General features: G+C 38.2%; 1 protein-coding gene across 1 annotated transcript; it reads right to left on the reverse strand.

Moving 5' to 3' along the window:
• Positions 1-9,900: 9,900 nt before the first annotated feature.
• PLPP4 (phospholipid phosphatase 4) lies at positions 9,901-55,640 on the reverse strand. The gene is made up of 7 exons (XM_088520083.1): positions 55,505-55,640; positions 39,138-39,246; positions 34,916-35,006; positions 32,028-32,091; positions 30,463-30,587; positions 16,598-16,768; positions 9,901-10,804 (listed from the first exon to the last, which is right to left on the reverse strand). Exons 1-7 carry the CDS (start codon positions 55,558-55,560, stop codon positions 10,605-10,607), a joined length of 816 nt encoding a protein of 271 aa, XP_088376209.1. The 5' UTR covers positions 55,561-55,640; the 3' UTR covers positions 9,901-10,604.
• Between the last annotated feature and the right edge of the window lie 16,449 nt (positions 55,641-72,089).

A 72,089-nucleotide genomic window follows, 5' to 3' on the forward strand; every position in this document is an offset into this window, starting at 1 on the left:
TATATGAACCAGTTCCAGCTTCTCTGAATAAGATCTGAACTGCTCAGCTGTGTGTTTGGTACTGCTGAGAGGAAAAAAAAAAAAAAAGGAAACTCAATTTAACTAAAGTAGTAAGAGCCAGTGCTTTGCAAAGGAAGGAGCTCAGTCTTGTAAATAATGGCCTTTAGGAATCACTGTTTAATAACAGTGAATAATCACTACAAAGAAGAAAATACCAAAAGGAAAGAAAAAGAAAGCAAAAAAGCTTTTAGCTGTTTTTGCTTGAGTAACATTAGCTCACAAAAATTACTGTGCGCACCAATGTAAGCATTTAGAAATGACCCAAAATATAAACACACAGATAAGCCTGAGGAAGTATATATTTTGTTTTACCAAAGCACATTGCTAGACCATAAAATACCAGTTGTGATGATACACTGAGGAGAGAGGGGAAGAGAAAATTATTTATGAATGTTCCTTTACTTACCTGAACATTGCAAGATTAACTTCTCCATTTGAATCTAGTTTTTATTCTTTTAACAAGTTTGAAAGAGTAAATTATACCTCTTGCTCTCCTTTAAAACTAAGTGAAAATTCTGCTTGATGAGGAAGTGACAGAAAAGCTTTTAGCTGAGTTCAGTTGACAACGAGATGCATTTTTGTTCTGGTCTCTCTGAGCAAGCCCATTGAAATTCAGGTCACAGGAATGTTTCAGATTGCCAGTATTATGCCTGTTAGTTCTGGTGCTTAAACAAATTCTTCACAATCTTGATGTGCCTAGAGTAGATGTCAGCAATTATATCAGCAAGGATTTAAAAGAGGTAAATGCAAGCTTCCAGTCCTTAATGTAAATATACTTCACAAGGTTGTGAGGGTATCACATGTCATGTATACTTCTGAATATTATTATTAATTTCAGCAATGAAGTGGATTATCACACCATAATAAGGCAGTCTTTCTGTGATTTAACCTCTAAGTACTTTTCTTCATAGCTGCATTTCCTAAGATATAAATGCTTCCTATTCTACTGCCATTACCAGTGCTATTAAACTGTAACTCAATAAATAATGCTGTCATGACTGTATTTTTGCAGGAGGACATTAACTAGTACAAGTTTTCTCTTATCTTTTGGTGGGGACAACATAACAGTAATACTTCTGGGAAATATGTTCTTACACATCTAGCCGGTTTGGAACAAGCATTAAAAACAAAATAGATCAGAAAATCCATTGACTTCTTCAGAATAATCTTTTCAAAAAGTTAAGTTAAAAGATTAATGTCTTGAAGGTTATAAACCAATGCACTTCACATTAGAAGCCAGTCTTTATATAATGATGTGTAGGAATATGTTTAATAATATAAACGTTGATGCTTCACAATCATTGAGTTTGGGAGTTTCGAACAAACAGAAATAAGGGAAAAGCTCACCAGGTGATCAGTTCTGCTTTTTCCCATCATAGAAACCTTCCAAAAACTAATTAAGGACCACCATGAGACTGGTTTGATTCTTTTGTCACCTTTATCCATGTAACTTTCCTACAACTCTATTGCCTTACTGCTTCAAGCCTTCAGATTCCCAGACAAAATGCACTCCGAGCTAATTTACCTGAAGAATCCCCAAAGAGCACAAAGAAAATTTCTTCATTCTCTTTTCTTAGAAAATGCAAGTCTATTTATCAGTCAGAATTTCTAACACCTCTTTTGGCACCACAGATCAGCCCTTTGTCCTTGCCCTTAGCTTGCAATTTTACTATAATGTTAATACAGCTTCTGTCTGTGATTGCCTATGTTTGTTCTCGGGCTTAGCAGTCCAGAAGTTTTCTTTTAATATTAAAAAAGTGAGGATTCTAGCTGGCCTTAAGAATAAAGTAGTCAAAAAATAAGAATGGAACCATTTCCCACTAGAATAATTCACAGAAACAAAATTGCTGCACTGGCATTTGGGATTTCTCAGCCCAATATATTATTTTTGGTCAAATTAAGAAGATACAAATCAAGTATTTGAGACTAACTCAATCAAGAATTGAGAATAACTCACTAATTGAAATGGGCACTTGCTTGAATGAATAAATGAAGGGGAAGCCTCAAAAGAGCAAGGAATCTTTGCCTCCATATGCTGTTTTAGGGCTATCTAATAACATATGTAGAGATAGCATATGATTTTTTTCCATTAAAATGTTTAAAAGTTTTATTAATACATGGAATTAAAATTGTTTTCTAAAACACAGGATGTTTATGAAATTAACTTTTTGTTCTTTAAATAAGCCTACCTGAAATAAGATTTTATGGTGGAAAAGGGAAACTTTCGAGAGAAAGCTGCAATCTAGCCTTATCTATTGTGTCTCATTCTGTAAGTCATATCATCCTCCATCTTCACAAAATTTGAAACAGATGATCTTTGGATAGTTTGGGCAAGGCAGATGTCATCTCCATTCCTGTTAAAGAAATTCAGGCCTGCACAAGATTGGTTTTGGGGGCAATAAAAAACACAGAAATAGTATCTAACATAAATAAAGGGTATCAAAAAATAGTACGTAACATGCATAAAGGATATCAAATACAGTAAATTCAGATGTAACCTGGAACTGCAGGCAAGTGAAGAAAGAAAGATGTAAATACATGTTAACAAACATATAAAATTGACCCCACATGGATCTTGGGGGCAGGAAAAACACATGAACAACATGAACATGATACTCTTCCCAACGAAGGCTTCCAGATCCTGGCAGCATATCCCAACACTTACCCCAACAACAGAATGAAACCACCAGCCTCAGGACCCAGCGGAGCAGCGGAGGGGTGAGAATAACACCAGAAAAGGGGGTAGAAACCAATATTTTTTGTAGCAATTCTAACTGTAATCTTATTAATATTGCGACTCTTCCAAATAGATCCTCTGGCTGCATTATTATTCTTCCTTTTTCTGTCTCAGGTAATGGAGATAGATAGCTGCCTAATATTCTATTGAATAAGAATAAATGATTTGTAAACATTGTCCTAAATAAAGTGGTACTCATTTCTTCTACTGACCAGGCTACAAGGAAATGAACATGAAACTCAAGGGGAATTATGGCATGAATGTGACTTCAAGGAGCCTTCATTTGTATTGGTGAACTTCACACGCTGTGTCCAGCAAGGGACAACGGGCAAAGCTGTTGTTTGGAAAATTAAATCAAGCATTGCCCTGTTTAGAACTCTCCCAGGAGTTCTGCCATGAGCCTGTATCTTAATTAGCATCTCTTCACTCTTCATCTTCTGAATGGTGACAGAAAGTCACTTTCAGAGGGAGAGATGCTAACTAGGCTAGTGGCAAAACTGGCCTTAGCATTAGTTCTCATACAAATGGTTCCCATGACAGCAGCCTCGTGTCTTCTTTATTTCTCGAATTGTTTCCATTCTGCTACAGTGACCACAAGTGAAAAGCTGGAGGATAGAAACAGGCCTTTAACTGAGATAATGCCATAGTGGTGGAAAGAGAGAACAAGTGGAATTTCAACAAAGTATTTTAGCAAGCTTCTGTATTTCATTGAGCAATGCTTATAATTTCATTAGACCGAAGGCCCGAAGAAGAGGAGCTTTAATCTGTATAGTCTGTCATCTCTTAACGTGGCCATAGTGGGACTCGTGCTATCTTACGTGGACAATAAGCCACTACCTGTGCCACATGGAGAATGTTTGATGTCAGGATAGCCTAAGAGGCTCTTAAAGAGAAGCTTAACCTGCTGGGAGCAAAACTTGGTTAATAGTCTAGCTTCTGAAAGCGTCATGAAAGAAATGAGAATCTTTCTAAATCATCATCTATGAACTATGCTCTCAAGGTGCACTTATCAGTCACTCATAATGTCTAGCAGACCGAATGCACATTTGCACAAATTATAATGACACAAGCGTGAAGAATAGGAAACCACTTCTTCTCCAGCTGCAGTTCAGGATAAAACTTCCCCTAAAATTGATAGCAAAAGTTCATCTGGATTCTTCTCTTTGCTTATTATCAGTTCTCACTTCAATACTAACAGCTGTACAAGCTACTTCTTAAAAGCGCCCTGTGGCTGAAGAGTGAGGGACACTCTATATAACCTGAGCTCTCCTCGTTTTGATTCTAATGGGCAGTTTCTTGGAGATTGAGTTATATATTCTGGATAAATGTTGTTTAAAATAGATTTTGCAAGGGATTAGGCTGGGGAGAAGTCTAACGTACATAAATGTTAAATTTTAATATTCTGAACTATTCTCTTTTGGTGGGTTTCCTTTATTTATTTAGGCTTATCTCCAGTAGAACTACTGCTACTCAGAGGTCCCAATTCCTCCATTTGTTATTCATACAGACAGCCCAGATTTTTTAACTCTTGAGATTTTCATATATGCAGACCTAAATATGTTGTTTCTTCCTAGGGAGCTGCTGCAGGGGCTGGGAAGGAATAAGAGGTTTTTTTTTTTCCCTCCTTGCAGAGAAGGCCTGGAAAGGTTTTGTGCGGCTTGGGCAGAAATTTCCATTCTGTGTGCTTAGTCCCTGCGTGAGAGCACTGCTTTTGTTAACCACCCCTGGGACAGGGAGGCCAAGGACAGACTCTTTCCAGTTGCAGTGTTGGCCATCTCGCAAGCTACTTCACTGCATGTACCAAGCCCTTCGTGTCAGCCCGTCTCATTCACATCAAAGAGAGCAAAAGGTAAAGCCAACAGCTGATCCCAAGGTAGCAGCTCACTGATCTCCCTGGGTGTGAAAATCAAGAGAGTTGCAAGTGTTAGGCCAGCACACTCCAGTATGTGAATTCAATCAATGCCCGAAAGGGGCGAGTTCTGCTGTGCGTGTCAAGCTGATGAAAGCTTTGACATCAGAAAAAAGCAATTTGCAAACAGGAACAAGAACTTGGCAAAAGAATATAGAAGACCCCTTTACAATCTTCTAAGCAACATTAAGATGGATGGGAGGAGGGAGACAGATACCATACAGAAAAAGGTATTTCGGGTGCCAGCAAACATCTATTCCCATTCCCTTCACCAGTACAGCAGCTGCTCTGGAGGAGAAAATAGCAGTAAGGAATGTAAGGGAGCTCAGAGTACTTGAGATACCTGAAAAGCAGAAATATGTATGTGAACAAAAGGTTAAAATAAAAGCAAACTATATATAAATATTAGCCTCAAAATAATAATAAAAAAGCCTCCTTTGCCCGATCTCGTCTAATCCTGGAAATAAAATGGTTTCAAACTGTGTGAATTTAGTCTTAATATCAAGTGTTAAATTCTAGCAGGTCTACAGCACAATGAATAAGAGCCATAAAGCTGCCAGTGATCTTCTGGTCATCTAACAGAAAACTCAGTCCAAAGCTGAACGTTTATGTAGCTGGTTGAGCTGTTTCATGCTTGATGTTCTGCAGTACATACGAACTGGTCCAATGCATCACGTGTTGTTTTTATCATATCAGAGCACTGAGTATGGATTTCTGATTTCATGCCCCATTCATACCTTGCTATCCAGATTGCATAATGTGTACTACCCTAAAATGTCTTTTGGTCTTCCTTTGGAAAGTTTTTTCAGGGTCTGGCAGCAAAATAGTAATGGGCAGATCTTTACATCAGTAGCATCTGTGTAAAAACCTAGATCGAGAACTTTATGAAGAAATGAGGTTTTCCCTCTATTCTGAACATGCTCCCGAGCAGGGAATGATTTAAACACTTGTAGGAAATTCCCTTCAGGTTATAACTTTGGATATTAACTATAACAGTCCAAAAATAAAGTTTTGTGTAGCAATTGTTCAACAACTCTTCTTCCCCAATACCTTGGGTTTAACCAAAGGGTTATCATCACGGTTCAGGTAAATCTCTCCCACTTCCTCACATTTTCATGTTATTTCACTTATGTGTGTGCTATTTGCCAGGTCCGGTACTAACTGCTATCTTAGAATTGAGTAAAAATTCAATCACAAGATGCTTTATAGTTTTCCTTTAGTTTATTTAATGTTTTCCTGTGTTGGCTACTACCTCTAGCAGTGGTTTTATTGACACTGAAATATTCTTGCATCTGTTGCCAATGTTGCCTTTGCCTCTGACTCTCTTCTTTTATTTTGGCTTACATCTTTGGTTTAGGTTCACATTCTCTTAAAAAATGCAGTTTATGTTAGATGATACAATGAGGTGCATTGTCTAATTCTCCTGACCCTGCTCCCTAATAAATTCTCTAACTTATATGCTTTGTAAGCATACATGAGCCGATTTTCCCACTTCGTATAACTCACTGAATTCAAGAAGTTGTGTTAGTGTCATATCACCAAGGAACAGTAGAATGCAAGAGTAGATTTTTGACTTCTTGTGAAACCAAATCAATGGTCACAACGATCACTGTATTTTATTTTGTGTTGGGTTCTCTGTTTGCAGTAACACAGACAAACTTTTAGACATACAAGCCCTGAGGCTTTACCTTATTTAGACAACATCCACAATAGCACAACTGCCGAATGTAACAGACATATATATCTGAAAGGGACTCTAGGTCCTCCTTTTTCCATTTAAGTTGATGAGACCACCCTGTAAGCAAGATCCAGCCTACAATGACAAAAGTCATTGATAGTCCCAATTCTGTGTTGCAAAGAAGAGTATAATTGTGAAATATATCTCTGAGCAGTGCAACATTGTTTACACTGGTGTTATTAAGAGCAGAATTCCTGTTTTGTTTCTATGAATTAACGTAAGAAAAGAATAACTCTTCAATATAATAAAATAACTCTTCTTTTATACTGTATTTGTCCCAACTGGCAGAGCCATATTGCAAAGTAATATCACTGGTGGGCTAGATAATGCACAAATGATAGGAATTGTTATCTATTGCCTTTACACATTCTGAACAGTGAAAGCAAAAGAGGCACATTAAATCTTTCAGTTCCCGTTATCCTGATGCTGCTGCGTTCAAGACTACCCCTCTTGCAATAGGTCAGAGCAACCTAAAGGTTTTCTAACTCATATTAGATATAACAAGACAGGAAAAAAAAAAAGAACCATACTCAAATTGTTTACATTATTTTGCTAATTACATACATAGCAATTTAAGAGTGTCAGCAGTAATTGGATGGAATCCTAAAGCTTTGTTCCACTTACTGGATATGATGCAATTAGTGACCTAAGGCAGTTCCACTGAAGTTTATTAAATTATACCGCCATAAACCAAAAGAAAGATACCTAATTTTGTATTTTATTGTATTTATAGAACAGTATTCTCTTGTCAGGGAAAGAGAGAAAGAAATTTACGTTCTCTTTCCCCATTAAGCAGAAAGAACTTGCTGTATGCGTGGGTTAAGACTAGAAGGCCAAATCGGATTAACATGCCCACAGGGAAAGCTGGGAATGAAACAACATAAACACGAGAGCTTTATTCCTAAAACACTCCCTGAGACTGGCATTCTCTTGGAATTTTTCTGCTATGTTCTAATAGATCTCGTTATCCTTTTCTATTCTAATCATGTGTTTTACAAAGCATGGCATTCTTAGTATTTTATGATAGAGAACCTGACAAGCAAAGGGACTTGTTGCAGTTTAGCTGGCTGATGATTTCAAAATTTCAGCCTTAAGGACTAAAACTGCACATTTTCCTGGATGAAGACTGGATAGACTACTTTGTTTAAATGAGGAAAGCTGTTCCGTACTTGTAGTAACAATAATGACTTTTGGAATTGCTGTTGTACATAAGTGATGCAAATTACTTTAGACTTATTTTTGCAACACTCCATGTGATTAACTAATGAAACTATCTTGGTAACCTTTAATCTTATCCAAAAAAAATGATAACACACAAGATGTACAAACCCACATTCATGTGTTGTTTTATTGGTGCGTTACAATATTACATTTCCTTCACACTGAGAGAGCATGAGATTAAAATACATTGATCCACAAAAATGCCTTCCCTACACTGACTTTGCACTGGTAATTACAGTGCCTGCAGATCCCACTGCAAGTTTCACTTCATTATGTCTTTCACAGTTTTAATTACATTTTAATCAAAGCTTTTACATGGTCTATTTTATGACTTTCAATTTAATTATTCCCATTAGAACACATTATTCTTTACTTTTTTTGCAAAGTTCAATTCATCTTGCAGTATAGCTGTTTATGCTGCATTACATTTCGTATTCTAATCTTTTAACAGCCAATGCTCATTTAAGGGCTGCATAAACACACCCCATCCCAATGAAGATAGCTTATTTGTATCAAAAGCCATTAAAATACAGGAAATGTATAGAGTAGATTTAGGAGGCTCCACTCAATTTTGAGAATAAACCAGATCTATATAAAAACATGCAAAATGCACTATGCATCAGTAATAAACTTCTAATTTTGCCTTAAGATTTTTTGACATTTGCATATAATCTGGAAGACTAGGGTTCCTGCTGAAATTAAAAGCTAATGGAAAGGCATGTAAAGACATGATACCCTTACTCTAGGGCTTTTTCTTTTTTTTTTTCTTTAAGTTTCCCATATGAAGCAATAGAAAATGATATCCCTGTTATAGAATTCTGTAGGATAGTTTAAAAATTTTATGGAAAGATTAAACCTCCACTGAAGTATGTGGATTTCTAGAATAAGATTTTGATTACTCTAGAGAAATGTTCTGTCAAATCCGGTGCAAATGCAACGTCCACAGAACTTTGCTTATGCTAGTTTCATAATCTGGCATATGTACACCAGCAAAACACAGTTATGTTTGGACAACTGACTGTTTCAGAACTCAGAATACTTTAACTATGTCAGTAAAAAATCCTACCCCAAACTGATGTAGTCAAACTGATATTAATTTTACAAGTAGGTCTAATTTCTATAGAACTCTGCTGGGTTCTTGCTTTCTACATTTTGTTCCTTAACACCATTTCTTTTTTATAGTTGTTTCCGAATATTATATATGTTTCCTCATAGTATGGCTGCACTCTCTTCTACACAAATATTTCAGTTGATTTTTAATGGGACCCTAATTTACTTGATATAAAAATTCAAGAGTTACCAGTGAGGAAATAGCTCTTCTCAAGAAAAATCTGCGCTGCTTACCTTTGACGGAAGGAAATGACAAGCATTACATGAAGACACAGAGCTGTGTGAATCACAAAATGCCTCCGAGGCCAAGACATACATATTCCAACAGGAAAACATAAATTATAACTATGGCAGCAGTCTCCTCCAGTCTAAAGCACCATAATAATGGTTGTTGATCAACACTGTCTTGATCATTTTTAAGCAGCTGCTTTACCCAAAATCTACTCAACTGTCAAGATGTGGTCTAGACCACTTCCCTGAACTTTCATTAGATACCTAAGAAAAGAAATTATAGAATCTGACGTTTCACCCCGCAAAGTACATCGTTTTACAGGAATGTGATGTATAGTGCATATATAACAGGATTCTAACAATAATAAATTAACTGAAGCAGGTTACACATACACTTAGTAATCTTCTCCGTACCTAGAGGGTTTCAATTCAGGCAAGTTTTGACACAGGTCCCAAGCTAACCTTTGCAAAAACCGTGCTCAAGAAGATAATGAGTTGAAAATGTGGGATGGGTCTAATGGAACACTGTTTCCAGTACTTCTCTGGAAATGTTATGGTGCTGTAAAATACCATTAAGCATTCATGGTGGTGTGCTCAAAGTCACAAATGAAAAGCTTTGCATTTTGTAAGATCACCAATGCGGCAGTGAGTCACTACACAAAAATGGACACTGAGATTTACAGAAAACATTGTGTTTTTCCACCTTCACATTTTTAGGATTTTTACATTCTAGGATTTTTAAAATTGTTTTAAAGACTTGAGTTTGTTGAATTTCATGGGAGTTGTCTTCTTTCATTTGCTTTTGATTGGAATTACAGCAAGAGCTCTCAAAAAACTGCTAACAATCTAATACCAAGTTCCTAATCCATCCTGGAATCATACATTATTGCAAACTGACAATTTTCAGAGTTTGGAATTTCTTGAATGTCAGTATCATCCTGTGGAACTACTAATGTGACTAGGCTTGGCTGTGCAAATTCTTAACCTTTCAGCTGCTTGATCGTTAGTAGCTCAGAATGATTCTGCCAAAACTTGATGATTAACACAAAATTCTCAGAGCATGTGCAGATTTATTATGTTAGAAGATAAACATAAGGATTCTGCCCTTGCTTATCAAATTACACAAAGTGGTTAGCTGCAACAGATGCTGAACATCTGATGAAAAGTGCTGTGTGTACTCACCATGCATCAAAAGCAATGAGTGCTGAAGACAATCAGAACTTTCTAGCAGATACTCAGTACTCAGAAAATCTGTTTCCAGATCTACTATATCTTCAAACCACATCCTCCTAAAAATTCTCTTAATCAGTCTCCAAGTGGAATTTTTTATTAATGATCTTCCCCCTCCCCCAGATAATCCATCTTTTTGCAGTAGACTGAAAACAGACAATTCAGCAAGTCAACATGAACTGAATATTTAGCTTTAAAAGTATGAGGATATTATAGCATTAAAAATAAAATATTTCTTTTTTTATATAAAAAGGAAAGAAACAAAAGGAAAAACACAGACCAAATGTATAGTAGGAAATACCATGTTAAGAGACTGGTTTGGAGGAAATGCAAGAAGGCTAAAAGTTCATTCTGCACATTTCTGAAAGTCATACTGGTCCTTCAGTTATTCCCTCTAGAGGCAGGCCAGTAGTATTATCTGCTGTAGGTCTCTCTTCTTTCTTCATTGAATTCTGATCTAGCAGGCTGACATAAGATTTATGACAAGCTGTATTACCCAAAGGAGGGTAGTGTTGTCTGTAGCAAATATAAGCAAAAATGAGGCCAATGATCCCTCCAGCGAAAGCATCTAGGTAAGAAAAGCAACAAAATCAGATTCATGTTACCATAGAAAGGACAGCCAATAATGAAAACCATAAATAAAAGACACATGATCGACATGGAAGTGTTTGACCCAGAAAACGTGAAATACAAAGTTTCGTAAACCAACTGGAGTCAAACACTACAATCACTTAGGATACATAAAATCAGCATTTTACTTCGGGCCATCTCCAACATTTTGAATACCCAAAGGTGCGTTTTCAGAAGAAAATGACCCTGGGAAACAGAGAGGCTTCCAAGGCCTATCAAACATTTATTCGTCACACCACCCACCCCTTGCTCTCTAGCTGGCCGTGATTTCCAATAGCCACCACCAGATCTTCTTTTGATGAACAATACAGCAGAACTGGTTCGGCTGAGGGAGCACAACACTCTCCACATAACCACCAGCAGTCCAAACTGCTGTATTGACTGCAGTCTGCAGCTTGTATCTGCCTGAGAAACCCCCTGGAATGATGGCAGCTATTGCATGGTCAGTTATGCACTCTACTGTTGACAGCTCTGTGTTCGGGATGGTATTCTCCAGTGGAAATGCACACTTCCTATTCCATACAATCGATTAGACTAGACAAGGAATCAGAATAGAACAGGAAGAGAAGCAATTGTATGAAATAACCTAAACCTTCCTGGGTGCAGAACATCAATATTTGAAAGACATCACAGAATCACGGAATGCTTGAGTTTGGAAGGGATCTCCAGAGCTCATCTAGTCCAACCCCCCTGCTCAAGCAGGGACACCTAGGGCATGAGGCACAGGGTCTTATCCAGGCAAGTTTTGAAGATCTCTGAAGGAGACTCCACAATCTCTCTGGGCAGCCTGTTCCATGACTCTGCCACCCTCACAGTAAAGAAGTTCTTCCTCATATGGAGATGAAACTTCCTGTATTTCAATTTGTACCCATTACCTGCCCGGTGTTCTACCACTGGGCACAACTGAGAAAAATTTGCCTTCATTCTCTTTACATTCTCTCCTCAGGTATTTGCACATGTGGAAAAGATCCCCTCTCTCTGTTTTCTCTTCTCCAGGGTAAACAGGCCCAGCTCACTTAGTCTTGCCTCAAAAGACAGATGCTCCAGTCCCTTAATCATCTTTGTTGCTCTACCTTGGACCCTTTCTAGAAGTTCCACATCCCTCTTGTCCTGGGGAGCCCAAAACAGCACCCAATGCTCCAAGTGCAGCCTCACCAGAGCTGAGCAGAGGGGCAGGATCACCTCCCTTGACCTGCTGGCAATGCTCCTCCTGATGCAGGCCAGGATCCCATTGATCTTCTGGGCCACGAGGGCACATTGCTGCCTCATGGTTAACTCGTTGTCAAACAGAACTCCCAAATCCCTCTCCATGGAGCTGCTTTCCAGCAAGTCAACCCCTAATCTGTACTGGTGTGGGCTATTCCTCCCCAGGTGCAGCACCCTATACTTGCCTTCATGTAAGGTTGCCCTCAATTTTCTGCCTCTGTAAGGCGTAGGAAGAATTGCAGAAATGAGATAGGCATTGACAAAAAGGTGCAACAGGCAAATTTGGCCAAAACTGGTGAGTATAAAGAGTCTAATTCCATTTGCCAGCTTGCTCTCAGATTACATTATTCAATGTCTGTTACAGCTCTTGCATTTTTTCACATAAGGAACATATCCTTAACTGCATCTACAAGGCTGAAACTTACATCAGAAACTCAGTAATAAAGAATGTAGTCCTTGGCAGAGCAACATTACTAGGTATTCTCTATAAAGTGAGCACATTTGTTAAAACTGCAGAGGGGGAGATTCTGAACAGCCTTTTAACAGATAAACCTACTTTTAACAGATATACCTATGGGAACAAAACCTGAGAAGTTTAAGACTGAGATGAATATCTTTAAGAAATGTGATTATATGTCATGGTTGTCTGTCAGGGAAGAGGACTAGGATGAATGACCCCTTCCAATCTTATGCTCTCTTCCTAAAGCACAAAGGAACATAACGAAGCTACATAAATAATATTGATTATAAATTATAATATATATGAATCTTTTCCTGTTGAGCTGCTGTGAGCTGACTCACAACAGTCCTCTCTGCGAGTAGGATGAAAGAGTTTGCAGTTCTCGGTAGACAAATACTGAGCAGCCTTTGCAGTATGAATTCCACTGCGGTTTTCAATGTAGATGCTTTCTGAAAGCCTTTGAGATTACTTATTTCCTGATTGCAGTCACTTGATGGAAGGATGTACTGACAACTCCATACATCTAAAGAGATTTCTGAATTATTGTACAGAAGAACTCCTACCTCTCATGACGGACGTCAGTGACAACATAGGAAGGCAAGTATTCTGAGTAAAGCACCTCAACCAGACAAGAATAGATAGATGAAATGCTGGAATGACTTGCAGAATCATGAAAATTTATTGTGAAAACAGTCAAATAGTTCCTGCTTGCCAGATTTTAAAATCATCTTTCCATGTTAAATTAAGAAGTATTTTAAATAAAGTTAAATGTGGTACTATGATGTGAAAGCAAGGGTTTTTTTTTTCTTTCAAACAAGCTGAATCCAGTTCTCCTTCGAGTTAGTGAGAGATGGACATAAACACTGGATCACTGGAAATAATTTCCATTAACGGAGACACTGGGCAGAGGTGCAGCAATTACCATTCTGTGTGTTCTAGCCTGCCCCATCAGGCCCTGGAAATGTGCCTTGATAAAATGGCAGTTGTGCTTCCAAGAGAAATGCATCATACTAATTCAATATGTTTTGATTCAGGGTAAGAGGCATTTATTAAAATGTCTTTCAGTGCATGTAAACAAAAGCACTTCCCCTTCTTAACTAAAGTAAACTAGATTTATTCCAGGTCCAAGATGTTGCAGCCCTCTGTGGTTTTCCTTCCACAGCTGAGGACAGAGATTATACTATCAATCCCTATACCATTGCTAGTCCCTAAAAAGCCCTAGGCTGGGATGAAAGCTGCATTTAAACTATTTAGAGCAAAATGAATCTGAAGAGCTATCACTTTGCCACTAAACAGTCTGGTACATTGAGTAGCTCTATTGACCTCTCCAGAGCTGTTCTAAAATATCCACTGAAGATATACCCAGCTGGAAGATTATAGTTTATTCTCCCCCTTTTATGTATAAGTGTTTGTGCACAGCAAATACCCAGGAAACCACAACTGCTCTCTCTCAGTTTCACAGTGCAATTGGTGGCAGGCGCACGAACGCTGTAAGATTAAAGATATAGCTCTGAGGGCATGAACAAGTTTAATGCTGCATCCTGTACACCCTCCCTATTTTAATATCCCCTACCAGAAGGACTCCCAGAGAAACCAGTTCTGAAAACACACTATGAATCATGTCAGATCCTTTCCACATCAGATCCTTTTCACTCTGTTCAATACACTTATCTTCAGTATAGTTAATATCTTGACTCAAGGTCTCTTGCTATTCTTTGCCACTGACTTACAGGTCATGCACCCCTATTTATACTTCATCTCAGGCTGTGAAGGTGTAAGCCCTTGGGGATCTCATGATCACTTCTAAATAGCTAGGATATGATGGACAAATCAAAGCCTCCTTCTAGTACAATAGGGTTAGCAGCACCTTAGTGTCAGTAAACTGGAAGGAGCATAAAGAAGAGAAGTAGCAATACACAAATTTTTAGAGAATGTAACCAATAAGAAAAGAATACACAAAACTTGAGGAGATGATATCAGGATATCATACAAAGTTGTGAAGAGAATGGTGCTCAATTGCTCTCCTCCCTTTGGGAAGGACATGCATAACATCAGCTTACCTGTCAGTAAAGACAATTTAGCTTAAATATGAATAAATAATTTCTGATTGTGAATGGAGTTAAATCCTCAGATTTTGTCAGAATATTTTTCACTTTTTTAACTATTTTTTTAAGGAAACACTAGAAAAACCCTAGAGTTCTTTCAGACTCACCTTTAGTTTTTCCCTATAAAATTTCCACTTAGTTATTTAGAAAACTAATATTTTCAGAACTAGAAAATTAGAAAATTTTCAGAAAACTAGAAATATGGAGAACTAGAAATTTAGAAAGAGTCAGTGTTTTCAGGACACATAATATAATGCACTAAAAATTCACTAATATCAATACAAAGGCTTTGAATGCTACATCTTTTAGCCATATCAAAGGGAGCTCATAAAAACCTCATAATATTAATGCCCTGAGCCCACTCTATGGCTTTTGAATGTAAAGTTACTCCATTTCATGTCCCACCTACAGCACATTGTTCATTCCCAACAGCATAGTTAAGATTATCACAAAGCTACCACAAGTAATTTAAAACAATTGGCAGACTCTGCTGAGCAGTAAGGACAAGGCCTGAGTGTCTATGCTGTATTTTACAGCGTGAACCAGTCTTTCCCTTGAGAAGGTAGGTCTTTCAGGCAAAACCTAAGGTCACCTGCAAGACGATGTCTGCCAGCACTGTAACTTAGCTGGGGAAGATGTATCTGTGTTTTCAGCTCCGTCTCCTTAAATTTTAAAGATAAAAATACGAGCAGCTGTAATAGATGCAACCACTACCCCTTGGGTGTAGTTTGCTTCTATCATATATAAAATACACCATATTATCTGCCTCATAGCACATGTTTTACTCCATAAATAATTCATACTCTTAGCAAGACACATAACACATTGCAAACATGCACTCACATTCAGTCGTTCTTCTCTGTTGCACAATCACAGACCTCAGACAAACCTGGCCTTACACATTGTGTGCAAGATTCATAACCTTCCTACTGCCCTGCCTACCAGCTTGACAAGGGAAGCATCTCATGTTCAACAGCCTTGTGCTGGATGTTCTCCCCAACACAGCGTGTCTGTGAGCAAAAGGAGCCCTGTAACAAGACAAGGACTCTACAGGAAACCAGGAGACCGTTTAAAGAACATGTCAAGGCTAATGACTTGTGGTTAACAGCTATGGGAGAACAGGATGCTGTCTGAGCACAAAAAAAAAAGCCAAGTGAGAAAAAGCATGCAACAGGCTGAGCCTTGCTCTGGTATATGGACAGCTTTTGTATAAGAAAAGAAAGTGCTCAGTGGGACAGAGAAACAGCGTACATAGTTGAAACTAGGTAGAGTAACCAAGCCTAGTGTGGAGTGATACGTCTTAGAAAACACGTCAAGTAAACAATATTTAAACAATACGAAGCAGATACTGTTGCATTCTTATTATTAATACCATATAAAGCCAAGATGACCTAGGTAACAGAACCAGAAATAGCAGCTTTGGGTACAGCTGTGGCATAATGTAGGCAAATAAGGAAAAAGTAATTGTGGGCAGGTTTTTTACTCAGGGGAGGACTTGTGTGAAGACAGGGAGGTAAAAAGCAGTGAAAAGGTGGGTCAAGAAATCAGAAAAGTGAAATTAGCTGTTATAGTTATAGTTTTGCATTATAATTCTGCCTAATTTACCTGAGAATGTTCGTGCAATATGAAAGATCCAATGCTTCCACTAGAAGCATCAAGAAGCAACTCAAGAAGAGATTAGGACTAAACATCCTTCAGTCTTAACTATGCCTCACTTCAGAGTATCTCCTATTATGATATATTTAAAGAGATAGGCTCATCCAAAGACACATTTTGTACAACTCAACTACACTTCCAAAGCTGTCCTCATAATTTTATGAACCCAGCAGCAAGGAAAATCTGCTCTAAGATGGTAACGTTTTAAGTCATATGAATTCAATGAAAAAAAGTTAAATAAAGAAATAGAAGGCTAATTTAAAAAGACAAAGAAAAACAGTAAAAAGGTATTTCCATGGCTTACCTTGCCAGTGATGCTTGTAATCGCACATGCGTGACAGGGCGATCATCATGGCACAGTAGAGAGGCAGAATTGCTGCACAGAGCCGCCAGCTCTTCCCCCGGCCGTTTTCAGTGAAGCAGTGCAACTTGCCAGCTAAGTAGAAGGTGGTAAAGCCAAGGCCTGAAAATGCAACTGATAAAGAAAAACACAGCATTACCATGCGTTGTCTCACTGTCCCATTTGATACTATGCATTGCGACAGATTGTGTTTATAATATAAATTAGATACAGATTCCTAGGACTCTTAGCACGATGAACTTAAGCACAACAAATTAACATCTCTTCCACCTTCTAGGGGAGATTTTCTCTTGTGCTTTTTCTGTTTGTTAGATGATCTTCAAATATTAGTTTGATTAGTTTTATTTCCACATTTCCATTTTCCCTCTCAGTGCTTCGCTTTTTTTATTTTTTTTAATCTTCATGAAATGATTTTTATACTGAAACTGGATCACAGTATTTCTAGACGGAAGCACAAAGTGCTTTTTGACCTCATTCTCACAAGACGTACAGCGTCTAGCCTAGAGAGTCTAAAGCAGCATTTAAATCAGATATTGACTCTCCTAAATAAACTATCTGAAATGTTGAGTGTAACTCGCCTATGTTAACATGCTTTTATATTGTGGATATATATTGCCCAGTCCCTAAAGTAGATCTTCAGTTCACACATTCTCTTATTTAGAATTACTAGCAATTCCAATGCAGGCCACCTTGCCGTCTGGAATGAAAAGAAAAGAAAACAACAAACAAAAAACAAAATAGAAAACAAAACGTGCATACCATTCTGAATAGCAACAAGTTTTATCAGAGCGAAAACATGCAAGAGAGAATTACGAGCTTCTTACAAGATGAGGTGCTAAAAAGCAGTACAGTGACCAAAATACATTCCTATATTAATGTTCTTAACTTTATATTTCATTAATGCTGTGGGAATATAAAACACCTCTGATATACAGAAAAACAGACCATGAATACATCAATATTTACATGTTATAGGAAATGCAGGAAAAACTTTTCTTCACACCAAGTGCTTGTTCCTTAAATTCTTTAATCTAAACCTTCAGAATTGAGCTTTCATATTCACAGTTCAAGCACAGTAAAGCTGAACTACAAAACCAGGATTATATATATAACACAGCAGTGAAATAAAAATATATCACATGGCATTTCAATGACACAATTTGACTCTTAATTAACAAAAGTCTTTTTTTTTTTTTTTTAAGATAACATTACCACTTGTTTTTGAGGTAGGCTTTTGGGCTGAGATCTTCCATGTTATTTATGAAATCTTCACATTCACTTATGAAAGATTTTATCATTACTGGAGCATTCTCAGACAATTGACTAGAAAGATGAGCACTTAAAGATTTTCCCTTAATGCAGCACTCTTAATAAGGTAAAATCTCTTCTTGATAAGCGACATTCCAAATTTTTAAATCAAAACAGATCTTCAAGTTGAACTGGAATGACTTATTCTGGATTTCATAAGGCAAAGTTTGCAACTCATGTGAAGTGTTTGCTATATATTCATACTGGAAACTTCTTTTTTTTTTTTTTCTGTCCACGCTAATCTACATTATACACACAGACTATCACAATGGATACTTTAAAGAGGTAAAACAGCATAGAGGGTAACTGTGCTTGGTAACTTAGCTTGGTAACTATGTACATCTTACCTTGGTAAATTGTACATCTATGTACATCTTACCTATCTAAATTTTTAGACTCGTGATTTCTTGCCATGTTGATAGCTATCTATGGAGGTTATTAAAAACTTCATGTTTAATTGTAAATGTCTTCTTTGTGGACTTTTTTTTAAGACTTACCTGCATGCTATTTAAATGGTAAAACAGTTAGAGAAGTAACTGGATAGATTCCATAGATTAACAGAGTTATAAATCACTGGCTCTGGCGTGCTAAAAGCAAAACGGGCATAGAAGTACAGAGTAAGACAATGTACATCATAAGACAAAGTTCGAGATGTATTTGATTCCCAAAAACACGAGCAAGTCAACATTTCAGTTCAGTTCAGTTCAGACTTTGTCTTGTATCCTCAGTTCTGTTTCATCCCACCAAGGCTGCTGTATAAGCCCCAGCACCATCCTGGAAGCAGAAGGCAGAAGCCTACAGATCAAGGACCACTGATTTAACTGTATGGTAGACAAAAGCAGCAGCAGACATAGCTAAATGGGTCTTACAGTAAACCTTAGGTTATTAAAAGAAAGAATTATTTCTCCATAATTTACATTTCCATAATCTGCCACTTTTCCAGGAGAAGGTGCTCATGAAATAATAGAGAGTTCAGCAGGATCTATATTTGCAGGAAGGCAACTTTTGCCTTAGATAGTTGCTGTGTACCTGGAAACTGAAGTTCAGGAAGAAAAGACTGACTCATAAGCACTATTCCAGGGGGATTTACCCCTGATGCATGATGAAAAAGTAATATAATGCTGCTCTAGCTTTTGGCTATGAAACTAATATTCTGCAGAGTGGCTTTACGTTGCAATATTGCAAGATTGATTTCCCTCAGCCTGGATCATACACATCCAAAGCAGAGCTCTTCGCCCCATGGTCACAGTGTGTGCACAACGAGCAGCTGAGAAAAACATGGAATTAACAGCCGAGTGCTCTGGGATGTGGCAGTACACATTACAAACATAACTATATATTCTGAAACAACTCAACTGCTGTGCACTCCATGTAGGCTCCTACTTGGCTTGAAGGCTATACTTCAAAGATGTGATCAGTCAATAACATTCAGAAAATCATTTCACTGCCAGAAAGTCTGGGCCTATAGATAAGATTTACATTCAAGACTTAGTGAATCCATGGAATATATTTGAACAGACTTTAACAGAAATTAATACTCTGATTGTATAAGGAAGGTAAGGAGCAACACGATATACCAACCAACTCCCTTAGGAAACACTAGCACAAACAAATGAGAAAAATGAGTCTGCTTTGGTTTAAAACAGTGCTAGCTAAAGACAGATGCTTATGCAAATTCCAGACAGAAATATTTGATTTTAAATGTTGGAAGAAGAGAAAGGAATGATTCAAACACACACTATAAAGAAACTGACTTTTTTGTTTTTTCAATTGGTGTTGCTGAGCACATGTAAACCTTCCCCTGACAAGCCATATGTTCTGTAAGGACTTGATAAAACACTGTAGGTTTTGTGTACCTATTGAAATACAGAATATGGAATATTTGCATTGCAGGAGCTCTGAAAGTCTTAGCTGAGAGAGGGTGGCCATTATGCTACGTGTTTTGCAAACACACAGATTATTCCACAGTATCCCACAAAGCTTAGACTAAAGATAAAAAAAAGAGACAAGGTGGAGGTGCAGAGGGCTAAAGAAATTTGCCAAAGCAAGGATAAAATCCAGCTTCTGGAAAGCCAGGATCTGTGCCCTACCTTGAGGCTCATGCTGCCCTCATGTTCTTCCTCTGCATTCAGAAAGGTATCACTGAACTGTTCTCTTCAAATAGAGTCCTTACACATTCTTAAGAAATTAATGGAATAGAAGGGAATTTTGGAATTAAAAGGGCAAGTTTGAGTCTTATGGCAACAGTTGCTTTGAGTATTTTAGTAGGAGATGAAAGACTCAAATGAGAGGAAAACAGATTAAGCAAATTTGATTTGGCCCCTTATTGTTTACATCCATTTCCTGTCTCTGCTGGCAGCAAAAATGCTTTGGGGCAACGGGGCTATTTCAGTACCAGCAAAGATGCTGCATTTGCAGATCTTGCATCTCTCTATAGATTTTGAAGGGACTCCTGATTCTGAGATTTGTAGTGCATATGGTGGATAGTTTTGGGTTTCTTCAAAGGAATCACAAAAACTAAAACTGATAATGTTCTCTGCTATAGTTATATGGTTTTATTTCAAACTGTTATCACCAAAAAATGTTTAAAAAAAGAATATGCTCTCTCCAGATAATGTTTTTGGTAACTATATAGTCAGCTGTGAATAGACATTAGTGTGTGATAAATATTAATCCCCTTTGCATTATTTTTATATCTATTTTTATACCTACTCCACCTGTTTCCTTTGAGGTATATGTTAATAAAAAAAAGTCAAAGGTTTCCAATTTATTTTCTTTCGAATATGGCTAGAAACTGTTCAGAGGCCATACTGCAGGTTCTAAGAGCTCATTCAGCTCAGCGGATGCTAGAGGAGAAACAGAGTCTCTCTCCTTATACCAAACGAATTCCCTATTCCCATCTTCGGAATGAGATGCAAATACCAGCTGCACATGGGATGAAGTTCAAGTCACTGCTGTAAGGCGTTCCAGTTCAAAGAACATACTGGGCTGTCCTGGCACCTAATGCTGCTTATTTTGTCTGCTGGATGAGGACTGTTCAAAATCTCAGAGTTTGCAGCCAGAGGGGACCGGTGGATCTTTCAGTCCAGCCTCTACTGTACCACACCAAGTTAAGTTCAAACCCACTTTCTGATGCTAATTAAGCATATTTTTCGGAGGAATAATATGAAGATACTTCGAGAAAGAGAAACCTCTCTGTGCTCTTTATTATTTCAGATATGAGGGCTCATAACACCAACTAGTTAGAAATTCTAACTTAAAAATATGAGTTTGAAACTAAACGACTGCTACCCCAAGGACCACATTCATTTGAAGTTCTGATATGGTAAAACATTTACTATAGGAAGAGAAAGATAAACGATGAGCCCCAATGAGAACTTGGTCTCATGAGAAGGGCTCTCTGACAAACTTCACACAACAGTTTGTTGCTCCTGCTTCACAATAATAATATACCTGAAGAATTGACACAACCACTGTTACAAGCACTTTTTTTTATGGAGACAGAGTGACCTCCCAGTCCCTTTAATAAAAACACACTATAACTGAGCTCCTGGAAGAAGATGTCAAAGACATGAACAATCCAATCCCAACAAATATCCTCCCCTCCGTCTTCTAATTTAGATTGTTTTCTTTTTCTCTCTACTCAATAAACCAGAGACAGGTATTTACTTTGAAATGTATACAGCTCTGCATCATGTAAGTCTCTATATCAAATACCTGGCTCAGGGAGAACGGGAATAATAGAAAAGACTGCAAGCAAGCCTGTCATACTCATGCAGGTTTTTGCTTTGCCATAGAACACCTACCTAAATGCACTTTAAATGATGGTTAAACAGCATCACAGTACAGCTACTGCATTTTAGCCTAACAGTGCAAGAAATAACATATTTATCTTTTATTAGTTGCACAGGAGGGTGATTATCTGATGCTGCAACTGGCTCCCTTTGCTGGCAGAATGAAAGCAAAAAAAAAAAAAAATGCTAAAGGTGCCAAAATGTCTATGATTTGATCAGTATCACCAGCCATACAATTTGTCACTCAAAACTGATGTTTGCAATGAGAAATATTGCTAGTACAATATCATTCTTTCAAAGCCTTTATTTAAGGACGTTTAGTATTTAACACTCAGGACTAATATTTATGGGTCTTCTAGATGCTGCTGGTCATCAGGACTGGAGGCGATGGGTGTTGATAAACAGCTATGAATCCCCAGATGTGTTTCTGAAAAATCTCAAAATGAGAATTTTCTATGGAAAAACAGAGGAATAGTTAAAAAAATAGTGAAAATGTTAGGAGACCGTGATCACCTTCCAAATTTCCATAGGCAAGCTACAAAGATCTACACCTAGGAAGAACTGAGATCCGATATCTAACTATATTTGTTTAATGTTACAGCAATGCCACAAGCAAAGTCCTTCTGAGAAAAAGGAAATTTGCATGCCTCTTGCCCATGGAGTTCTCGTTCAAAGCCCTCATCCTACTGCTGGATCAAAGCGTGCAGAACCTTGCACCAGGGAGCTCTCCTGTGGGCAGTCTGCTAGGGTACCAGGTCCAGTCCTAGCAGATGTGGTTCTTAGTAACCCGTAGACTGTAGGAAGTGAAAGGCAGGGAGAGGGGAGAACAGCAGCAACAAGAACAACAGCAAAATGCAGATCACGAGCTCCTCCAGTCCTCAGTCTTTGCTACTGAGTATTGAGGTAAATGTGTCAAAAAAAGAGGTAGAGTACAAGAGAAACACAAATATTCCTGTATATCCTTGCCATTTGATTTGAAAAATCACAAAAACCCCACAGGAAACTATCTTCCTGCATATCTAAGAAATCTATTCTTTATTTCCCTGGGTTCTTCTTTAAGTGGATGAAATATTTCAGAGAGACATTGCAATACAGCTGTTAATTAAAAGATTTGTCTTGAAAATAGGGAAGTAGCAGCGACCACAGCCAAAAATCTGTAGCTTGTAACTCATCTGTTACTTAAAATGTTCATTCCGAGTTGAAGGAAATATGATTATCCTGCATGAAATTACTAGCTAAAGATAATTAACAGTTCAAATTTAGATAGCCAACTATAATTGCATGTACTGCAGCAATACTTGATATAAATTGTTTCAAGATAGCAAACAATTCTATTGAAATACAACTATTTCTTCACCCGGAAGCACACAGATCATTTTAATTTTTCAAACAAAATGAATGGCTTTTAAAATGCAAAATGATTTACTTTCTACAACTAAATTCAATTACTTATTGAAAAAGGGAGGCAGAACTAGCTGTCCAAAGATATAACATTTTCCAGTCTTCTTTTTTCTAGTTAGTGGCACAGCAAGACATACCAAGCCCTTCGTTCATGCAATGAGACCTTCATCAAGCAAATCCTGCTTGCACAACTTAATCCGCTTCCATATCACCAGAGGAGGCAGCTGCTCAGGGGTAATACAGAGGTAATGCACTATACAAAGACAAACATTATCATTTTCAGTGGAACTGTTAATTGCAGAGAAAAAAAAATAGAGGAAATAAAATATTAAGTGATCAGCTAGTTGAAGGAAAAGGGCTATATATTTTGAAGACTGTGATGATAGCCCCCACCTGTCCAAGATTACACAAATTGATTCAGTGAAAACTCTTAGTTTGACTGCCTGAAATTTGTAACTGTTTTAAAGAGGGGAAGAAGTAACAGCTTTGTCTCTCCCTTCCCAAAATCCAAGCAGAGGACTGTACAGAAAACTAATGTAGGTTCAATCTTGAAAATCCTTGCTGCCAAAATAAGCAGGGTTTAGCCAAGAGGGATAGGTCATGTCTGAACAAATGTAGATATTAGCTTATGAACCAGTCATCTATACTATAATGGATGGGGAAAAATTGGCATTTCCAAGGTGTGATTTATCTCACTATAAAAGAGACATTTAGAACGGGTCAGATGAACTGTGCCTCCTAGCGCTCCCTCGACTATCACGGAGCCCTTCTGTGAATGTTCCAGGTTCACAAGGATGCAGTCAAGATCGATGAAGCCCACTTTCAAGGAAGGAAATAAAGGGACAGAGATGGGTAAGACAGCCTAATAACACAAAAATCTCTGAACACCCTTCACCTGTCCGTATTGTATGCAGTCCCTAGTGTCTGCAGAAGTTCTCTTACACCAAAAGATTCAAATTACACCAATCATTCAAATTTCCTTTTCCTAACTCCGTCAATAAGATCAATTACAGACTGCCTTGAAAAATTATTAAATAAAAAGTGTGTGTGTGGGGACAGAGTAGGGGGAGTAGTCTCCAAAAATACTATGCTATAAGTACAATTTAATCTATGAGTCCAACTTACATTGCCTTCCGGCCTGATAAGAAACTCCAACACAAACATTTTTCCAAAGTTTCTGGTTGATCAAACAGGATGCAGAAATCTCCACCATAGAATTCTAAAAGAAATGACTAAAAGCTCAGACTGAAACAAGCAAAAAGTAAAAGATAAAGAGAAAATTATCAGCAAAATACCAAAAATCAGGTGGATTGCAACAGAGCAGAATTGTTAGTTTTAAAAATATTTTGCATGAATATTTTAATAGGTTTTGTTAGATAAAACACTGACTTCATTATTTGCTCAGTCTTCAGTACAAAGGAAAAAAAGTATCATCTACCTACTTATCTGAAATATCTGGTGCTTTCTATGCAGAACTAGCAGTAATATCAAAATCCCAATGAGGATTTTTGCAGATGCTCTGTACTTTTTCTCTTTTTGGAATAAATAACATGCTTGATTCCCTACACTGATCTCATATCCATTATCTCAAGAGATTTTTAATACTTGTTTTCATCAGATCTAAATCAATGAATTCAGAAATCTTTACAACCAAGATTTCTGCAGTGTGGTAAATTAGTTGGACATCTCTAAAGAAGGGTGCCTAGTATTTACATTTTATGATTCAATTCTGAGGGATTTATTATTTCTTTTACTAAGTGGGCTTAGGGTTATTTACATTACAAAAATATGTTCTTCTGTCAGTCAGCTTCATCCTTCATGCTGCTTAGCATTGAGACATCTGCTGTCATTTAGAGACTGGCCATAACTAGCTCTAGTAGAGGAGCTGAAAAAACACATCTAAACTCATGCAAGTAACCCAAATTAGACCACTCTGTAGATAGTTTATCAACCCCAGGAAAATAGTGTGACCCATTTCACTTCCCAATAGCTCTAGCGTAGGCCAAAGAGCCCAATACACATTCTGGTTTAATGTTATCCAAAGGCAATCTAGGGCATGAGCTGCAAGATCACATGAACCACACAGCACTAAGAGAGTACTATCGTCTTTAACAGTGCACTACTGATTAGAACAAATACTGCCATTGAAAGCCTTACATCCAGTCCAAATGGATTTATAAACTTACCCCATCCCAAGATTAAGCTCATACCCAACCAGAATGTTTCACACCTGATGGAACTGGGGACAAATTCACAAAATATATCTGTTTCTAGTTATCAGAACGGGAGCTCTGGCCAGGTCTAGGATTCTTTATTTTATTCTTCTTAGGGGAGAATGAAGGAATATCCTTCCCGTGTTCAGACTTTGATGTGAAATTAAAATTAGCCCATGCAGAAAGAGCAGAAGATTCTGATGCAATGAAGCAATGAACATGCAAACAACGCACGGTTTGGCTTCAGCTGTTTGTGGGGGGTTGGACTGGATGATTTCTAGAGTTTCCTTCCAACCTCTACCATTCTGTGATTTATCTCCTCATATATGAGGTTCAATTCCTCCTTGTGCTGCCTAAAGCAGTCCACTGCTGAGCTTCACAGGCCTTACTGAACACTCCACATCACAAATATATAACCTGAGAAGAGCTAACAGCAAATCAGCTTCAGTAATACCTCTACACTTGGTTTGTTCTTACAGAAAAATGCTATACAAAAACAGATCAACTATATTTCAGAGTGGGCTGCTGGGACTAAGCCACAATGGCAATTTCACAGAATCTTAGCATTCACCAGTTTGGAATAGAATAGTGTTATGGTGAGGTTTCTTGTTTTATTTATTTTAGAAGAAGATTTTGTTCTATTTCTTTCCTAAAGATGGTCAGAAGCTGATATACCAGCCTCTTCTATCTATAGGCCTAAGCTGAGAGTCATCCAATTTCAAACCAGTCTGGGGCTTTCTGACTCCCTGTATCCTCAGACAGATAAGCTGTGAGCAATGGCTATGACAAATAGCATCCCTGCACCGATATATATTTCCATACAGAAAATAGGTGGTTATTTACCTGCCTAATTTACCATAATAATATGCATCATAACCATTTAATAAATTGGTATCTAGATGACTTAATATACTGAAATTTTAGTAGTTTGTGAAAATTATCTCTTGTTCTCTTCCTAGAAAAAGATGAGAGCAGAAACTTCTGGATAGAAGAACCGCGGCCTGAGCACTGTTTATTGCCGTTTGTGAACATGGGACGCTCTGCAGGGATGAGGGTGATGACGAGCACGGTCAGCCTTCCTCCTGTCACCAGTATTCAATGACAACTGTCAAATACAATGACGGGAATATTCACTTCTCCCTAAAGTCACACTTCTGGGAAGCACGTCAGAATTGAAGCAAAAGGTATGCACATTGCTTATATTTACAGCACATGGGAGTCGATTTCCTCGCATAGGAAAAGATGGAAATGCAGGGAGAAAAAGGCAGCTGGGATTCCTCTCCTTACTCTCACTTGCAAATAGCGCTGGTGGATCTCTACAGGAGAATTTTTCTCACATAACCTTAAGCTCATACAAGACAGGAGCAATTACTGCTGTCATTTGTAACATAATCTGGCTAGTTAAAAGTAGGAAATTACTGTTCAGGACTGGCCTAAAGATGTAACTACATTTGTTATTGCAGTAGAAAAGGGTAACGTACTAGTTTTTCCTATTGTTGTTTTTGGTTCCTTTCTCCGTTCCTTTCTCCGAGACACTGCTGTTTCTTGCCACAAATGATCACAGATATCCTCGTGCATATCCTATGGCTCCCATTAATCCTTTTTGCTGATGATTTCTTAGATGCGGCAGTGATTATTAAAACATAGGAATTCTTCAGCTAACTCAGTTTTAGCAATGATTTCGGTCCTCTTTAGCAATGATTTCCTCCTCAAAATAGACATTAACCTCAATTTATGATGAATTTGCATCTACAAAGGCTCATACGGAAAAGTGAGGCTGTGAGAAATTCACTCCTCACGCTGCTAGAACCTGAAACAATAATCTTTAAAAATCTGGCCACAGCAAACTTGGGCCATTGGTAGTGACATATGACTTTGTGGGGGATTCTTGTATGAAAAGTGCACATTCTCAAAATATACACTGAAAGCAAATGTTTCTTTTAAGTAAAGCATAAGCTTCCTATATAAAGGGTGTCAACCAGGATCCAAAAAGAAGTATTTACATGTGGCTTGCCATCTTGTCTGAGAAAACTGTAAGGCAAATGTATGCTATATCTTGAAAGAGAGATAAAATCATTTTCTTTTCCCATTTCAAAAGGGTCATTATTTTTTCAAACATATTAAAAGAGGGCTTAATTCACCAAGGGAGAAAGTAATTGAGAAACAAATGACATAGCCATTGTTCTTGCCCTTACAACCAAATAGATGTTTACCTGCTTCATCTCAGTTTTCTGATGAAATTCACTGTTTTTTTGACTGTGTTCAACAGTAAGTGCCACAACTCTTTTTCAACCAATGCAATGCAAAGAGAAGACCAGAAAAAGAGCACACCTATAACAGAGTGATAACAATCATGCTGGAAGTGCAATTGTCAAATCAAATGGAAATATTTGTAAATAAACATTTTCTTAAAACTTTAATTTTTCCTTGAAAAAAGAGCCTCTGGAATCTATGAAGATTTCTACTATAAAAAAAAAAGCTAGAAGTCACCTTTTTAAACTACCTTATGTTAAGATCCCTGCCACAAAAATAATATTGCAGAAATACTTTACAGGAAAAATGCATAAGATCATTTCACTTGCATTACTGCTCGTACAGCACTTTTTATATGGAAAGTACTATTTTTTAATCAAATTTATTAACATAAATCTATCCAGCTCTAACATGGAATTGCAAGTTTAATTATGTCTTCAGCAACTCTATTATTCAGCTGATTTTTATCAGGTTTGTCTTGAGGTTACAAAGTTTTATGAAATCCACTTGCATCTTTCTATTTGAGATTGGTGCTCAGCAGAAGGCACACAAAGGACATGCACAGTCCTGTGTCTGGTGAAGAACAGCCCCATGCACCCTGGGGTTGACCAGCTGGAAAGCAGCTTTGCAGAAAAGGCTCTTGCTATGGTGGACAGCAAGTTGAGGATGAGCCAGGAATGAGTCCTTGCAGCAAAGGAGGAGAGCAGCAACCTGGGCTGCATTAGATGAAGGTTGCCAGCAGGTCAGGAGAGATGATCCTGGTGAGGTCAGCTCTAAAGTGCTGGGTTCAGTGGTGGACGCCCCAGTACAAGAGGCAAGAACACCCTGGAGCAAGTCCAATGAAGGGTCATAAAGAGCTGGGATTGTCCAGCATCAAGAAAAGAAGGCTTAGGGGAGTCACTGATATAAATACCTGATGGGAGGCAGAAGGAAAGACAACACAAGGCTCTTCTCAGTGCTATCCAGTGAAAGCATAAGAGGCAACACCTCTAAGTAAAATATTGCAAATTCTATTCGAACATAACGAAGACTAAACATTTTACTGCAAAGTCCATCAGCTACAGGATAAGGTTGCCCAGAAAAGCTGTGGAACCTCCACTCTCAAAAAGATATCCAAAACCCAACAGGACATGATCCGCAGCAAGCTGCTGTAGCTCATCCTGTTCTAGGCAGGGCGGCTGGACCAGGCAGTCTCCAGAGGCCCCTTCCAAATTTAGTGATTCTGTAAATCTGTGACTCAAAGTATAAGCTGGTACAAACCAGATTAGCAAACCACTATTCACAACATTACCAATTTCAAGCTGCATGTGTGGAAATTCATGACAATTATGGGCTTGATCTGCCACTGACTACTGACATTAAATTAAAAAGTACAAGCTCCAAGGAGCTCAAAATTACCTCTCACCAAAGGGTTCCTTTTTTATTTGGCACAAAGGCATCAAAGTAGCTTCCTGCAACTTCCTGAAATCTATGAGAGCAATCTCTAAACTGAAAAATAAAGCTTAAACAGCAAATATTGCAGACCAATTCATAAATAAAACATTCAGAGACAGTCACTAAGTAAACCTGAGCTCTTCTTATTATTTCATAATAATAATGTCGCCCCAATACAAGGGAGACCTGGAGCTACAGGAGTTAGTCCAGCAAAGAGCTGCCAAGATGATTAAAGGAATAGAGCATTTCTTATACAAGGAAAGGCTGAGCACGCTGGGATTGTTCAGTCTGGAGAAGAGAAACTTGGGGTGGATCTGATCAATGCATATAAATATCTGAAGGGAGGATATCAAGAGGATAGGGCCAAACTCTTTTCAGTGTTGGCTGTGCTATCTTAGGAGCAGAAAGGAACTCATGAAATCCCAAATTGTGCCCAATTTACTTGTCTGCCACCTGCTCCTCCAAATAAGGTATTTCTGAATCACCTGTTACCCGATTACCTCATGCAGACAGAGAGTGAGGATTTTCTAGGTGCTTCCTATATTGCTTGAGCTGGGTACAGAGCTACCATCTACTTCTGCATGTGCCCAGGCAAAGTACCCCTGGAGTGTCCCAGCTGAATGTGAAAGTTTAACAACTGTTCAGAAGAAAGGATCCCATCCTAAGCCACAGCCAGAACTAACTGACACCAGTGAGTAAGAGAAGAGGAAATGAAAGAATGATCCTCTACCAGCATATTGTGATAGCTTCTAGCAGCATGGGGACTTCTTGAACCAGATCGTTATGATGAATAATGTGATGCAGTATGACATCTGTATACTATTTTTAGCATGTTCCACCTCCAAACATACAGCTTCCCATGAAGAAAAACTTAATGATTATCATTGTATTTTTGTATTGTATTTTATACCTTAAAAATAAGAATAGCTGAACTATCTTTGCGACTTGAGCAGTGGTTCAGTAGATTTGGTGATTCAAAACAATAAAAACTAGATCTTATCAAAACTATTCTAAGTCAGACATATCATATGATATGTTCTGACATATTTTATTGGAATATAAATATGTACAGTATGGATGAAATTTGCATGCAGAGGTCTCCGTTATTAGGAACCATTTAATCCGTGGGAACCATGGTGTTTTCTTTAGTCTTGAATAGTTCTTCACTCTACTGACAGTCCTGCTGTGGCTGTCAGTGGAGACAGCTGGTTCCCAAGATAAAGAAAAGTCTTGGGCTCGCAACTTTACTTCCAGGAGAAAATTTTTGGCAGTTGATGGCCTAACACAGAAGCACAGACCCCTCCAGCAAAAATCAGGCTCATGACCTAACCAAAAAAAAGAGCCCTTCTGAAACACAGATTACTAAAACTTTGGACAAGGAGTTCTTGCATTTGAATAAACTTACAGGAAGAATGGATACTCGGAAAGCTTTTTCTGCCTTCAGACACCAGATCTGGATCACCTGTGCAGTGCATTTCAGAGTTCATTACTCCATCTGGAAAGCAGCGGTAAAAGAAATCGGGACGCGGTCTACAAAAAACACCATGGATATTAAAAACACAAAAGCTGTATTAACAAATAAATCTCAAAGTGATTACTATATTTATTACCTATTACAAAGAGATTTCATTTCCTCCTGCTTGCACAACACACCAGTAAATATAATGCTTCGCTTGCCTTGCATAATCAATTCAAGGGAGACTTTTTTTGTGGGCTGGATCTCTAGGGGAAACTTCCCATGCAGCACTAGTGGAAGCTGGAGCCAGACTCTCCTCATGGTGTGTTTAATTCCAAGGAATACACAGGAGCTCAGTCGTGATAATGAATCTGCAGGGCTACTCTTGCACAGCACTTCCAGTGATGGAGCCAATTAGCACGATTGCCCCCCGACATTGCACAGATATTGCTGATAAACCCAGCTGAAAATAAACCCACACTTACACTAAGAGATTTGTTTCAAAAAGCCTACTAAACTGTTGTCCCAGTCTTGAAGCTGATTCTTGAACTGCATTGAACAAACCTCTTAGCTACTTTTAATCCTGTTTTGATTTCAATGCAAACCCGTAGGTCTGAATGGGGTCACACCAGTTGCTTTGGGCTGCAGGAAGAATGAGTTCATGTCTGCATGCGAAAGATGATGCAAACATCCTTAATTATACTTCAAAAGCACTTAAAAATACAATTGCGAAGTAATACAACTGTCAGGAAAGGCAACACAATACTGTGGCAGACACCACCCAAAAACAAGCAAAAATTGCTGCAGAGCACGTGAACCCAAAGAACAAATGTGTGTGTGACCCAGCTAAATGGTGTATGGATTCAAGTCACTTATATCCTTCTCAACTGAAACTATAGCTATTCAAAATTTGGATAAAAAGAACCCCCCAAATTACTAAAATAGTTATTTTTCCAGAAAACTGTTTGCTAGCGTTTTGTTGGACCCTTTGTTCAACTTTATTCTTCCATTAAAATGCTCTAGCTAGCAGCACCCTCAATGCTTAGCTCTGAGGTTTTTGCTGTCACAGACCTTGATGTCACCTGGAAATACCACATTTGGTAATATACTTTACAAAAGGCAGACACTTTGTCAAATAAAGACCGAATTGATTTCTCTTTAATCACGCTAGTGGCAATTGGCATGGAAACCCTCACACTCCGTGATGATTCTCGCTGGTGCTGCTGATGAAAGGGGCCAGTTTCAATTCACACCTTTCCTTTCAAACTCCTCTTGTTTGCCTGGGCTGCCAACCAACCAGTCAAACAAATAACAAAACACCAGGGCACAGATTCCTGCTGCAATCAGATGTCACATCATAAAGTTGTGCAACATCTGAAGCAGAGAGACGGCCTCATTACAGAGGTCTCTGCTAACCCCATGTGTTTTGGAACAGTGTTTTTTAATTTTTATTAAAAAGCACTGTAATTGTCAACTCTGTCATCTACATTTCTGTAACAGTTAACAAGACTTACCTTCCCACTATTAGTTTAATAGTATTTGTGCAGACTCCATTCAGAGCTAGAGCCAGGGAAACAGCTACAAAACAGAATGAACAAAGAGAACAATAATAACCAAATTACCAAGTTCTAAATTGTAGCATTACAGCAGTTGAGTTGCAGACTGAAACTTTTACTGAACGGAAAATGATCCTTCAGTACAACAAAAGATCTTTGCAGCCCACTGTTTTTTTATTACCCTCGCTAAGGGCAAACCCCAAAGCAGCATAACAACCATGCAACTGATTTTGTTCTGCTTTTACTCTTCAGAAATCTTATTTCCTAACACAAAATGGGCTTTTTTATCATGTCATTTACAGAGACATAAATAATACAAAGGCAGAAAGCATTACTGAATCAAGTTCTGTGTTTATCAGCTTTGCAATTTACTACATAAAAGTCTTACAGTCTTTGGGTCAAGAATTCCTGTATAGACATATGTAACACACACACGGGTATATATGTACACACTCAGTTAAACCATCCATTTTCAATCAGAACTGCTCTGCAGCTAAAATTTGAATTAGATTTTTAAATCTACTTTAAAATGGACATACATGTTTTGACTAAAAATCTTGACATTTTCCCCTACTGCCTCTCAAAGGTGTTGACCGACCTTCAGAATAACATTGGAGAAATAAACAAAAACTGCCATGCTGGGTAAGACTGTATCGCTCTTATAATTTAGACACCAAGTCCTTAGGCTTCCCAAAGGACTTCACCTGTGACTGTGAAGATTTCTGCCTTGATTTCAATGGAATTCAGATCCATAAATTGTTTTTATACTGAAATTGATTTAATGTTGCAGTCCAGGTTGCAGTTCCCTAAAACAATGCAAGAACTCCTACATTTTATTTCTTAACCAAAAAAAGAAAAAAAAATCAGGCAAATCTCTGATTTCTAGGAGAACAGTTTCAGTATGATATGTTTGGATTATGACAGCTACACTGTTTATTTTCTCGTTGGACTGCTGCCCCAAATGCTGTGTTTCGGGCGCGCTCATCCTGTCTCCATAAAATTTTTGCCTGAGGATATTATAGATCATAAAAAAGTGTGGGTGTCACAAGATATATTTTTAAGTGAAAGAAGAAGGTCCTACACTGAAGCAAAACCAAGGGTTTTCTCAGATTTTATAATAGCTGCCAGCAAGAATAAAGGAACAAATCAATCCTAGGGACATTAATATTCTTCAAAAAAATAAAGTATTCCACTTTCAACACCTCTGTTCACAGTGAGCAGTCATGTATCTGCCCTTTCTCCTCTCAACTGTTTTCTCTCAGTTACTTTTGGTGATTGCATGCCATGACTGAATAGAAATTTTTTATAAGATAAAATGCATACGATCATCAATGCCACAGCATGACATTCTCTTTAAGAAATGTGCTGAAATATGTTGCAAAGTTTACTCTCTTCATCAAGCTTTATCTTGATTGCTCACTGCAGGTCTCACTGAGCCATCTTTGGACTTATGCAGCGCAGTCTATTCAAACATCCAAGCATCAATAGTATTTTCAACATGCTTTTATTTTTGATCCCTTTCGCTTATGACTATAGGTCTGTAAATAAATTCATCTTTTAGAGGATTTCCTGATCATTCATTACAAACTATGTGCCAGATCACAGTACAAACTAGGAAAGTTTCATCACGGTTAATGAATTTTCACAAAAACTTCATATCAAGAGACAAATTAACATACTCAATCAAATTAATGCATGGTATACTTGAACAGCATTAAGTCATGAGAAGTTTTACACTTATGCATATATGGAACAAATGGGGCCCAGGGATACTTTGCAGAACAGAACATCAAAGCTGGATTTCCTTAAAGTTTGTGTGGGAGAACAGTGGAGAGGTTGGCAAGGGCCTGAAAACAACTTTTCCTCCTGGGCATTGCAGAGGGAACTGAAACAGAAGGCAAAACCAGCAGAAACCATGAATGACTCTTTAGAACAAAAAGACGATAGCAAGTGATGGGAAATAATAATCCAAAATTCCTTTCCTCCTGAAACAGCATAAAGTGAAACTCAGCACTGTGACTGTATGCATTTTATTAATCTAGGTTCCCTATACTGAATAGACATGTCAATATGAAATTAGTCAGAAAAACTCCAGAATTTTCTACAAATGAGTAGCAGCAACCAAATCAAAACCAACAATTTTTCACAGTAGTGTTTGAGCAGTTGGAGAAAAAGTAAGAACTCCCTGCCTTAGGGAAAAAAAAAAAAAAAAAAAGGCAGAAAAGGCAGAGATGTTGTGACATTTATATCCAATATATCTAAGGCATAGTTGACTGTCACTTTGCTCTTACAATCCAAGGACCAATAAATTCAACTGCAAATTAGCCAGCAAACCACAGAAAATTCTAGAGCTGGGCATTTCGAATACTCTGCCAAAAAGCAATTGCAATTCCAAGGCTAGAAATTTCTCTTTGTTAACAAAAGGATTTCAGTCAATTTTGGACTCCAAAAATACTGATAGAAGAATAATAGGAAGTAATTCCCTAAGCAAGGAGCGCAGGTCTCCCTTGTCCAGCCCTGAAATTATAAGAACTGCACTGTAAAATAAGAGGCCAGTAGTAGGTGCTATTTGGTCACAGTGAGTCTATCTGGACAGTCCACCTCAACTGGTCTTCCCTTCATTAAGCAAATTCTCATTTTTGTTAGCTAGACTGTGGAATCAAGGTACATAATTTGCCCATTTACAAACACACCCAAAAAGAAAGGCAGTGAGACAGTGTTAAATTATAGCTGCACTGAAACCTACTGAACTGTAACAGAGAAAAGCTTTGCTCATGGCTTAGTCTAAAGTTTAAATCTAACAACTATAAGATTTTTTTTCCATCTAGAAGTATGACATATGTTACCTAAGAAAGCCTCTTTAATCTCAGTCTTGTCTGTTCGGCGGATTATTTTCACCACAAAAATGACTGCTAGTGGCGTAAGGAAAGAAATTGCCTGTAAGAAAGAAAGAAAGGAAAAAAAATCATGTGAGTGCATCAATTCCTTTTCAATCCAACTGATTAATAAATAGTTCCAGTTAGCTCCATTTAAACTGGACAATCTTTATCAAACCCTTGACCTCAAGCAGAGTGAGATGATTTGTATTTGTAACTACAGGCCAGTGAATACATCAAAATTTGTAACAATTGTGGGCTATAATTGATTTGTAATTGCCTGGAGCTGCATCTAAAATGCCAGCTTCAAAAATGAGAAAAGCAATAGTTTATAAATAACCTGAGTCACTTATTGCCTATTCTCCTTTACAACACTTTCTAGCCGCATTTATCCCTTTTTTTTTCTTTCCCTTTCTCACCAAAGAGGCAGAGAACAGTTGCAGCATGATATTCAACACTGGTTTGCAAGTTTTGATAATAAGGATAATTTTACTCATTTTGTGAAATTTCACATGGACAGTGATAAAGCCCCTTCTTTGTAAGTCAAGTCTCCCTCCCTAAAAAAAAAAGGGGCGGAGAACTCACTTTTCTAGTCAAATATATCTTTCTTGCAGCAAATATATCTTCCTATCCTCAGGAAAATCAATTTGGTCACTCAAACAATAACGTTTCCTTCAGTCGGGAAAAGAAAGTCACACTGACACCTATTACTACTATCATTTACCAGGAATTATCCTGAATGAAAATCACAGTGAATTAAGAATCTCTATGTGACACTGTCAAAAAGCAACAAATCACCTTGAAAGAGAACTGCAACTACATTGAGGAGAGGGTACACAAAGAAATGACTGAGTTTCTATTTCACTAATCCTTTTTTTTTTTTTTTTTTTTTTTTTTTTTTTTTTTTTTACTTTCCCTGTACAAATTTTTGACAGAAAAAAAAGAAATCAATCAAAGAACACACATTTCTAACTGGACTCTCAATGCTATCTTAGTGCATATCTATCTGTTGTCTTCCAGCTGCCATATGCCAAGGGACCACAAGTCAACTTGCAGTCCGAGGAAGCAAGTAATCAGAAATGTATTGATGGGAATTGTGATGCAAAATGTGTATTGATACAAAATCCAGTTTCACTTCACAACCTGTCATAGCCAGTCTCCCTTGCACTGGAATTCGGGTCTCGTTTTAGCAGTACTTATGCACCACATCAAATTGTGAAGAGCCACCAATTAGCTGGCACATTACTTTAAAGCTCACACTGCCCTGAGACACAAAATTTATAATCCCTGGGATTTTCTACATTTTCTCACACTAAGCAGTGCTCCAGAAGGCAGCACAAATAGGCTGTGCTCTTAACAGGACCCCATTCAACAGAACAGATTATTTCCACTTGAACCTCATGCAGACTAGAGATAGAAGGGCATTACATGTATATATTATATCTTTAAGTTAGGATGCAAGTACTATGTTACTACTCCAGAAAGTTTCTTTTCTCTCTATAATCAGCAACAGTTTAATTTCTGCTTTTATAGACTAAAGAAAGAATGGCTAAAACAAAACCTAGAATTATTAATATCATTTCAAAAGTAAGGATTGCTACCAGGAAAGAAAGCTATTTGCATTTCATTCCTGAAGAATGTGAAGAAACATGCCCAGGCTGACTGCTTTAATGGAGTTAGAAATCTTTCAAATAGGCAAGTGTCAAAAAAAAATATATCAAAAAAAAATATATCAGGAATACAATAGAATTCTGGTGGCAACTTCTGTCAAAATGCTCCACAATCAGTCTTCAGAAGTCTGATAAAACTGTAGATATTCTCATAGTCCACAAGAATGTTTGCTGTACATTTATTGCTATTCCATATTCAAAAGCTCTGGCTGGAAGGTGTGTGGGGTTTTTGTTTTTATTTTGTAACAAAATGCACATATAAAGCAAATCTGACTTGTAAAAGACTTTTTTCTTTTAAAAAAAGATTTTAAATAGCTCACATCCATAACAGATTTGACTGCACTCTCCTCAAATACATCTCAATAACATTTTCTTTTTCTGCCTTGCTTTGGTGGCAAAAGTCTCTCTCATTCCTTATTAATCCTGGCAAGTCAGAGCTGCGCTGAAGTTATACACATGCCACAGAGAAGCACTTCCTCTTGTCTCCATCTACTTTGGTAAATCTCTTTCCAAAGATGACATAATCTATATGGGGATTAATACTTGCTTTCAGGTCTGTGTTACTTCAGAACCTGAGAGTATTTTTTTAATGGCTTAGAGTTTGGCTCTGCCTTTCCTCTGAGCTGTCCTCGGAGTGGTGTGGAAGAAGGAATCATGCTGAAAATAAAATACCTGCTATGTGCACATAGCACTTGACACATGCTTGACCCCATTTGGGAAACCACTGGGTGATGAGTACACAGAAAAATTCCCCTCGAAAGATAGTCCATCATTTGAATGTTATTTCCTACCTATGATATCTCTGTTGCACAGACACTGTCAAACAGTTGGAATGGTGTAAAGAAAGCATAATCTGGTTATTCCATATGCCTGAGTATTTTCTGGGACAGAGACTCCCACAGAGCTCCATGTGCTCAATAGAAGTTCACAGTTTCCTGTATTTCCCAAAATGAGGAATATCGGCTGCTAAAGAGGTGGAGCAAGGCTAAAGTCTTTCCAGTCTTCATGGCTTTCTTACTACCCGTATATACATCAGCTTTGTCTAATTTGGATCAGATGAATACTCAGTGTAAATAAACCCAGCAGATCATAAATAAATTCCCAAACACTGCTTTTTGGCAAGCCACAGCCATATGCTTTAATACTGGAGTAAAATGCTAGTTACAAGTAATTCTTTAGATGATGAAAGGGAGTGATCAGCGCTCAGGTTGGACTTTTTTTTTTTTCCTTCTTTTTCTTTTATTTAAAGAAATACAAACAAACCATTTACAAGTTATCTGTGTTTCTTAATTTAAGAAGCTGTTAGCTGGGTTACTGAAATGTTGTGGTCTGAGGCAAAAAGAAAACTCAGATTGCACAAAGTTACTGACTCGCAGCCACCTGAAAGCTCCATCTGCTGTAATGCACACTGAGAGCTTGCTCTGTGGGAAGCGCATAACACAAAAATGTGCTATATTTACATCTCAGATTTGTGCTTCCCAGTGAATACTGCTTCGAGTACAGAGGAAGGACTAGTGAGTTATCCCTTGCAATCCTCCCTATCTGTTTTAAAAACAGTTCCACTACTGCAGCAAACTCCTTCACAATGATTCACTACTGGTTTGTGAACTCATCAGCTAGAGGCATTGATCAGACAACCCACATAGCAAAACACATCTTGGATTAGGAAATATGGGCAAATTAAACCCAGATTTTTACATAGAAAGAGGAATTTTTTTTTTTTTTGTAACAGCTGTCTTCAATTTCAGAAAAAGTAAATTTTTTACCCATGCAGACTGAATAAGCACTGTTTCCTCTTAGTGCAATTAAAAACAGTATGCTGACAAATTTAAAAACAGACCTCGACCTCTCTTAGAAAGTTGGTAAATATTGCAGTCTTATAAATATGAAGTATCCTTATCTTGTTCCTCATTTAATTAAAAATTTCCATGGCTTTGAGCCCCGAAGATTTGAACCTTTAACAAAACAGTGAAGACAAATTACATAGGCTGATTTGCAGTTATTTTGAATTCAATCTCTTCACCTAAAAGTAAAACTCTGGCTTCATGAAGCCACTGGAAACATGCTCAGGTGTTATGGTACCTGCACCTGACCTTACCTGCCCCATTCATTCCTGAGAAACCTCCACTTTGACCGATGAAGCTTTTGCAAAGATTGAGACTGGTTTGAGTACCTTGAAATATAGATGCTAAATTCTCTATATTTCTGTACCAGTCTAAATTATTGCACTCTTATTACTTTATGTGGAGTTTTAAAATGATCATTAATCATTCCTGCTACCAAAGGTTATCAAATCCATGGTTACAAGACAGTCAGTCTGCATATCAAGTTGAACTGAGCTGGGGAACGCTGGAGGAAATCTAACAACCCTATGACAGATTTGATAGTTCACCATGACCTCAGGATTGTTAGCTGACATAAAACAAAGGTTTTGTCTGCCTGAAAGAAACAATCGAAAACTCTTCCACTGCTCATCAAATGAAAAACTGCAGCTCCCAAATGACCAAACGTCCAGTACTTACAAACATTAGACGTGTAGGTATGTTGTCTGATTGCACCAAAGGATTTTTATAAAGCCAAATCTCTTCGGGCTGGATGACCCGCTGGAATGGATCCAAAAATTCTGTAAAGCTAAAAAATAACAATTAAAGATTTTTTTTTCCAAATTAAAAACTGAATAAAAAAAGAAAAATAAAAAAAAAAATACATACACACAAATCCAGCAGATTTAACCTCCCCAAAGTTAATAATAGAAATATCTGCATTAATTATCCTCATACGTTGTTATCCTGCACCACTGCTTTTTAGTATAAAACCTTCATGAATATACACTTAGGAAAATGATTTTTAAAATTCTATAATCTACCGCTTTATAAAAAATTCCATAAGCTTCACTCCGGAGTACTAATGGCCATTACAGATTTCCAGAAAATGGAGAGAATTTTGTTTCCAAATAAGAGACCTAAATTTTACTATCGGTATTGACTGGCCTTTAAAGACCTGCCCAGGCTTGGGCATAACTTCCAATATCCGAGCAAGTTGACCATCAGAGATCACAGGTACCCTGTCCAGGGCTTAAAGCTTGATATAAAACCATGCCAATCAGGGATCAGGATGTACTTCACAACCCTTACTGAAACCAAAATAGCCAAGTGGAAGCACATCTGGACAGTCAACAAATTACAGCAGTTTCAATGATTACATCTTCCAAAGTGGCCCAAGGACCTGCTGCCTCCATTTTGAGGCAGGTCTCAAAGCACGGAGCTAAGGGCTAAGCCAAGGATGCTGGGGAGCAGAGACCGCTCTCTACCATACCCAAGTGATGCATTTCTTCTGACTACAAAGAACAAGCCATACACACGGATATATGCTTCAAAGTGATCACAGTATGGTTATTTGAGCATTAATGCATTTTGCATTAAAGACATGTAAGTAATGTGACATTAAGACATTTGACTTCATGAGCAAACGCCAACAGAGTCAAAGGTTTGGGGCTTCCCTCCATCGTCTCGTTGCCTGTCTCTGTTTTATGGTAGGAAAATGAGATGAAAGAATATTTGTTAAAAATAGTGTGAGAAATTGACAAAAAGAAGATTCGAACTCACGGCCCCTGAGGGGAATCATGATGTGACACTGTGAAAGTGCAAGTCGTTTAAAGGCAAAATAATACATGCACTAAGAGATGATAGTATAATAAATAACAGATATCTGATTCCAGTTGAAGACCATATTTCTGATTATTCTATACTCACAGTCTTTGTAAATTTCTAAGGAGATTTTCATTTCAAAGCTACCAATAGCATGATAATTATTATTTTATTGAATAATAGCATTTTGTATTCACAATTTGTATTGTGAAAAATACAGAAATATAAGCAATTAAAGTGATTATAACTGAGAGAGGAGAAAAAAAAACAAAAACCCTCCTATCCTCCCCAGCAAGAGCTCAGCTGCCAATTAAATTTTTATGCCAAGACTCTGAACAATTCTCTCTTTTTGAAGTATCGCCAATGGGCAACTGGATACGAGTTTTCACTAGCTTGAAGGCAATTCCCTGTGTACTCTATTAAACAGTCATGAGGACACACTGGTTTCTAATTGTCTGACACTTAGTGATTTATGTTGCCTTGTCCTATCCAAGAGTACAGTCTACTACTATTCATAAGCCAGCACAAGGTTATTTAAAAGGTGTTATTAGTAATAGATGTAGTCCTTAAGGAGAAATGTTTCTAGAAATTTGCCATCACCATTGAAAACACAAGCTCACTGCTGAGAAAGCTCGATTAACATCCACGGCAGCAGGTGGGCTGCTTAGAAAGCTTTTTCATATTGGCCCAGGAAAATTTGGCATGAGCTTTTTGTCTTTTTTTTTTTCCACTTTTATTTTTTCCTGCATGTTTACATATTTGTCCACCATTTTTAAGGTTTATCAGACCAGACTTTAAAACACCTGCCTGGCAATGAGTTTTTAAAGTATAAGATGACTTTCATTAATTCAATGGTCTTTGGTTCTAGCCCTTCAACTGGTTTTCAAGCAACGGAAGCAGTAGCCCAGGACATCCCAACATTAATGCCTACAAACCCTACCCAAAATAAAAACACTGATCTTTTCTAAAGACCTTCAGATTATATTACCTTCACTTCCATCTTAGCAGTCACTAAAAGCAGTGAAAAAGGAGATATGAGTAGTATAGTGAGTAGGAAAATGTGCCAGAAAACACACAGTAGCACTGCAGAGATATCAGCAAGCACCCATAATCTAGCACCCTTTTAATAAGGGGGTGGCTCCAACTCCCCAAATATTTAAGCAGGCAAAAGAGCCTGTCATTTGGTTTCTTCACGATAATTCATGAGCAAGGCTCTGTTTCATCTCTTCCCAGGGTTAAGTGCTTCTAAGATGTTTTGTAATTTGTTCCCTGAAAAGTCCCAATTTCTGTGCTGCATTTGTGTGAATTCAACAGGCTATTCAACCTTTTTAACACTGTAAGCTACATTCTATCCCAGGGCTTCTCATGGAACTGTAATTGCTGTTTTCCGTGTCCTATAATTATTGAATATGCTTGACAAACTTCTCAAAATTGCCTGAGTACTTAGAAGTGCCTTGAAGCCCCACTGGGAGTCAAATTTGAAAGTATCTGTGCATTTTGCTTTTGTCCTTTCATTAGATGAGTTGAGCTTTATAAATGAGCTAAACCCCTATTTCTGTTTGCAAATTAACTACATTCTCATCAAGAGTTGGAGGCATCAGTTATAATTTTTTGTTTCCTCATTATGATGAATATATGTATAGACACAATTTCCAAATGCTTCTCCTGTGGAAATTTCTTGACAGTTATAAAAAATTCATGTTATAGAAACACTTTCATCTCCAAGAGTCGTCTAAGAGCCAAAACGAATTCACTATAATTAACAAAGCAAAAAGTAAAAATATTTTTTCAACATAATAATAATGAATCTGGCCAGAAAAAGCATTTGGCATGCTTCCAGAATATGTTTGCCAATATAATTTTTATAACATAGATGTACGAACACCTCCAGAGCCACAACATCCTTCCCAAAACAGTTTGCCAGTTGAGGATCTGAAGTAGAAGACACACAGACAGCTGCATTAAGGTAGGGCATACAGCAACATAAACAAACAGATTAAACTGAGCAAGAAAAATAAGCAGAAACTAAAAAAAGACATGCCATGCTAGACTATCTTCCCTTCATGGGAATTCTTGTATTGCATGGAGTTTTTTATTCACTAGAATATCGGAAGTTTCCATGGAGTAAAAGGTGTCCTGTACTGTCACAGTTCATGAGGTGAAGCTGGTATTCTCAGTCCAATTACTAATTGCAAATTAAGTAGAAGTTGATAATCATAATTCATCATCTTCAGAAGAGGACAGTCACTGCCAGCCTTATGGAGATGTCTACAATTTGCTTTATTAAAGGAAAATAAAATTAAGTTTGTTTGACCACAGACTTGCTGGAAAAATAAATCACAACAAGATTTTCCGTTACAAGGGAGCTGTCTGGGAAACACATGTGCCTTTTGACAAGTTACTGACTTTCCCTGTCCCAAGCCACACATTATTAAGCACCATGGAACAGTGCAGCATCTAAAACATGTTGCAGAAATGCAGCTACTTCACTGACAGGGCCATAAAAAAAAAATCATAAGCAGCACCGAAATGACAAAGTTGGTAAAGTAGAAACTTAAGTGATGATGGTAGAAAATTCCATTCCAAATAGAGCATCAAGAATGGGATAGACCAAGTCCAACCCCAGTTCTGCCCTGGGAGCACCAGGTACAAGTTACCTGCAGTGAAATCCGAAAGTCTTCGCCTTAGGAACATCTACTGGTGCTAAAGGAATGTCACCAGCTGACAGCTGTACCCTCAGAAACCACACACGTGGTAGCAGGGAGGAGAGTCTGTCAAAGGACTTCAGCCCTGGCAATCTTGGGGACCTCATGTCTTCTTCATCAGAATCATCCACTGCATATTAGAGGCTTAGGGATGGTTTCCAGCATTGTCCCCGCTGCCACCCCCCTTTTCTTTTTTCCTCCTTGTTTTTACGTTACAAGGATTCATTTATTTTCTAGGAATTCATCTTCTTTCCAGCACACCGTGTCTCTACCACATAGCAAGTGGCAAAAGGTAAGAAACAAGAGGAGAGGACGTTCAGCACCATGTCGCACAACAAGCATCAGATCTGACAGATGGTGAAGAGGAACCAGCGATGGTGACACCAAGGCTTTTATACCATGTACCTAGTGACTGCATTTCCTCTTTTTCAAGCATTACCTGTTGGTAGGTAGATCTGAGCCTGATAGGGCTTCATATGCAATTCCTCCTCCAAGTAAGCAAGGAAGAGATAGCTCCTTACGTGAGTGCTCCTCTCTCTAAATATATCCAAAGCCACCATAACTTTCATGTCATAAATCCAGCAGTAAAAGCTTTTATAGTGTATCTGCCATGTTAAATTGTGCAATCAGTTGTCCTGACACTAGAATACATTACTGTGAGCAGCATCAGCAAGGCTGAAGCTGCCAGGGATCTCCATGGGTTGGCCTGAATACAGAGCAGAACTCGGGGAAAGAAGCTCGCACAGCCCATTCGCAGCACCCAACTTTTGAAAGATGAGCCAAGGAGCAGCAGGGTGCAACATCTGTAGAGACAGGAAAATGATATTCTGAAAGTAAAGAATTTCCTTGAGGGACTTCAAACAAGTGACCTTGGTTAAGCAGGAAAAACTCAGTGTTTGCACTGCCTTGTACTGCACTGAATGCTCCCTATTTACATCGTCTCTGCTCAGATTTGAATCCAGCCCTGCAAGTGCTCCATGCTATCTGCAACATCCTAATAACTGCAAAAGCAAAATTTGTGTCATTTTACTTCCGCAGATACTCGGAAAATAACTTGAAAACACTCTATCTTTCTTCCACTGAGGTAGTAACACTGAGAAAAAAGGCATAACTTTTTTGTGCTTCTGTTAGGGACTCTGGCAAAGAGAGACAAAACACGGAAGGCTGAAATGGTGTGTGATTGGAACACAAAAATTCACTTAGCAGAACTGAAGCAGTGATAAGGCAACCGTGTCCATGGTTTATCACTCCCCTTCTGCTCACCTCATAGATGTTAGAGGAGTTTCAATTTCTGAAACGCCACTGTCTGCTTCCATTAGTGTGATGAGATAGCTTTGTGTTAGCCCAGAGGTTAACATGAGGAAAGAAATCTATCTCTTATTTAATTTCTATAGTCACTTGGGAAACCCACAGCCTCTCAGCCATCAGAAAAGAGCTGCATATTGGAGTCTGAGGGGGTGACCCAGGCCTGATTCTTAACACCAAACTGCAATTTCACCAAGAAGCTGACACTAAAAACAACTTCTGTAACAAATTCTGCTAGAAAGAAAGTTTTGCTATAGCTAAAGCACAATGCTGGATATCAAGAGATCTTCTGTCATTTGCACTACTTTCCAACAAAATCATTGCAGCCAGAAGTGCCTATTTCTGGCATTAGAAGTGAGACATCTAATGCTGCAGGTAGCTCATTAACTGCACTCGTATTTGCATCTGCCAGGTATCCATGGCTAACAAGCATCTGTGCAGGAAAGCAATGGCTTTAACTTTTCCATAGGAATAAAAAGTGAAAAGCTAAAATTACAAAATATATGAAAAGTTATATTGCAATGAAGACTAATTGTGCAAGAAACACATAAAATCAGAAGTTAATTTTGTGTGACCTCATATGATTGGATGGAAATGTGTTACTATATTGCCGCTGCAAAGAAACTCGTTTGTTAAGTAATTTTTACTTGCACTGAGAAGAGATACAGAAGCAGCTGGATCAATAAAAAGAAAGTTTTATCTCCATCAATTTAGCAGCTAAAATGCTGCATTATGTACTTCTGAATCCAATGCCGTGCACCTAATACACCTAATATGGAGCTTTATTAGCTTCGACTGTCCTGCATTCACCAGCAACACCTTACAGAAATAACTCAGAAACTGTTTTATTGCTGCAGAAATGAGAAAATCTGGTGTCTCTCTATTTGCAGAAACTCTCTGTTTAGAGGCAAGTATTTATGAAGACTGAGGGTGTTCTGGCAGGGAATAAATTGTAAGAAAGAAATGCTACAGGATGCTTCCTTCGTTCAGTCCTGATCCAGTTCCCAGTATAGCTCCAGGAACAACGCAAGAATAGAGCATTTTTAGATTGCTGTGTTTTCTGAGAAACCAGAAATGAAGGCTTCACCCCACCATCTGAAAACATCAGTTCTAATTGCAGTGTATGGATCTTCCTCAGTCCTAATCTTGGGGGTATATTTTTATGCAGGTAGGAGCCAAAAGGCATGGGAATTAAACCCTGGGACAGCTGGGGACGCAAAGAAGAGACTTTGGAATTCAAACTTGAGTAATGATGCAAAACACGCCATCAGTCTAAGATGTCCCTGGCTCCCATTGAGCTTCTTCCATGTTGTATCCCCTTGTTCCACATTTAATCATTTACACAAGCATTTGTGGACAGCTTACATTCGCCTCGCAGCATGGACCAGGACTTCCTTCATCCTCAGAAAACACTGCAATGATGAAAGCTGATGTAACTAGCAAAATATATCATAGAAAAAAAGCTGCTAAAATAAATTAGGAAAGGCAATGGAGCAGTTTAACTTGCAGATTAGGACAGACGCTGCTAAGATTAGAACACTTCTCCAGTAGTGGCCACAGATTTGCCAGGTAAACTATTCCTGCCCCTGAAAAAGGTGTTTTTAGTATTTACACTTCCAGCAAAAATAAATAAATAAAATAATAATTTGCAATCCTAAAATTATTGTGAATATCTTGATTGAAGAAGCATTGCTAATTTAAGAGCACTTTTAGAAAACTAAGCAGTTTTCTCCAGCAAGGCATACGAAAACTTTGATTCACATAAAGCAAAAAATCTACAAGTTGGCCCTGCCTGTAATTAAAGGAGACCAATGAAAGCATAAATTATAAAGCAAATGAAGTGATTTGTGAGAGTAAGTAGGAGAAGGTCAGAAAAGCTGTTATTTTTTTTTTCCATTTATCAACCAGGGAAAATTAGGGATATGGAAATGTAAGAAGAATCAGAGAAACTTTAAATCTTTTTCTATTTTTCTTTAAAGGCAAGGCAAGCAGAGAACTGGCTCTCAGGAGTATGTTTGGCTTCAGATTAATCAGGATCACTTGAAACTATTTTTGAATATTTTAAATTAGCAACTGCAATGCTACATTTAATTGGCACACACACCCGTATCAGGCCTTCAAAAATATAAGAAATCATTTTGATTAAGAGTGTATTCAAAATAAATTCTGAGGCAATATAAAGAAAATATTATCCTGGCTGTCATATTTACCAGGCATGCTGAGAACAGAAACAGTTTGCAGTACTTTGCTCTGACTATGCGGGCAAGTTTCCCAGGTCTCTCTCATATATCCACTGATTTAAGCAACTTTATGTCCAGATGTGACTTTTCCAAAGCTAAACAGTCCCACTTTTGCAGCTGGCAGTCCAGTCATGCTGACTTGTGCTATTTATGAGTGGGCCAACAAGGCCAATATTGATGTGCCACAGCTTCTCCATCCAGAATGTGTCTAAATGATGGCATCTGGGCCAACCAGGGTTTGGTCATTTAGCCACTGGACCCTTCTCTAGAATTATATCTGGAGCTCCATTTGCATTGTGTTTAGCATTAGGTTTTAATCTGCTGCAGGATGTGGCTTGGGCTACATGTGTCCCTACTGCCTTAAGGACAAAATGGGTGAAAAACGGACCCAACCTGGCCAACACTTCAGGTCAAATTTTCCCTTCCTGGGTTGATCCAGATTCAAGAAACGATATGAATCATTCAATGAGAAGACAATTGCAGGAGAGTCTGGGCTAAGTTAAAAGCTCAGTTCTGAAAAAATATGACAGCAAACATCCACAACAGAGGTCCTGCTGCTTATGAGATGATACAAGTGGCCTTAGAGCATCTTCTTACACGGTATAGGGAACCAGCACTCCTTTCACAAAGCTGAAAAAATAGCCTAAAGTTTAAGAATTTATCGTCAAATTCTTTAGTCCCTAAATCATTTGTCAACTGCTTTCTCAGATTCTGTCATTAAATTATCTCTGGACAAGCGATTTTTTTTTTCTGTTACATTACTTTGGTATTATGAGACCTAAGAGGAAAAGACAAGGATTATCTGAACATACGTTAACAGCACCAGGAAAGAATCCAGGAGCTTCCAGACTGGAAGTTTTACTTACTAAGTGGCTAAGCAGTCTGAATGAGAGTAGCACCTGAATATTGGTAAACATCGTTAATGGCGGTATGAATGAGAAGTGACTAAACCTATAAAATTTCAATGCAATAGCAGGGAAAAAAAAAAAAAAACACTTATCCAGGAGTTAAACTACTTAACTGCAATTTATTAGTGATCATTTCTTCCTAACTAAAGTGGAATGTCTGGAAATGAGCAATGTGAAAAGAAGAGATGGTCATGCTGCATTGCAGCTTTGAACAGAAGAGCACAAGACAGACTGGCTATAGAGAAACAGAAAAGAAAAATTACTGCAAAGCCCAATTGCTATACCTTGGCTGGTTTTATACCTTTAAACCTTTTGACCTAGTACAGAAAGAGATCTTTGCAGCTTTTGCTTCAGCAGAACATGTAATAAGTAGCTGTGAAAAAAGGAGGACACTAATTCTGTCATTTACCCTCTCCTTAAGTGAAAAAGCAGCCCAGTTCTTGTGACTGCTGCTCACACAGAGCAGTGGGGCCAGTACTTAAATACCAAGGCAAGCCAGCCAGAGCTGCTGCTTATGTCCATGTACTTGAAGTGATGCACTATATCTGCACTACTTTAATATAAATAATCAATTATGGCAGTCTTACAGTAATATAGCTAACTAAAAACTATCGGCTCCTGGTTTTTTTATTGCCTTATCTGTCATCTTAATGAATAAAAACATGTTTTATGCTATTGTTGCTTCTATGCTCTATCTCTGTTAAATATACTTTATCATACAAGCTATTTAACAAAGGTCATCTTAATAGGGGAAGAGAAGACAGGGGGAAAAGCAGAGCGATACATATAACACAAACACTTTTCAAAAATGAAGTGCTTCTGAGCTGAGAGTTAAACCTTCACTGTATATTCTAAGGAAGGATGGTGACAACTCAAAATACAGTAAAAATATTGAATTATGAGACTGCAAAGTGAAAAGCAAAGTAAAAAATTCTAATCTAGGGTTTCATTCTCTCCACAATCTACTCAATGCAGAATACGTAGAAGCTGATACCTAACAGGACAACGTCCTCCAGCCACAGAGCTCATGAGAACATCCTTGGTCTCTGCCACTGTATTCAAGTTTGTGAGAGTGACACGGTAGATTTTTCTGCTCATCAGCATGAACCAAAGTTCTACAAGAAATTTTGCTGTAAATCCTTCCAACTTTTCCTCACACACTAAGACAGTTTCTTAAGGCAGTATAAACACCAACCCACTAACATGGGTTCATATCAGCTTAGAAGCCATCCAGTCTACCTCCTAGCTACTAAGTAGCCTCAACTTTATCCAAAACTCCCAACATTCGTTAGCATAATCTGTTTTTAAAACATCCAGAGGTGGAGACCCTACGTCTGCCTCAAGCAATCTATTCCAGGCTTTAAATAGCCTTACCATCAGGTTGTATTTTCCCTGCTACAGCTAAAAATCATTGTTTCTTGTACAGACCCAGAGGACATGAAAAATTGTTTACCTCCTTTATCTTTTTTTTATGGCAGTCATTCACAGATGTTAACTTCTAATCTAGAAATCTGAGGAGACATAGTAAACAAAACTGTTTCTATCTTTGTTCAGAAATCATATTTTCTATGTTCCTCCTACTATTTTTCCCAATCCTCCCAAGGTCTTTCCAGTTCACTTACATGAGTAATCTTAATCTGCCATGTACTATGAAACCACCAGTTTTTCTAACCTGTTACCCTACCAGCCTGCAATAGTGCAAGTCACACTTACTCCATCTTCCCTATGCGCAATTTTCTTTTAATTAAAGTTCAGTGATATTTTAACACAAAAATTTGACTACTCAGATAGTAAAAAGCTAACAGTGTTCTGTAATGCAGAGAAATAATCAAATACAATATACAATGACTATGAAGTCTGATTTACAACAAAGAAACACCCCAAAGCAATTTTCCACAGAATCATCGAGATCAGTCACAATTTCTCGCATTACAAATTTACTAGACAGAGATAAAAAAACAGGAATGGAAAATAGCTCAAATAATTGCTCACGTTTTTAAGGTATTTCAAGTTCTACAAAAGATCCACTGACAACTTTTTCTATTCTATGAAGACAAAGTAATTGGATCATCTGCAAAGCAGTTATTCCAATTCAAAACCCATTGAAGCTTTCCTTAATCATTCAAGTAGTAAATCCCTGATGTTCATTAGTGGATCACAACCAATACTCTAAGGAGGGATGAATGCATTGATTTTAGCTTTTTCTCTATCCACCGATCCATGCTCATGTAGATGCAGCCCTCAGACTTCCCCGGTTCAATACTAGCATCGTGTTCACTATAGAAAAAAACATGAGACATACTAAATCTAACCCTTAATTCACTTTCAGTATCATTAATTCTGCCAGCTATTTCTGAGTACTCACATTTCAAAGTCATCACCAGACTGGGAGACTATAAAGATTTAGGTATATAGTGCCAGGAGTTAGGCACGAGTGCATTCTCAGCAACAAGACCATACATTTTGTGGAAAATCTTGCAACGAGAAATATAGTAGTGCCACAGGTTGACAGTGCTTAGATCAAAATACAAAATTCAGTTTTCTAAAGAAAAAAATCCCCTACAGAAACCAAGTCAGTCTTACACTACAGAAAGTCTTCAATCAGGGCTGAGAGAAAATAAAACCATAGTGCAAAAGTCAGTAAGTAAATAAGATCCATTGACAACAGAGTGATCATTCACTGGTCACAAAGATGGAGCAGATGCTTTGATATTTGCAAAAATTATCCCCTTTAACTTGCATTCAGCTGGGAGTTCTGCTATGGACATCACTTGTAAATCCTACCCTATTAAGGGGCCAATGCACATACAGAAGCCTGTGGGAGAAAAAATGTCTTTTCCTGAATAACTTTTATAAAAGTCATAAAATCCTACCCTACTTTTAATAAATAAAATATGAAAACAATGAAAACAGAAGCTTCAGCTCAGTAGAACTGCAAGTACTTTACTGAGCGTCTCTACCAGTTTGGTGATATTTCATAGATATTAGGACAGGCACACAGCCATTTTATTGTGTACTTCATATTACACTAGGTATAATATGTATTTATGGCCTTTTGTTTTTACAGCAACCTCTCAAGGAGACAGAGCCGAGCAAAGTTAACATTCGGGTTACTCTGATATATCAGCTGCAATCAGCAAGTTCCAGCAGCTCTATGGCATTTGAAGCCTTTCATCACTTCAAAGGTGCAGGAGATTGTGACAAGTCCTGCTGTTCCCTTTGGAGCTCTATATGCGCCCTCTGATAGATGCTCTGCACTCCGAAGTGGCAGAGAGGCAAGGAAGTCTTTTGTGTAGCAGGTTATTTCCAGAACTGTGAACTCGACTTCAAACAGCTGAGCTTAATCTTTTCCGTGCTTAAGAATGATCTTGTTTGCAACACAGTAGCTATTTTTCAAAGGATTAGTAATCAACTACTTTGATATTCCTACTACTTATTATTATTACTTTTTGGTCAAACTGACACCAAAAAATAAGTTCCATTTTCAGTTCATCTGACTACTGTTCACACTGTAAAGAATTTATCATTTGAATAAGCAACAGATGAGAAATAGATTATTCTGTACTCTAATTTCTTGCATAGAAAGGGAGGGTAATTCAAGTCCAAGGTTTTTACGATCAAAATCCAAAAATCTGGTTCCAGGTCAGTCAGGCAGAATTAAAAAATTCTCAAGTGTAGAAAATAAAGACAAAAAGAAAAATTCAAGTGTGCAAATAAGAAGTTCTATTTGGAAAGCTCAACTTTAAATCTTCAAAAACTTAGTGCAGCTGATTTCTGCAGTTTGGCAGCAAGTTTGTGTCAGAGTCAGGAACACTGTCTCAGACCAGTGTTTTCTTTTTGGCACTGCTTTATTTCGATTACCTACGGATCTGTGGCTATTCATCGTTCTCACCTCAAGGGTCTATCCTCCAAAACCCTACAGGTATGACAGAGAGGAGAACTCAAACTGTGGGGAAAGAAAAAATTAGAACTGAAGCATTATGGAACGGCCTCAGCTAGTTGATTTTCTGTGTTAACAAGACAACACATAGTATCACTCAAGAAGGCAACTTATATGCCGAATATCCAGAAAATGACCATCCGTGACAGAAAACGCTACTACAGGAAGAGGTTTCCAGCCTAAATCACCCTTTTCATAATTAATAACTTACTACTGAAAATTTATAAGACGTCTAACTTGTCTGTATTTACTTATACCATGTACCACCAGAAAGACGCCAACATTAGTTAAGATTGTGCACTTACGTGTGCGATGTATATATGCGTATAAGCCTGCAGATAAACATTTATCCCCAGGGGAGACCATTAATGAGACTGTTCTGTGGGGAAGATACCCAATTACCCTGAATGACATTTATATTTTAATCACATCACACTCACTGATGAGCTCAAGGTTTGATGAAGCAATCCTTGAAAGACTGCCTTTTTAATCAATTAGACAGCTCCACAAACATCAGGGATACATTGTTGACACTAAAAGTCATCTTACTAAATATACCATCAATTCTCATATCTTCCTTCAATGCTGTCATCTTCTAAAATGTCCAAAACAGCTGAAAGTTTTCTTTGCAGGACATATCTAAAGCAGAACAACCTGTGTTTACTATTAAACTAGGGCATTTCTACTGCCAATTACAGGCACGCTCAGAACTACCACTCAGTGCATCTCTTCTTCTTAGGACATCATCATTCCTCTACAAAAGATCAGACCTGCTCAGAAATATCCTTCTATAGTTTCCTTAACTTAACAAAAACAATTGATTCAAAACAACTCTGATGCATCAAACATTCTATAAATGTCGAGTACCACTACCCACATGGAGCAGATGAAAGACTGATTATGTATGACATCAATCAGGCATCATAAAATGCTGCAAGTCATAGGAATAACTGAAAAAATGAACAAAACGGATCTGCAAGATCCTAGCCCAATCATCCCTCATATTGTGTTTTTTCCTCAGCTAAAGTACATGCTCACAACTGGTACATGAAACAATAAACCTTTCTACTTCTGGGACTTTACATGAGAGAAAATCCATTTCTGTATGCACAGACACTTTTTAATGAAGCAATAAAGTATCTAGCAAACAAAAGAAAGAAATGAGAATTGCTTCTCAGCTAAAGTTAAGGTTTAACTATAGGGATATTTGACACTGTACATAGAATATCTTCACTTAAAGCACCTCACTGGTCAAATTATACAGTCAGAAATGTCTTTGCCCAAGAAGCAGTACACCACCTATACCCATTACGATGAATTCAGCCCTATTAAAAGGTGTAATACTGAAAATTTTAAAAATGAAGATGATTTTGTTCATCTTGAGCAACTGGGAAAATCTGCACAGCCAATCAAGAATAACACTATCCTCTCTACAGTCCACAACTCATGACTGCAGGGCTCTTTTACTAAAGATACTCAAAGAACAACTGCTTACCCCTTCAGTAAAGTGGCCACCAAGTATGTTTTCCCACACAACCATTTCTTTAATTAGTGCTGCTGAATTTCAGACAGCTTGAAGTCTTCAGATAAATCTCCTCTAACTAATCTTTCTTTCAATAGCAGTAAATCCTGAGAGCTAAGATAACCTTCAGGACTTGATCTTTGTAAATGCACTAAAGCTGGAGTTCCTTAATTTCAATACCTAAACCGAACTTTAACTGAACACTTTGCAATACCTAAGAATAGAGTATCTCATTATTATTATTTAAAGTCTGTTGAAGTATTATTCATCCAAAGCTATATAGAACTATCAAAAACATATAATTTGCAACAGCCTACATTTGCATGACAAAGGAGGATATATAGTTCCTTGATATGGGAGATATGTAGTTCTTTGTCTTCAGTGGAATGATTAAAGTTCCTAATGATGACCACTGGGAAAGAAGAAAGTTGCCAGAGTCTAAGTACAGAGAAGGTGGTTGTTGCAGAATACATTCAAATCAGCAATACAGTCAATTCCAAGAACCATCAACATATGTTTTTACACTTTCATTTTTATTAAATGACATTGATAAATGACAAAGACTACAACACAGAATATCTTTCCCTTTTGCATCTTAACATTGCAAAACATTGCTCTGACTTATATTAATCAGTAGGAGGATGCTAAAAAGACATCTGGGAGGCACAGATGGTCCATCTGATTGGCAATGAGCTATGGAACCATTCTCTTCAAGGTCGGACTTCTAATATTGTAAATGTTGATAGTGACCCAAAGTCATCATCATCTTTTCAGAATTCAGTAATTTTCCTCCGTCCAGTTCCTAGTGGACAAATACCTATGCCACAGTTGGGCCTCAACAGAGAAGATTTCAGACCTAGACTCAAATCATTGGTGTAAATGACTTCCAAGAGGGAGGGGAACCACCCTGCCTTTCTATTCCTAGAAACAGCTTTTGCAGCAGACCGTATATTGCTGCTGCCTGGATTCCAATTCCAAGGCTTCCCAGTTTACTAGTAATTACTCGTTCTTCAAAAGACATTTGAATGATGTCAACACTCCTTAGAAATAGATGCTCTCATTGGATAAGCACACCTAATACCTTTTTATGTTACAGATTTTTATGTACCTGAAAAGATGAAGAGAGATCTCTTGAGAAAATTGGTGGAAAAAAACCTATTCCAAGGCAATACTTAAGAACAAAGTTATCTGAACACATAAATTATAAAAATATAAAGTGCCAGCCTTCAAGAAGCTAAATACCTACCTTTGTGGCAATTTATAATGATTCATAAGTGGCACTTTTAGATATCACAATTTCTACAGGTCATTTAGAGCATTGACAATATTATAATGACAGAATTGCTCCCCAGAATTCAAGGAAGGCAGGAGTGAAACCACATTAAAATGTGAAAATTGTTTGCTTAGTCATTTGCCTTTTGGCATTATGGTGATTCTAGTGAGAGCATTTCCTCTAGCGACCAAAGGTTTCTAGTTCATTTTAGAGCTACTGCATAAGGTAAGGAGCAAAATAATCACAGACTCTTTGAGATGAAATGGGAGAGCAATGACAAGCATAACTTAGAAATTACTAATTATAATACTTATACTACTTAGGATTCTTATCCTGTTAGGGGAAAAAAGCTATATTAAAAGATCTCTTATTGGTGGTGCAAGTGATGAAATACACCTGCAATCATAACTGGGGGCAGGGTTTTGATATAACACCAGGTTCTGAGGTCTTCACTCAAGCTGTTTTTCTATCTATTCTAGAAAAGAGTTATTTTAAAAGCAACAGGACTAGATGCAACTTAGTGGGAGGGAATGAAAGGTACCTTGCAGGTTTTTGAAGGTATGAAAGTCTATCCTAAAATGAAGAGGGTGACACTTTTATCAAACATGTTGCATTTTTCATAAAAGATCTGCATCAGTATTCAAGAGAAATGAGCTCCGAGAAAAAATTCAAGTATCAGGAACTTCAGCAAATAATTCGTTAGCCATGAGAGATTCAGCCAGAAATCAAATCAAAGCATTCCCGTACAACTACCTGTAACTCGGCATCACGACTTAATAGCTACCCTAGGCTATTAATGCAGGCACCTGTAACAGACACATGGCTAAGCAGGCGAGTAAACAGTGTCAGCAACCTGCACTGGGTCAGAGAACCTGCTCCAGTTTCTCTAATATTTTTAGAGGCATGACAGAGACCAAGAGTATTCATCTCTAAATATTAAGAAACTGAAATGCTCCCGCTACAGCTTCCCGTAGCGCGGCGCTCGCTGCGGCTCCCGCGTGCTGCAAGCAGCCGAGCCAGCAGCATTTACAGACCGGACCGCGGATTAAAACCCATAATCGCCTAAAAGCGGGGGAAAGAAAAAAGAAAATGCAAGCAACTAGATATTTTTGCACCTCTCTCTCAGAAGCAGCAGTTTCTCCGATAGAGGGGAAAAAAATAAAATCCCGCCGCTCCTCGGCACATCCCCAGGGTCCCAGCGCGGGGCAACGCGAGCCCCGGGCGGGCAGAGGCGGGTGCCGGAGGCCGAGGGCGAGCGGGGCTCCCGGGCGCAGCAAAGTTGAGGCAGTTTGGGAGGCGGCAGCGGCCCCGGCAGAAGTTTCCCCCCTCCGCCCGGTCGCGACACTCACACGAAGACGCCGAAGAGCAGCAGCCTCACGCCGACCTCGATCGCCAGCTCGCGCATCGTGGGTCCCGGCGGGGGTCCCGGGGCCGCCTCACGCCGCCCGCCAGCCCCGAGGGAAGGCGGCGGCGGCGGCGCAGAGCCCCGCGAGCTGCGGCCGCGGCGCCGCCATCCCCCCGCGCAGCGCGGGGCGGAGCGGAGCGCGGAGCGCGGAGCGGGGGCGGCCCCCGGCGCCGGGGCGATCCCGGGGGTTTCCTGCCCGCGCTGCCGCTGCCGCCGCCGCTGCAGGAGCCGGGGCGGCCGCGGCGGGTCCCGGAGGAGCCGAGCAAGGGGGAAGCAGCAGCAGCACCGGGCAAAGATGCAGCGGTGGCTCCTAAAGGCTTCGGCTGCCGGCGCTTTGTGCGCCGGGCGAATGCAGCCCGAGCTGCCACGGAGCCGTTATGTAACCCCCGCGTGAAGGATGAGCCGTGTTGGAGCGGTTCCCGCAGTGTGTCAGCTGCCTGCGACAGGCTTTCCACTCAGACATTCGTGTTTTTTCAAATTCTGCTGCTTCTTGCTAATGCCACTAACCTGCAACATCACCTCTGCCTCACCTAGTCAATATGCAAGATTATAGCCTAAAATGCTGTTTTGACTCAGTGCCTCTTGTAGAGCCTAGTCCAACTCTATAAATCAGTGGAAGAGGTGGTCATGTGGGGCTGAAGATTGCTGGGATGAGACAAAGGTGGTAAAACAACCACTGCCTTGATTTCCCCCTCCAGCCTCTCCGAGACACCTCTAGCCTTAGCCCACTTAGCCCTGGCCTTAGCCCACTTTTGCAGAGTTCATTTAACTCCAGAGGGAGAGATTAAACTCTGAACATTGTAATTGTAAGACAAATTCAAGCTTAAGTCATTAAGTGCAGCAAACTAATTCATATTTAAATGTATTTAATTTTCTGCTTTCTACATCCTTTGAAGGCAGGTCCTTCAGGAAAGTGCTTGTAGATCTTCGGAGCTCACATAGTTACAAGCAGCCCTCAGAAGTGCATTAGGGAATGAACTTTACTACAGCATCATCGCTGAAGAATTAATGCTAGGGAGGTCTAAAGCTATCTGCCTAATATACCCATTCTCTATCAGATGAAGGCTTTAAACTCTGAATTAACTACCATGTACCATAACATTTACTGACCGTGCTTGTGGAAGAGCAAAAAGGCACAAGCTTCCCTACTAAGAGCAGCTAAACAGTATGGGCTGGTTCCAGGGTTTGTTGCAGGGAGAGCAACAGAAGCTCAGAAAACACAAGTGTGAGATGGGCAGTTGCTGAGAGAGAGCCCACCTGAAATGCTGTTACTTAAATGAGACCTGCCTCCTGTATAGGTCTTGTTCCACAGATTTTCAAGATAAACACTGAGCAATTCTTTACATTTTTGATTTGAAAATCAATGTGATTTTGGTTCAGGAAACATAAAGCCAATTTGTGAAATGAGTGTATCTTGCTGCTGAAGGCATGTCTCCCTCCTCTTAAAACTCTGTTGGTTTGTCTTCTACTACTGAATCTTCACTCCATGTGAACACACATTGTTGCTAGGTTTATACAAGAAAAAAAGTTTGCTTTTATGAATACTCCTTCCTTATAGGAATAGCCTCATAGTTTGTGTGAATCAGTGGCAGCCTGTGCTGAGGTGTTTCTTGTGGAGGTGCCAGGTAGCAGAAATACAGAAGCTGCATTTGCCCTGCGTGAGCACCCAGACACCATGGATATAACATTTGTCAAGCATCTTTTATGCTTTCATCTTGGAGCTGAAAGTATCTGTTCCACTGTCTCTTGCCTTAGCCTCTGGACACTGCAGCTCCTCAGACTATGCTATATCCTTACAGGTACAGAAGAGGGAATTTTCCTCTCTGGTCAGTATTATTGTTTGAAATCATTTAACTCTTAGCAGCAGAGCTAAGAAATATCTCTATTATAGGTTTAAAAATTAAAAAGAAGTGTCCTCCTGCTGCTCTCTGTTTGCAGTGCTCTGATTCTCTCATATGTCGTAGCTGATGATGATTTATGAAGCATAAATGCCCCAGATTGATTTTGCTGGAAGCCAGACTGAACTTGGAGCTGGCAGTTGGATAAAACTTGTTCTGACTTTTAAACCAAGCAAGTGAGATACAGAGATAACAGGTGAGGATTTAAGGCTACAACATGGTGTCCTGAAGCTACATCCCTGGAGCAGGAGCAGGGCAGGGTCAGGGCACTGCTGCAGGTTCTGAGGGGCTTGGGTGTCACCATGAACTCTTGTCACGTTGTCATCACCCCTTTGCTGTTGGTTGCAGCTCTGGGTCAGTGCAGCAGGAAGCACGAGAGCTTCTTCCCTGCCTACGAGCAAAGTTGTGCAGCTCCTGGTAAAGTCAGTTTAAAAAAAGACCGATTTTGCACCAAAGCAGGTAAAAAGCCATGGAAAACAAGCTCATAGCAGAAAGGTCATAGCAAAAACCTCAAGGATAGTAAGAACTCATACTGCAGAAGGTGTTTTTCTGACTGTTTCCTGAGGGCTTGTAATTCTTCTGGAATATCAACGACAAAATAAATAAATAAAAAGAATAAATAAATAAATAAATCACCAGAAATACTGTGGTCTGCCTCATACTTAAGATTTGTAAGTTGTGGAATCTTGTATGTCCATAAAGTTTTTACGGGCGGATGACTGTGTGCCCAATAGTTATCCAATATATTTCACTATCTTTTATCATACATTTATTATTTCTTGTCCATAACATTGTCATGTGTTCACAGATAAACTTTACAATTCTTTCCCTGTCCTGAAACTATAGGCAGTTAAACTGCAAACACAAGCACATTTGTACTTCATCCTATGCAGACAAGCTCTTTTTTTTGTGCCTGAATATCCAACAAAAACCAGAGAACTTTGTATACACGTTTACCTATGTCAGTGTCTGATTCTGAGATGACATTAGCTACATGAAACTCTTCCTTTAAGATACACCAATATTACTAATTCACATAAATCAATAAACAAGAGCTACAGATTTTCTTCTCCTCTGAATTTTCACCAGAACTGTGTAGTTCCACAGCTCTCTTCTTTCTATCTTTCAGTGTTTTGTAGGACTTAACCTAAAACAACATTATGAAGAATGAAAAGAATAAGAAATTTGGGATAGGTACATAATTTATTTCTGAGTAGATGTCTATGCATATGTATGAGTACCTCATGGGAAGCTCTTAAACCTGAATAAGTCATTTCTTAATTACTAGGATTCACTGCAGAAACAACTAGCCTGTATTTGCTGTTGTAAATTTGTGTAATAGAAAGCACATCTCCAGAATGCTTTAGCTGGTTGCCTAGATAAAGATTACATAACAGGTTTGTACTACTTTAGGTGTGCTACTTTAGATATTCATAAATACAAAGGGGAGGGAAACAAGAGGGAAAATAGCCATTGTATTTACCTATGTGCGGATATAGCCACTGTGATTCCCTGAGATCTAAGATTATGCAGGAAAGGGGAAGCCAAACCTAGAATTTTAAGGTACCTTACAGAAAAATCTGACTAGAATACCTGAAACAGTGATGCCATGGGCCAAACACCATCTTTTGTACCATCCTCTCTATAATTTTACTCAGACTTTTTACTGAATAAATGTCTTATTGGATTTGACAATGTTACATTGCTGGTTATAATTTCATGGTATAAAATAAGTAGGAGTGACCGAGAACAGAAAACTTTCCTTATGCTTCCTCACTGGAGTCCCACTGCTGTTGAATTCGTCAGGAACTATATTTTCAAAAAGAGCCTTTCCTTTCAGAAGGCAAGAATTATGCCTCAGGCATATACTAATAGCTTACACAGATTCCTGATATATTATTATTATATAGCTCAAACCTACTGCTGGCTGTAAGTGATCTTAGTTCTTCACGTGACAAATAAGACAAGAGATTAATTTCTTTGTAAACCTATTAAAGGAGTTTGGAATGAGCTTTGAAACCAGGCAAGACCCAGCGTCGTCAATTTTGTATGTTTAAAACAGGTTTGAGTAATACTTGATAATTTTGTCAAATGTTCATAGTTTTGATGAGAAATCGAGTGCAATATGCCAGTCAAATTTCATTTTAGGGTTCAGTTGACATGGAAACTGGCATGGCTTCAAATTCTTACAGACTGGACTCTAAGAAATGTCCAGATGAACAAAACATGCAGTTTCCAGTTGCTTGACATCTACGGCCAGATAGATAATTAAGGAAAAAGATGAGGTCACACAGTCTCTAAAATCAAGTCTATCTTGAGAGCAAATTTATCATTAGGGTAACTCCAGAGTCATGATGTGTTTTGAGGAAGCCACTTAAGACTGGAAGTGTTTTACCTGTTAAGTACACATCCACGTGGATGCGTATGGGAGCTGGAAGGATCCCACCATGGGGGAACGCCTGCTGTCCAAGCATATTGCAGATGATTTCTCCCCACAGTGGGAGCTCTAATGAGTGAGAAATGAGCGCCATGCGAGCTCAAAGGAATTACAAACCTCTGTCGGCTTGATGGCATCAAGCACGTCTTAATTGCCTTGGATGTCATATCTAAACATTGATTAAACATTTCTGTTTAGTCACCACACAAGCAATCTACCATCGGCTCATGATCGTGCCTAATTAGACAGTTCTTCTAAACATTAAAATAGCAGTGGATTTCAGTAGTTGCCATTTAATGAAATTGTGTCAAATGTATAGGCTGAAAACTTATTAGGTTTGAGCTATGGGCTTGGAGCCATCTTGTGGCCCAGAACTTCACTGCAACAGGGCATGGGCAGAACCGGTATTTACAGTATATTCTTGTCTGTTTAATAGGAGACTATGACTTAAACTAGATTTCTCCTTTCTTCAGTCAGAAATAATGCCTTATGCCAAGAATGGCCTTACATTGGCTTTACTAACACTATTATGTAATTACTTATTTTTCTTTCCTTTTTTTTTTTTTAATATTATAGTATAAATTCACTTCACTTAAAAACCACTTCAGATTACTCTTGACCAAAAGAGAACACAGTGAACAGAACAACTAGATACAAGAGCTAAATAGAAGCAAAAACACAAGTGACATGAGTAAATAAACTGACCATTTCTTGGGCTAGACAGAAGCTGCAGAACATGAACTCTCAGAAGTCGGAGTATGGGCTGGTTGCTTAGTACTCAGTAACAATAAAGCACCATTTGCTCATGTTTCAGTTGTGGGGTTTTTGTTTGTTTGTTTGTTTGTTTTGTGACTGGCAGCTATTTCATCTGATTTTTGTAGAGAAAGAGAGGCAAAATTTTGAGCCTGTTGAGAGCAAGAATTTTTTTTTTTATCCCCATTTTACTAAAAATAATCCCAGGAGCAACAAAAGAGGATCAGACCTACTAACTTTTAGATCCTTGCTCAGCCTTTTTTTCCAGAGAAATCAGCAGGAGGAGAACTAGGCATCACGTGTTAGTGCTGCTGCTGGGTGACAGTGGCAGCACTTTTATTAGAGCAGCAGTGAGCTGCAGCAAATGGGATTTCCAAATTCCGGGCTTGGAAACACTAAGCAGAGAGCTCATGTGGTGAGACCAAGCACATCCACCCCCGCTGCAGCAAAAGCAGCACTTTACCTCTTCCCCACATCTATGGGTTACCTTAGCACTGAACAGGGATGCTCTTATTTCCATGGCTAATCAGGACACATCGACAACATGTGTCCTACAGAGCACAGGTATGAGAAGGACACAAAGATCCTGGTTTGGTATCAGCTTCTATGAATGCCAATGAATATTAACTACGATTAATTACAACAGTTTATGCCATGCTTGGGAACGAGGTGGCAACACCGTCCCAGAGCTCCCCAGCTGTAACTGGAATTCATAACACTTACTTAGTCATAATTTACCTGCTTGTTTGAATACAAACGTAGAAGAGTGTTTAAATACAGAAGTTGCTGCTGAGTACCCCATATTGCAAAGTGCAGATTTCTGTCAAGTGAAAATATGCATTTTACTTTAGATCATTTGCAATACATGTTATAAAGGATATATTTTGCCAGGAAACAACAAGAGGAAGGACAGGGTGGGGATTAAGAGCATTAGTATTTTACTTCTTTTTCTTTGCCTTTGATGTTATTCACATTTTATTCACATTATTTGGCTTTTTAAAATTATTATGAAATTTCATGTACAGAATTGCAAATAACAGAATAAGTGAACACACTAGAGCAAAATTAGTTCATACATTTTTTACTTTCTACAACTGCAGACTGATTTTAATAGTGATTTAGAGATTGATCTTATATAGCACTTGATGAGAGAGAAAAAGCTGCTTAAAAATATGCTATTCCAATACTGCTGTGTGAAAATATTGTATTGTAAAACATTGGCAAAGTGATCTCTCTCTGCTATACAAGTACATAAAAATGGTCCTATTGGGGATTCAACCACAAATTATACAGTTTTGAAAAGTATATCAATTAAAATTAAATTAAATTAGGTTAAGGGACTCCTACAGAATTCTGTATTCATTAAAATTAATTCTGTACATTCATCATAATTAGTGTTGTAGCACAGGAGTAACAGTGCTTAGCTACTTACTGCCAAGTTTGAGGAAAGAACCTCGTATTAGTCTGCATGTTTGGTCCTTGTGAACAAAACAGATTATCTTTGGACAGAAATTTTGCCCAGAAATACAAGAGATTTTCTGTCAAACTTTCCAAGTGGAAGGCTTGTCAAGTTTTATACTTTAATTTGTTCCAGAAGGAATATTTAACTGAATTTTGTTGGAACCGGAGTGCAAGAAAGCAGTAGGGACTTATCAGAGTTAACTTAGAGGGTCTTTTGCTACGTTGGCAATGTAAAGTTACAAAGACATACAGTATCCAGAACACTTCAGAATGCTCTTTGGAAGTGCATTTAATTAGATACACTGGGAGATTCCTGCATTAGCAATAAAGCCCTGTTTTTTCTTCCATTAGGTTTACTTTGCTAATTATTGTTAGATTTTTCTTTCCCTTCCATACTGAAACTTTTCTTTAAGACAACAGAATGAAAAGAAAAAAATGCTCCTTTTACAGAAAGATTACAAATATGAAAAAAGCAACATCTTCAAATGTCTGTTTATAAAGATTTCACTTGAATAATTCATGCCTCCATGGTCCCCAGTGTTTTTAAAGATAACGTATGAATGCAATATGTAACAGATAGCCAGAATTGTGTTGTATAGAGCAAAAAAGAATACATAAACACATCAGACTACCTTGTAATTATTAAGATTCTTAAAAGACTTTAAGATACTTAGAGTCTTTTTTCAATATCCTCAGTCTTCACACTTTGACATCTAATTTTGGAATGTTTTGCTTAACACTTATTAGATTCATGTTGTCCTCTATTCTACTGGCATTAAATGCAGAGTACTTTCTAAAAACTGGACATGAAATCATTCACTATCTTGATACATACATACATATATATAATTCAAAATAAAAGGATAATTAAAATAATAATAATAAAATGCTCATCTAAGTTTTTTTCGGTACTTGCAAGTTTTACGGAACTACAGATCCTCATTTTGCTCAACAGCCCTAAGATTTGGGTTTTGGTTTTTTTATATACTGGCATTTCATGCAAATTTTCTATACTTGAATGAAATAAAGTGGATAAATGAATTTTTGGAGTCAAGTGACAAGTTCAGTCACCCTTTCTTGATTGTTTTTCATGAATTCCTTATTCTCTTTTTCCTTTTATTCCTCTTCTCATCCTATCTTTTTAGTTTCTCTTCCTCTTTCAATGAGGAGCTTCTCCTCTTATTTCTTCTTCTTCCAAGCCCCGCTTTATTGTTACAGAAAATCAAAACATACTTACTGGGCTGAAGTAGAGATCTTGGTAGAGGAAGAAGATAACTTACCAGCTGATGTTTTAATAAGATCCTTAACACAGTTTTCTTGTGTAAACAGGAGTGATTCTTTTCATGCTGAAGAACTGGAATTAAGAGAAGTTACAAAACTATCAAAACATTCTAACATCAATGTAATACAAAAATAGCCTTAATTTCTCATTATTTCCATGGTATCTGTGACTTGTGCTTCTCTGCAGCTGTAAGCAGCAGTCGAAGTTCTTCTGCTAGAGGCAGTAAAAAGTTCTTTAGAGTTACAGTAGCAAACAGAGCACTCAGCACCATAATGGAGAAAACTGCTTCTGACCAAGGGAATCAGGTATGATTTGTTTTAGTGCTTTTGGAGTCCACAGATTTAGGCTGCAAATTCACATAATTCCTTTGGGCATTAAATGCTTCAGACCCTAGCGAAGAAAACAATACTTTAGTTTATAATTTACTTGCTTTTAAAAGAACTACCTGGATCTACTATGACGTTAATATTTCATGGCATTTTTCAGTGGTTGGGGTACAGAAGTGTAGATATTTATTTTTAATGAAAAGACATCAGCTAGAGATTGACAAGCTATTCATTGGCACATCAGTGAATCCTCAGGGGTCTCTGCAGTGCCAGCAATGCTTCCACTTATTTATTACCGTGGGTTTTTTTATGATGTAATTTAAGCATTGTGATAACCTCATTAGTGGTTCTTTAGGAGAGGCATTAAGATTCTATGTTTACTAGGCTTAATACTTAAACTTATACAGCTAGGTTAATAATGTTATTTCAGTTTACTGTAAACTGGAAAAACAGGAATAGGGATGTGTAGCAAATACTGTAGAATAAAGACAAACAAAAGGTAGAGTTTTTCATCTGAAAAAAAAAATGGTCTGATTTTTCAAATCTAAAGTACCATGTTAAGAATATTAGCACTGAATATTAGCTTGCAATTTTGCTGTCAGTGAATGAGGGTTATCTGCATCTCCATTAGCTTGCAGACCTGGCAGAAAGTGGAATTAGTAACTTTGGTCTACTAGGAATAATTTCAGGGGAAAGTGCTGAGCTGGAACACTTAGTCTTTGAAAAGCTGAACACTGTGCTCTTCCATCAGCAGCGTCTGGATAGACTATAGCAGAGGTTCTCCAAATTAGCCCAGTTTCAGTGTATATCCAACGCACTTTCTGAAAGTCACACACAGCAGGGTTTTGGGAAGAAAGAAACAGTTCACTGGTTTCGGCACAAAAGGTGTCAGTGGGGGAGCTGAATCTTCCATTTGTCCTCCAACAGCAGGTCACCAGACTGTTACACATCTTGGCATCAGAAGTGATGGAAAAAGGCACACGGCGCAAGTTCCTGCTAGGGAGAAATCCATGTTTCCTAACTGTGGAATGGAGCCACAGCATCCTTTAAGTTTTCCATGTCTTTCAGGCTCTTCACAGAGTCAGAGAAATGCTCCAAATACTCTACCAAGCAAGCGAGGAAAAATCAACTGTAAAAACTGTTTGGAAACTTGCAGTAATTTAAATTAAAAATTAGACTAATGGTCCATCAGTGCAACTCCACTGACTTCAATGGGAAGTGCTGATTGAAAGAAATCCAGAGAATTCAGGACAAGGTCTGTTACTTATATTCTGATAAACTGCACTAGCATGTAGGTAGCTTTCCATGCAGTTTTTAATCTGTACCCAACTACTTATGTGTGTCACAGGCTCTGATCACATCCAGCAAACTGCCAGGCTTAATATGTGCTTGTCCAAAGTTTATCCTGAGCAGCACCAAAAAGACACTCTCACTGTGCTTCTCACATAACCTCTTCACTTTCATTATAGTTATATATATTCTTTCAAGAAATTCCTTTAAGATTTGAAGGCTGACCTACTTAGAAGAATATGTAGAGATTGTAAAATTGTGATTAAAAAGAGTTTCTCTTCAAGTATCTGCTATCTCAATAAATCAAAGCACTTGCAGAGACAGTTCAAGGCTAACAGATTCCTAAGGGAATCTGCCTGGTCGTCTTCCATTTGCCAGTTCAGTTTTATCAGTCCTTTGGATGGAGAATTGGGGTGCCAGCATCCAGCAACATCCAGGAGGCCTGGAACAACTTTTGGAAATTGCCTTGAAACACAGTGATAGGTTTTGTCTTATTCTGAGGGAAAAATGCATTTCAGAAGGTCAAAACACAGTTTATAATAATTACTTTTTTCACTGAACTCAGTGAAGAGCAAGATCCATCTCAGCGCACAGACTTCAGGGCAATAGAGAGGATCAAAATTAGTGTGTGTCAACACAGAGGCCCTGCAGAGAGCACAGCCCATGCTCCTGCCAGGGAAGCATCAACCACAACTTGGAGGTTATGGGAATGAAACAGATTGGATCCAAGGTGTACAAAGGCTCTGGATAGTTCCAGATCATTACTTTGGAGTGTAAATTTGTTTAAAGTGTCTGGTTCACTCTCTGAAATATCTTGCATTGGAAATACCTTGGATTAAAACAAAAATCAAGAAACAGAAGCATCAAAAATCAGGTATTTCTTCAGAAAAATTTTAGCTTTTATAGTGATGATACATGCAGACAAAATGAGTGAGGGAGAGAAAAAGAAGACTTGATTTCAGCTATCAAGATCCTGTATTTATTGCCATTTTACTTTGCAGTTTTAGTGGAGAGATATGACCTTCATTTATAAGTCTCTTCCACCACAGTCTGAAATTTGTTGTAGAAAAGATCAGCCATAAGCAGGAAAACAGCCCTGTGTGCAGTGGGCATCTGTTTTACAGACACGGTGTAGTATTTAGGTTAACATTTAAAAATTCAGAACATTCCCTTGACTCAAAATTGAGTTCATGTCAAAACATAGCTCTAAGCTGAAAGGGAAGAAAAACCTTTTAAAGTATTTCTTTGTCCTTTGAAGAGCGTATCAATTTCAAAGACACACAGAGCCATCACAGTCTCAACTGAGACAAGTTCCTAAGCATAGCACCACAGGCTTTGGGGTTCTTAGCATTTTAAGATGCATTTATAACCTTTACAGGAATTGCATAAATATTTAATAGCATATATTTGTTAATACCAAATGCATCATATATAGTTCTACGCATATATACTTATTAAATTAAAAACAAATGGGTGAAAGAATTTCCTTACAGGAAAGTTATTTATTAATTCATTGTTCTTGATTGTACAGTTTTGACTATATTTCCTACATGGTATCTGAAGTAAAATAACTTTTGACATAGTGGCTACCATACATTGTAATAGTCCATTTTCTGATACCAACAGGGCCAAAGTTTTACCTGAAATGAGTAGTGATGCCACACAGTGTTATCTTGACTTGTGATTAAAAAACCACACACTTTGCTCTCTCTCCCCCAAATCCCAAAGATGTGGATTCTCTCCCCAATAACCTGCACGTGTCTCCAAGCAAGTCACTTACCTCTAGTACAGGAGCCCATGGTGGTGCTGAGTTCTGGTGACCTCCAGCTGCAAGTTTGAACTATGCAACACAAACAAAAATATCATCATATTTCAAGCACATTTACATAGTTAAGAGATCTGAGAGCTTGATGCAAGTCAACATTACAATTAACATCATAGAGGGTATGTTTAACAGATAAATAAAAAACATAAAACACGTGGTATGTAAAATGTAAGTAAGTCAGGAGAATAGAGCCCTTTGGGTTTTCAAAATGTTGCTGCAGGGAATATTCATGTTTTGTTAATCAACTCCTGCACATTTCAGAAAGGCAGAAGAAATGAGCATGTTTCCAAACTGGAAAATATAGCTTTTAAATTGCTTTAATAAAAGAATTTTATTTCTGGGATATCCCTAAGGTCAAACAAAGAAAACATTCTGCTTTTCAGGAAAAGCCAAAAAAAATATTTTCTCAAGAAACAGATAGAGTTTCTGATGGACTTTAGTAAAACAATGACTTCGCTATGAACTGCCAGCTTCTTCACAAGCTGGCACATCTTGCCCTACATGCTGAGAATAGGGGAGGTTTTGCTGCTTGCACATCAAGTGACCCCACATCTAATGAAAGGGACATTGTAGTTAAACATTCAGCTTCCTTTTCCAACTTTCGTTGCTTTTGGAATAAATTGACTTTGCCTACCAATAGCAAAGGAGATAGGAGGCTGCCTCTTGCAATAAACAAACTAAGAAACAGTGGTAAAAATACTGGAGATTATCATTAAATAAAGCAAATAATGCATAGCGAGATAGGTTGAGCAAATAGAGAGCAAATTGCATAGAGAAGTAGGTTGCACAACTCATCAAGAATGTGCAGTTAAATATAGGGCTCACCTAGAAAATAAGATGGGGAGTAGGAACTTCATGAGATGCTGAAAAAAAAAAGAGAAGTTCAGAAAATTTCAAATATTTCATGCTTGGCAGAATTAGAAGATCTTAAGGTGCTGTGCTTTGAGCTCTAATTGTATCAGTGGAGCCTCTGAACAAAAAAAAGTGATGGGATAAACAAAGGGGATCCCAGCAGGGGATCCCAGAACAAAATCTAATTATAACATCTGGTGTTTTGTTTTTCATCTGTTCTATTGGAGTTTTTCTTCTTTTTTTTTAAAATGAGACACAGATTCTGCAAATAGGACATTAGTCTAAACTTTACTAGGATATATTATATATGTTGAAAGGTAGGACAGCCTGCTAGGAGCAAAGGGGGAAGTTGCTCCAGACAAGCTCTAGTCTAGACTAGACCTGAACTGAATGCTCATTATGGGCTGGAGCACATTAGATGAGTTTCCATGTTACTTCCAGATTAGCTGGATCTTCCAGTCTACTTTCATCCAAATAAAACTCATTTTCTGGGCTCTGAGACACTCCTGCGTGATAAATAGGAGCGATCAGGAGCTTCACACCAAAAGCACAACACTGATTATAATACACTAATGAAGACACTTCCTCAGGCAGCAACTTCAATCCTAAGGCTAGTAAATGTTTATATATTGATCCAGGCTTTCAGGTTCCCAAACCTCACAAATGATTCATTAGCTCACTGGAGTGCCCAGCAGGTTATTCACTGGAGGTGACTTGGATGCATTTCAGACCCTTTGCTGTGTCACAGGCTGCCTCCATCCACCCTTTCACAAAAGCCATGTGAAGTATCAGAGAAGGAGGGGTCCCTACAGTCCAACAGAGGTGGTAGCCTAGTCCCCAGGTAAGCAGCTTTTTTCATTTTTATTATATGCCCCTGCATCTCTTTCTACCTGCTGTAGTTATTTATTGACCATACAAGAGTGTGAAGAATAAAAGAGGTACCTGAAACAGCTGAAGGGATGATATTCATAGATTCAATATGATACGCAGGGAAACTATAAAAAGCCTCCAATTTTACATTTGTTTTTTATGTTTGTGCTTTCGAGGCTCTGTTTTCAGACTGCTTCACTTTTGAAAGGAGAATGTTTTTGCTAGTGAAAAAGAGCCAAGAATTGAGCCAGGAAATAGGAAATAGATTCCAGTGTTATATATAGATTAATTCCCCTTTTCCACCTAACTTCATGCAAGTGAAAAGGTCACCCTGCACCTATGTAATTGCACCAAAAAATTAAGCAGAGTAACAGAAGAGGAAAAGTTCAAAAGTTCTTTTGGAGCACTTGTTTACAAGCAACTATCCCTCCCCCTTGCAATTCAGCTGCAGATGAGCAGGAATTACACAATCTGAGAAAAGCCAAGGAAATTCAGGCATACAAAACAAAATGCTCCTGGCTGAAATGGGGAATCAACTTCCATATGCTGTAGGCATTTGCAGTGCACATGCTGGCAAGAATCCACTGACTTAAGGGAAACGAGTCTGGAAGCTCCTACCACCCATTACTGTAGACCCAGAGCTGTTGCTGCAAAATCCTCAGGTCTTGAGGGAGGAAGGGAAGCAGATACAGCGTATGTAACTGCTTACACAGGGCAAAACAGCTGCTGAATTGGGAAGAGAAGACAGTACAAAGATATAGCATTAAAAAAAAAAAAAAGGGCAAGCAGTGCTGGACTTCAGCACCTTGTCTCCTGTCAACTTTGCGATCTCTCATTGATCGCATCATGACACAGGCTGGTCAGGATCTTTCTCACATATATTAGATCTCAGAGAGATGATAAACTTCACACAGAAGCGGATTTCAATAGGACAGGGCTGAGATTTTTGGTCAATCCAGAAAGCACGCAGTTCTCTCTTTCACAGAAGAGAAAAATCCCTCTTGTCCATCGAGAGATAAATTGACAGATGAAAAGTATAAGGAGACCAGGGGAATCTTCCTGAGATCTTTACCTAGGTCATAATTCAGAGTCCTAATCTGTGGGAGAAGACAGGAGCAAATACTGCTCTGGTGAGTTCTAATGCCAATAGGAAATAGCATCATCTATTGTGCCATGACATTACTCACAGAAGGTACAAACACCACCTTGAGTTTCTAAGCTATGTGGACACATCCTATGACTTCTTTTTATGCGAGATCTACACTAGGTGCCTCATGATTAATGATCAGCAAGGTATAAAATGTTGTCTGTCACAGCTGGAAAAAGGAGCACAAACATATTTGTTGCTTTATATATAGTGTGGCTGCAAGAGTGAGCAAGCTTAGGAAATGCCTTTTTCCTTGCCCTGTTAGAAGCTGCAGATCCTAGGAAGCACAGTTTCAATATTTATCTTGTGCATCTTGGCTCAGGGCTGTTAGCATTTTTACAATAAAGCCTCTTGCATACATTCATAACTTGATTCCTTGCTAAGACCTCTCAGATCTGGATCTGCAAATAAGTTCTTAAGATGTTATTTTAAAAAGGCCTTTGACTTTCCAAATAATAAGAAAATAAAAAGAGAAAACTGCAGTGAAAAATTATTTCTTTTTATGGTGCTAGGAGGGGAGAGATTATGTGGCATGTTCTCCATAGTATTCTTAACCTTTACTGTGTTTGAAAACACACCAGTAAATAAAGTAGCCTACCTAAAAATGCTTTAAAAAGTGTTAAATATTTTTACATTTGTCCCCTCCTACACACTCTTTTTAAAGATCTTAACTGAAAAGTCAGATGGCATATAACATATAACCCAAAATGATGGGGTGAATGGGGGAGAAGGGCAGGGGGTTATAAGATCAATTGCACAGGAAATTTTGTGGACTCATAATTTTTCTGTGGCATATTTTCCTGCACTATATAGCAATCTTTATACATACCTATTACTTTCTATGCTATACAAGCACACATTAAAATGGGTGGATTGCAGGTTGTACAACAACATATTTAAGCTAATAAATATACCATAAAAATACATAATACATTTTATTGCTAGCACTATTTATCAATTACATTACAAAAAGTTTCTAGAGAAAAAAATAAAGTACTGTTATTTTATGTGCTGTTCATAGCAATAATAAGGAACAGACTGATCCAAGAAACCTACACCTGCATTGACAGGTCAGAGAAAAAAAATGGGAAGAAGGATTGATTATACTAATTTCAAGTATAAAGGTACAGATTTGAAAAGCATTTTTCATTTAAGTCCTGTTGACTTTCAGAGAATTTGAGCACCTACAAAAAAAACTAGCTCTGAATGTTCACCCAGAATCTGAGTCATTAATCGGAGGGATTATTCATAGTTTATAAAAAAATGAAATCCCTATCGCAAACTTTGAAAATTTTGGTGACATTCTTGATGGTGTTCATATCACCTCAATTTGTCATCTCAGATGTTGTGTAATATAAGCTTGCCTTTTATGTTTCCTTTATGCTCAGGGAAGAGAGCAGCATTTTCAGAAAGGAAGTCATTCTGTCTGGATTTGGTACAGATTGTGTGATGGTTTAAATTGCTTTATAAGGTGCCTGTATCTACAATATGGAAAAGTATGTCCCTATACTGGGACATTAAAATTAAGGCAGATAAAACTTCATGACAGCTTCAGTCTTAAAGCTTTTTAATTAGCTCTGTTTAAGGGCTGAGTAAATATTCCAGTCACTTCTAATTTTAATGTTTTTTGAAAATTTACCTATATGCTTTAAGGTAGCTTGACAAAGTTTCCCAGTTTGACCATGCTTGTAAATAGTGAATTTGGCACTCAGACTGACACTGCATTTGGAAGGTGTATTTTAAGCTGACTTACAACCTCTTAAGAGGAGTACACAGTTGAACCTACAGACTTCTACTGTAGCACGGATTTTTACTATCTTTAATTTAGAATGCATGACTGATGTCAGGCGTTATTAGCTAGCGTACGAGTAGCTTAGTTCACAAGTTAAAGGTCAACGGTAAGGTAAAAATCAGAAATGTGAGTCATTTAAAAGATTTGAGAATCTTTTTTTCAAAACTGGATGTTATGCAGCCTGAGAACACCTTTGCACAGTAGAGAGAGACAGGATTTAAAAAGAGGGCTAGGATTCTTTAAAGCATGCACTTTTTAGCATCGTCATTCCTCTGGCAAGGGCACCATCGCAGTTAAGGCCTTAGGCAATCACTGTTTCCCACAAATGCCTTCTAAATCCAAAGCCCTGCCTCTCACCAGGACTTCCAGGTTTCTTCAGAAGAAAATATCTATTTAGAAACTCTCTCTTGAAATTAATACAGCATATATGTGCAATAGCATTAGACAAACTTTTCCAAGCAACATACCATTGCCATATTTCATTTTTAGGTAAAATAAAAGGCAAAAATGTCTCTTAACACTCCTTTCCTCCATAACCCTTCTCCAAGAATTTTATCTCCCACTCTGTAATGTCCAGAAATCCTGATATATTTAAA

Source organism: Tinamus guttatus, unplaced genomic scaffold (genome assembly GCF_059628265.1).
Source record: "Tinamus guttatus ecotype Peru unplaced genomic scaffold, ASM5962826v1 Tinamus_guttatus_pri_ptg000079l, whole genome shotgun sequence".
NCBI lineage: Eukaryota > Metazoa > Chordata > Aves > Tinamiformes > Tinamidae > Tinamus > Tinamus guttatus.

What these genes read in the sequence shown, in the direction of transcription:
- PLPP4 (XM_088520083.1), bottom strand. Translation starts at nt 55,560, where the DNA reads ATGCGCGAGCTGGCGATCGAGGTCGGCGTGAGGCTGCTGCTCTTCGGC. An exon ending in TACCTACACGTCTAATGTTT is followed by an intron (nt 35,007 to 39,137) that starts GTAAGTACTGGA and finishes TCTTTCTTACAG; the next exon opens with GCAATTTCTTTCCTTACGCC. An exon ending in TCCGAGTATCCATTCTTCCT is followed by an intron (nt 16,769 to 30,462) that starts GTAAGTTTATTC and finishes TTTCTTTATCAG; the next exon opens with TTGCATTTTCAGGCCTTGGC.